General features: G+C 36.2%; 4 protein-coding genes and 1 pseudogene across 4 annotated transcripts; all 5 read right to left on the bottom strand.

Annotated features, from left to right (window-relative positions):
- Positions 1–11619: 11619 nt before the first annotated feature.
- On the bottom strand, positions 11620–12543 carry LOC101709936 (olfactory receptor 2D3-like). Its single transcript, XM_004863418.2, has one exon. It carries the CDS (start codon positions 12541–12543, stop codon positions 11620–11622), a length of 924 nt encoding a protein of 307 aa, XP_004863475.2.
- An 8666-nt stretch (positions 12544–21209) lies between these two features.
- On the bottom strand, positions 21210–22166 carry LOC101697810 (olfactory receptor 6B9). Its single transcript, XM_004863505.1, has one exon. The coding sequence runs from the start codon at positions 22164–22166 to the stop codon at positions 21210–21212; it is 957 nt and encodes a 318-aa protein (XP_004863562.1).
- Positions 22167–37833: 15667 nt separating this feature from the next.
- On the bottom strand, positions 37834–38778 carry LOC101698191 (olfactory receptor 6B9-like; annotated as a pseudogene).
- An 8442-nt stretch (positions 38779–47220) lies between these two features.
- LOC101698579 (olfactory receptor 6B9) lies at positions 47221–48150 on the bottom strand. Its single transcript, XM_004863507.1, has one exon. The coding sequence runs from the start codon at positions 48148–48150 to the stop codon at positions 47221–47223; it is 930 nt and encodes a 309-aa protein (XP_004863564.1).
- A 7555-nt stretch (positions 48151–55705) lies between these two features.
- Or6a2 (olfactory receptor family 6 subfamily A member 2) lies at positions 55706–56689 on the bottom strand. Its single transcript, XM_004863508.1, has one exon. It carries the CDS (start codon positions 56687–56689, stop codon positions 55706–55708), a length of 984 nt encoding a protein of 327 aa, XP_004863565.1.
- Positions 56690–72089: the final 15400 nt, after the last annotated feature.

The following is a 72089-nucleotide window of genomic DNA, read 5'->3' as shown; positions in this document are numbered from 1 at the left end:
AAATAAATATCAAACAAAAGCATGCTTATTAACATAACAATGGATATCATAGTTTGCTTTTTAGGTAAAATTCAATATGGAATCACTTTCAAATTTGATAATATAGCAAGAAGATTATTATTATTAGCTGAAAGAAGTTATCAGACTATATGTGATGTATAATTTTAATCTTTTGCATAAAGTATTAATGGATATGTGTGTTTGTGTATATGTGTGTATTTGTAATTTATATTTATTTCTACAGGCATTTAATTTAATATACACTAGAACTCCTGGAATATTCAATATTTAATATGCACTAGAGCTCCTCTAGTCCTGATTGCTGCCAGCTATAAGGAAGGAGCACAGCTCACTGATCACCACCCAGGTTCTAAAACTACACAGCTGAGTTTGAGTCCAGTCTTGTCTCATTGATGTGTGACCAACAGCAAAGTACTTAGCTTTCCTCTATCTAGTTTTGTTCAGTGGTAAAATGATGGCACAAAATACAAATACTTGATATTTAGCAAGTAGAGTTTATGTAAAGATTCACCAAAACATAAACCATTTGAAGAATTTAGGATAATACATGACTAATTTACAATCTTGTGTAATATGTCACTATAACAACAGGATCATGATCTAGATCCAATTATTATTACAAAATTAAGAAAACAGTTGTTAAGGACTAAGCATAGTAACAGCTGCTGTGTTGAAGGAAAATTATTAATCTTGTTCTAATTTTTTTGTTCTTTGTTCATCTGTTGGCATTGGAACTGCATTGCTAGCACAATTCAAAGTCAAGGCCACATGTGATAAGGGAGAAAAACTTCCAAGTATATGTAAAGAGTGTCAAAGACAAGACTCAATTAGATTTAATCAGGTTATTCTTGATAGCTTTTTGAAAATTTTTTTGTACTATGGAAAATTTCAAACATACAACCTCAGAGTAGAACAACAGAATTTCAATAAGATTTTAATGTATGAAGCAATTATGATCAATTGACCATTTTTTATAACAGAGTTTGACTGTAATAGCAAGATTTACTTAAAACTATTTTGAAAGGTTCTTGTCATTGAAACTACAAAAGAGAAATTAACATTGCTAAATAAGTCTGAAATTAGAACCTAATCTTCCCCAAGTTTAAAAATAAAAAGATGAAAATAATTATATATAAGGATTCTTAGGAAAACTGTTACACTGCCATAGCAGAACAGTTTGAATATGTGACTAAGTCCATAGAAAATAGTCTGTTAATAGTGATCACTGTACTCCTGGGAAGTAGGTTTTTAGTGGGAACAGGGCTGAGGACTTTCTCTTTTATATATGCACATAAGCATAAAATTTATTGTTTTATTAGTTTTAAAATTTAGTCTATTTTCTAAGTAAAAGGAAAATAATTATTTAAAATACATATTAAAAATAAATATATGAGAGAATTATAATAGAAGAGACAATAAAGATGGAATAATTAATCAGAATGGAAATCAGTAACTCTGCCTCAAAAGTAGGTTAAGCTAAAGTTATTTCCCATAAGCCATAAAAATGTACAATATTCAATAAATCATACTGAGACAACTGATTAGATAGTATCAGATAAAGCTTGGCCACATACTTCATCATAGATAAAACATTCCAAGAGATTTAAGATGTGTATCCACATGTTCACACTTAGAAATAAGGTGGTTATTCTCTGATTTCATGAGGTAGAAGGCCTCTGAGCCAAGGTATAAACTACAATATTTTAAACTACAATATTATAAACATTCACCAAAGTGTAATGGTAAATTAGTAAGAAAATTTATTGAGCCAAGGTATAAACTACAATATTTTAAACTACAACATTATAAACATTCACCAAAGTGCAATAGTAAATTAGTAAGAAAATTTATTATAAGTATTCCCTGAGAAAAATTATAAAGATGAATTAACCTTTTACGATAAATTTCCATCTCAATACAATTTAACAAAGCCAAGTTAAAATTAGATGTCTTTTTCTCATCACATTGATGTGATGTTTTAAAATTTATAATATGATAATGAGGTTTGTGTGTTACTGGAAATACAAATTATTAAAATCTGGTGAAGGGTATGTTGCCAAAATAAATAAAATGCATTAAAATGAAGAATATACATTGATAAACTAAATTCACTCATAATAAATATAATATTATAATAAAATTATCTTCTTCAAAAACAATATGGGAAAATTATTCTGTGAGGATTTTTATTACAATATTAATTACAATCCTAAAGCTTTGAAAAGAGCGAAATATTAAATACAGAAGATCAAAATGATGGAATGCTAAGTTGTCACTAAAAATGTCAAATACATCACAACTCAGAAATGTTGCAAAGTATCTAAGACAAAGAGGTGGGCTATAAAAATGTTTTACACTGTAATTCTTATTTTAATATTTATCTTTCCAAGTTATACATGTGTAATTTTTTGAGTGATGAGATTATAAGTGACTTTCTCTTCTCATCTTTGTATGGCTTTATAGTTTCCAAATTCTCTGTTAGGAAAAGGACATTGTTTGTAATCAGACAATAAATAAATTTTCACCACATTTTTTATAATCTGGACTCAGCTTGATACTTCACTATTGTCTCTTCCCTCTTTATATACCGTATTTATATTCTGGGGCATTATAAACCTCCTTTCCTAAAGCTGATACACATTGAGAGGCCTTACATTAAGCTCTTTGTTGGCAACATCTAATTTTCAGAAGATCTTACTCATTTTATATAGATAACATCTATCTATATATGTTATTCATTTTATACAGGTAATGAAACTAAGCCTAAAGGTGATAAAGTAAATTTTCCAGGGTTCACTGGGTGGGATTGGAACCCAGATCCCCATATCAAAGTCCCATGCTTTATAACTACATTTATAGCCAGCCCATTTTTGAAAACTTGATAATATTGAAAAAAGGGTTACTGGTAGAACAGAGCAAAAGTAAGACCAAGTAGACTTTTTCTACGGTACACTAACACCAGATGCCTTTCTTGAAGCTTTTCCTTTGTTTGTCTTTTGTCTCTTCTTTTATTTAATTCCATTATCAAACTTTCTAAATATTTCTTACTTTAAAGAGAAGCAAAACAAAACAAGCAAACAATAATAAAAACAGCACAGGTCACAATAGTCAAGAGGTGGAAGCAATCCTAATGTACATAAATGGCTGAATGGATAAACTAAATTCACTGTGTATACAATAGAGCATTATTCAGCCTTTAAAAAGCAGGAAATTCAATCATAAGTTGCACAATGGATGAATCTTAAGTATATTGTACTAAGTGAAATAAACCTGTCACCAACAGAAAAATACTGTATGATTTTTCTTATATGAGGTAGCTGAACTTGTCAAACTTGTAAAACAGAAAGTATAATGTTGGTTATGGAGAAGGATAAAGGTGGAATTTTGTTAAGTGGCATAGGCTTTTAGTTTTTGAAGATGAAAAGATTCTAGAGATCTGTCACACAATGTAAATAAAGCTAAATACTCCTGAAATGTACACTTAAAAATGGTAAAGATGATAAATATTATTTTGTTATAATTTTTAAAAATGATTTTTCTTTCAAGTGAAGAGTAAACCTGTATAACTTCCCTTGATTCTTATTCCTTGAGTTCATTATCTAATTTTTGTTTATGATTTTACTACTGAATTTTCCCACATTTAGCACTTAACTACTGCTTTGTATCATACCACTCGCTCCTTAAATCTTTTCAATCTCATTTCTGTTTCCACGAGTGTATTTTAACCATAATTTTATCAAAGCAAAGATCTTTTCTCATTCCATATCCTCTTCAGTCACTGTGGCATTTGTTATAACTATTAATATTTCTTAAAACATTATCTTTCAGTGATTATAAAGCACTTATATTATAATTTTTCTTGAGTTCTACATTTTAATCATGTTTTCTAAACCATATCCCCAAGCTGATACTTCTATTTCTCTTTGTATTTGTTTATATCCCATGTAAAAAAAAATCACAAAAAATGATACTATTAGAAAATTGTGAATCTTTTTCTCAGAGCCTTATTTTAAATAACTTAATTGAGGTATAATTGACATATAAACATTGAATATGTTTAAGGTATACAGCTTGATGTTTTGATACATATACCCTGGGAAATGATCATCACAATCAAGCTGATTAATATATCCATCACCTTTGTACAGTAACCATTTCCTTTTCCCCCTTGTGGTGAGAGAATTTAAGATCTATTCTCTGCAGATTTCAAGTATACAGCATATTATTATCAGTTACAGTCAGCATAATGTCTTAAGAACTTAAGATCTTAAGAACTTATCTTGTATAACTAAAACTTTATATTATTAGGTTAACATTATTCCATTTTCCTCCCCTCAACTTCATACTATTTTAAAAATCATTTTCCAATTCTTTTAGTGATCTGTCTTCGCCGGTATATTCAGTACAGATATCCTCCTCTTTCCTCACCTTTTATCCCAGCCTCAGCCAAAAGTCCTCTGCAGTTTTCAACTTCATGGTCTTCCACAGAAAAATTCTGGTCCCTTTAGCTTTAACAATCTGTTAGCTGCCTACAGTCAGCATAGATGTGATTGCTTTCTGAAGCTTTTACTCACTCTATAAGCCAGAGCTGACCTTTATTTTCACAAAGTGCAGAAAAAGGTTTGCGTATACTTCCTTTCATGCAGTCGTTACACTGTCTTCTCATTATTTGTTTACATGTCGCTGGACTGGGCTGCTGCATTAACCTAACAAATATTTGTGTGACAAATATCATTTATTTTCACTATCTGTAATTCAGTATCAACTGACAGTGATCACCCCAGGACTGATCACTAGGTAAAGAGAATTTATGAACTCACTGTGAGCCACCCCTCAATGATGAGTTGTGAGTTCAGTTGTCCTAAGGATGGGAATGGGAGTGTACCCCTGCCCACATCCATCTACAGCCCCACACTCTTGTGGCCATGCAGGGAAGTCTGACCTAAAGATGCTCCTGCCTGCGTCTCCAGGGTGGGAGACTTTGGCTCTATGCTGGTCCTGCTTCCTCCCAATGCCCAAGCCTTATTGAATAAAGGGAATCAGAATGGGAGCCTTGAAGGGGAGGCACTGAGGCATCAAGAGGCAAAAGGCAAACAGAGCTTAGTTTTAAGTGCTGCAGGTGAGGCAGTGGGTAACCACAGCCTTCGGATTCATTCTGGTACTCTTGGTCAAGAACTTAACCATTCCTACAGGAGTTTCAGAACAGGATCCATCAAGAGTACATTTGTCTCTAAAAGTCAGATCAAAAAGAGAGAGGAACAATCTTTAATTTTTTAAAGGATTGTCTTCCATGAAAAGAATCTAAAAGAATTCACCCCCCCCAGCATTTTATCCATTCTCACCTAGAGCGCTGGCAGCTATAAACATAGGGCAGCAAGCGCAGTGAATGGAGACAGAGGTAATAAGAAAACTGTGGTTTCTGAAGCCCTCTAGTCGTTATCCTAAAAGGCAACCTCCACTGTAACTTCCCAGTATGCTGAGACTGGAATATCATCTGGGCTATGAGTCTTATTCTACCCAAGCCCTATGGGAAACATTTTATTAAAGGACATAACCCCCAATCCACTAAGGAACAAGGCTGGAAGATTTTCCAGAAGGAAGTCATCAAACCTGAAGTCCCAAGAGCTTTTATAATCAGGGCATCTCTGTTATCTTTTTAAACCTTTCTACAGGAAAAAATCCTAAGGACATTTTAAAGATGATAACCTGGTGGTTTCACTGCCTGCTGCGCAAGTGCAAGGATCCGAGTTGGATCCCTGGCACCAAAGAAAAAAAAAAAAGATGATAATCTGAAACTGAACTATGCGAATCATATCTGATAAGAAACACTGCACTGTTGGGTATCAATTACTCTGAACCTCTGCAGTCTCTGTGTCATATTGAATTTTTAAAGCAGAGGTATCAATAATGATGTAAGAATAAAATATAGCTGATACAAGGACAGCACTCTCTGTCTCTACAGGTGATTCATTCCAGAACCTCTGCAGATAACAAAATCCTTGGATGCCCAAATTTTTTATGTAAACCATAGTGGTATTTTCATATGGTCTATGTACATCCTCTTGAATATTTTAAATCATCTCTAGATTACTTACCACACTTAAAAACTTCTTCACATGTTTCATATAAACATAGTAAAAATTATTTTATTTGCATTTGATTGAATCCATGGATGCAGAACCTGTGGCTACAAAGGGCTGACTGTCTACTCATCATCTGGATGATATCCCCCAAATGAAAAACTACCAGAGAATTCAAAACCCTTGTGTGCATTTTAAATCAAATGCTCTAATTGCTTTCTACTGTCATGAGGAAAATACACTAGAGGTCCACTGTGAAGTCCAAGAGGTCCCAACTGTTTAAATGAAGGCTTTAATGTAGCTACTGAAACACAGAAGAGCAATGTGAGGTCTTATTACATAACATAGGTCCATAGAGAAACAGGTCTGAAGGAGGATTCTTGACTTCTTCACCCAGCACCCCCTTGTGAGTCTTCCTTATCATCCACAGGTTGCTTACACCAAAGAATGCTAAGAATATTTCCTTCCTCTCTTTTCCTCCCTCTTCTTTCACTTCTTGTATATTCACCTATCTTACCATTTTGTCTGTTCCTCCATTGCTACAACCCTAGTTCAGACCCTCATTTCTCACCTGAACTTCCCAGTCCCCCCACCCCATTTATTCTCAATACAACACTCAGTGACTTTTTCTTCTTTCTTTATTAGTACACGTTTGTAGTACATAATGTTTACGTTCCTTGTAGGGGATTGGCACATGTACATGATACATTTAAATTTCTTTTTTAAGTCCCCCTTCCCTTCCCTCCTTCCCCCTCCATTCATCTCTTAATCCCCCCTTGTTTTTGAAAACATAATTCTGGAATAGCTTTCTGTTGAACATAAAGTAAAATCAATTGCCTTTTCATGACTTCTTGAATGGTTTGAATTGTGTTATCCAAAAACATATTTCTGCTGGGAAGCTCTTAATGTGACCACTTTGGAATAAAGATATTTGCATAAGTACTTAAAGGAAATCTTGAGATGTGATCATCCTGGATTAGGGTGGTCCTTAAATCCAGTGATAAGTGTTTTTATAAAAAGACATAAGAGGAAGGAAGCCCAAGAAAAGCAGAAGAAAGATTGGAGTTATGCTGCCACGAACCAGGGAAACCTGCAAGTCATCAGAAGCCACCAGAATCTGGCAGAGGAAGGATTCTCCTCTAGAACCTTGAGAAAGAGCTGGTTTGCTGACACTTTGATTTGGGACTTGTGGTCTGCAGGACTATAAAAGTGTAAATTTCTGTTACCTCAAGCCACAAAGGTTGTGGTAATTCCTTGTGGCAGCCCCAGCAAATTGATGCAAGGGCCTTACTGATCTATCTCCTCCTATTTCTTATCATTCTTTAGCTTCCAAACACAACTTCGTTCTTTGTGATAATCTCAAATATCATGTTTCTCTCAAACCATTAGTCATCTTGGTCTCTCTGCCTGAATCCTTTTCTCCCAAATATCTCCTTGGTTGTTCCTTTTTTTCTCAACATTCTGGTCACAGTAAAAATACTAATTTCTGGAAAATGTGAGATGTCCTCTAAATCTAAGATGGCCTTTCCTGACAACCTATTTAAAATTACAGCCCATCCCCTCTTGATTTTTATTTTCTCATAGCACTTATTAAAATGAACCATATTGTATGTTTTAGTTATTTATTTTTATAACTTTTTACAGTTAAATTCTATTAGGGCTGCAATTTTGAACATTGTTCATTGGTATGTATTCAACAACTAAAAGAATGCTTAAAAATATGTGGTCAATCAACGAGTTAAATATTCATTGAATAAGTGAACTCAAACTATATCACATGAGTTGATGAAATAAAAATATATGACATGTTGTATAAATAAAAGAAATTTTATTTCTCTTAATCTGAAAAGTAAAATCTTGTTCTAGAAAATATGAGTATTTACCAGACCAGAATGATTTTGGAACTTCATAGTTTCTCACATGCTCTATATTCCTCTAGCCAATACTTCGCAGTCTAGTATCTAGTCAGTGCTAGCCATTTCCATTTAAAAATTATTTTCAGTATCTGACATTTTCCAGTGCTGGGGATCACACTCAAAACATTGCAAATTCTAGACAAGCTACACTCCCAGCTAGAGTATCTGATTTTCTTACCTCATTGACTCTATCAGTTTCCTACCTGTAGTCAGTTACATAGTTTTGTTTTGTTTGGTACTGGGGATCAAACTCGGGACCTTGCACTTGTGAGGCAGGTGGCAGAACCACTGAGCTAAATCCCCAGCCCCAGTTATACAGTTTTTATAAACTCAAATTTGTGACCACGTTTTAATTCCAGTTGTGTGATACTGTTTCCCTGTTACTTAATGGCAAGCAAAGAAAAAAATCTTTGAATTGGTATAGGCAGAAGCATGTCTAACAGTAGTTACTGTCACTTATAACACATTTATAATACTGCTTTTCTAAGGACTGTAGTGTAGAGTCAATTTTCCCTTTTGTATTTTTATAATTTTCCACACATTGTACACTGATACTTTCATAAACATATACACTAATTGTTAGAATAATATATTGAAGCAGAAACAAAGACATACAAAATAGTTTTGATTTTTAAAGATTGAATCTAACTTGATAAAATGACTTTTTACAGTTACTGTAAATGTGTGTAAACATTTCTAAGTCACAGACTGGCAGCAAGAAATTCACGGAAATGTACAAATCCAAATATCACACTTTGAATAGCATTGATTTGTGACTTTCATTTTTATAATACATGTGTGAAATAATCTTTTAGGTGTGATGTTCTGAGGTGTTGCTTCAACATTTCCTAGACTGAGAAGCCAACAGTCTCCATAAAGAGTGTAGCATTTTGTTCTCAGTTTTTGAAAACTACATGTTTCTTGACTCTCCATGTGTATGTATGTGATTGAACCTGGAATGTGTCTTGTGTACTACAACACACCACCCTTCATCCGTGATGCACGTTATATATTTCACACAACCCAGAAAATATGGAAAAAACATTGCAATTTCAGAATTTTCAACTGTCCCTCTCTACAAAACTACAAGTTGGTAAGGCCAACAGCACCAAGATTAGTATCCTGACTCTTGACCAGAACTTTAGGGTAGGAATGCTATGATTTGAGTTCATCAGTATATAGCATTTCTTCTGTAAGCAATTTTCCAAGTTAATGTGTGCATAATAATTTTCTTCAGCATGTTCCATGTTAAGACCTTTTTGTAGAATCAACCTCATTCCAACCTGTTTCACAGTCTCAACTTTTTCTAACAGGGGAAACCACCATTTTAAAAGCCAGGCTGACACGATCTGTCGCTCTCCACCTGCCTACCCTTCATGGGAGAACAGTGACCCCAGAATGTGGAACTGAACCATAATTTCTTCAAAACAGACATACATTTTGAGCTTTTCTTGTCCTAGTATTCATTATTACTGGCTTTGGACATACAATATCTGCTTCCTTTTGAGAGAGGAGAGGGCAGAAGAGTAAGTGCTAAAAAGTACAAAATTGTGTTTAGCAGTAGGCAAGTTACCAGAGTGGTGGGATTAGATACTTAGATCAAAACAGCTAAGAACTGAAGTTAACTTATTTCAATAGAGTTTATTGCATCTTTTCTTATACTGCAATAAGACAAGTATTCAATTTTTAATTATATTTTTTCATATGCCCGCTGTATATATTCAATAAGCTATCAATCGATCCTAAAATACTACTTAATCCTTTAGAAATATCAATATTGAAATATGTATTAATTCACACGTTTTATGTATATTAAATAGGCTTGGGTTAATATATCTGCATTTTTAAAGTTCTTGAATACAACATTCTTGCTTATTCAAAATTTGAAGATAATTCAGTGTTTGATGAAGGCAAGATGCCAAACTCACTGAAGGTGTTTCCTTGCATAGGATCACATGTTCCCTGAAAATACTACACATCCCATGGATATAGTGAATCTATTGTTGCATATATTTGATCTCCCATGCTGAATCATCCTACGCACAATGCATTTGATTCAGCGAGGATGGCAATATATAGCATGCACAACATTGGGTACTAAAGACAGACCCTGGGTATGGAAGCTTCAGTGTTCAAAGTCAGAATTTTCTAGTTTTCTCTGCCTGATCTTTACCCCTAATCACTTTGTTTAAACACATGTTAAGAGAATGTCACCAATGATAGGTGAATTCTAATTGTTAACTACTTCCAGGAATAAAGTGTATAGTCTTCCCATTTTGTAAAAGAAGGATTTTGCTACGATGAGCATAGCAGCACTATTCTTCATATGACAAGAACCCCTACAAAGGCCTCCATGGCAGAAGAGTGGGACAAATTGGGGGGAGGGGGAGTACATGTAAGTTTGCCAGAGGAAGTACAAGTACTTGAATATGCTCATGCCACAATATGTCTGCCAGGAGAAATGGAGAGCCACAGAGGGAAATAGGCAGTACTGAGATGGTCCACAACTAGCTTTTTCTAGCTCACAGATTCTGACACAAGGGACGGAAATTCATAATGATCCTGCATAGCAATGAAGCATTGGGTTTATCCTATGTCATGCCTAGAGCTAGGCCTTTAGTTGAGCGTGGTAAATGAGATAACAGTGGATTTTCTTCTAAGAGAGGGGCAGCATATATCCTAAACTCTGGAGAGAAGCTGCAGTTATGTCACCAGTGATACTTCTGCCTGACAGAGGGGTATTTAGAAAAGACAAAAGGGTCAGTTCATCCACAAAACAAACTCCAAGACTTCCTTTTATGTGTCAGTCATTCTGTTCTATTTTTCACTGAGGAGAAATTAATGGATAGTGGTAGAGTTGAGGACAATATGTCTTGGGAAGAGGATGCTGAGGACTGTTAGAGTCACAGGGGTTCCTCACATGACAGTTCTGGTGTAGGGAAGTTGCTTCTCAATTCTAGTTTCTTCAAGTCAGCAGTTATCTTTAGAGCAAGCCACTGTGCAATAAAGACATTTGGTGAAAAGTGAGATCCTGAGTCTTGTTGACTTTGCCAACCACTCCCCTATTTGTGGTTGAATTGGCTATAGTAGTAGTTTGAAATTTTAGAGATTAAAAATATGTCTTCAGTATCAGAGTTTTATGGAAAAATTATTGACATTTTCTCACAGGAAACTGGGGAAAACTACCTTATTGACATCTGTTAGGATTTCAAGATCTTTGAATGGCTATGGATGATCCTAGCATGAGGTAAGTTTGACAAGTAGCCATGGGGTTTAGAGCCAAAAGGAAATATCCTTGGATGAAAACAATTTGTTATACAGATCAAACAGTACAAATGAAGACCTTGCTCTCTATTTAAAAATATTTTCAGTGTAGTAACAAATATGCTGTCATAAGTTGCAGCCACAGAAAATAAACTTGTGTAAGACTGCAGTGAGCAATGCTGAAAGCATTCTGAGAGGTGCAAGCATACATGCATGACCTTTGCTGATGTCTCAGATTAGAGACGGTTTAAAAAAATAACTGTTAAAGATTTTGCACTTTGGAATGTCTCCTTACTCCCATTATATACCAGTATAAAGATCCTTGCCTCTGCAAGGCTTTATCTTCTAAGCACTTTCCTAAAAGCCTCCTTCACATCCTTATTCCTCAGGCTATAAATGAAGGGGTTCATCATGGATGTTATGACTGAGTAGAACACTGAGATCACCTTATTCCCCTTATCCATTTTCTTTGTATTTGGCTGCATGTAGGTAAATATTGTTGACCCATAGAAGAAGATAACAACAATGAAATGTGAGCCACAGGTAGAGAAGACCTTGAGCCTCCCATCCCCTGACTGTATCTGAATCACAGCACAGATGATATTCCAGTAGGAGAAAAGGATCAGAGAGACAGGACCCAAGAGGATGACCACGCCCATTGCAAAAATGGCCATTTCAGCTTTGTAGGTTTCTTTTGAAGCCAGCTTCAAGAGTGCAGGAGGCTCACAAAAATAGTGGTTAATTACATTCGATCCCTGATACGGGAGGCATAAAGTGAAGGTGGTGTCTACTAAAGACACAAATACACCACTAGCCCAGGACCCTATGGCTAGCAAAACACAAACTCTCTGGGTCATGATGGTGGAGTAGTGCAGAGGCTTGCAGACAGCCACGTAGTGGTCATAGGACATCACTGCTAGCAGTGAACTCTCTGTACACCCCATTATTAGGAAGAAAAACATCTGAATTGAACACCCAGCAAATGAAATAGTCTTTCTCATGACCAGAAAATGTAATAGCATCTTGGGAACAATAGTTGTAGAGAAACAGAGATCAGAAAATGACAGATTTTTAAGGAAGAAGTACATTGGTGTATGAAGTCGAGAATCAATGTGAATTAGGAGAATGATGAGCAGATTTCCAGACACAGTCAGCAGGTAGATGATGAGAAATATCACAAAGAGCAGGATCTGGGTTTGGTCATCTGAAGAAAGGCCCAGCAAGATGAATTCAGTCAGATTAGTTTGGTTTTCTTTGCCCATGGATATTTATCCCTGTCTATATATTAGCATGCGTACAGAAGTCAAATGTTGATCATGATGGAGCAAATCTAGAAGTAAAGGGTTCATTGGAGGAACAAGTATGTTTGATTTTTAAAATTCTTGTAAACATTTAAGATACTGTTTTTCTAAGTTTTTCACCCATATATGCTTCTGTAGCCATTTGGTCAGTAGGTGCAGTGAGACCCAGATTATGTCTTTTTGGTGATGCTGCTTCAATGTGCTGTCATTCATAGAGGCATTGTTCAGCAATTGTGTGGCTAAAACCAGAAAATAGCTCCATAGAAATTTACATGTTATTCTTCTAAAGCAAAGAAAAATGATACAAATGTGTTATATGGATTTGTAAAACTGTAAGAATTTCTTCCTTAAGTAGAAAGCCCTGTTTGTGTTTTATTTTCTAGCATACAGATCGTGAAGCAGATCTAACTTTAATTTCATCAAACAGCAGATGCCAATAATAAACTGTATTTTATTTCAGTGGAATCTCTATCGTCTGTCTTTCCAAGTAAAAAGGGAAATGGAGGCTAAGTTAAGTTGCATTATAACCTACAGTCCTTGTCCTTTCCTAAATTCTTTACTGGATCAGAGAAATGCTCCTTGATTGTGATAATATGCTCAAAGATAAGGTATAAAGGGACCTAATTATTGTGGATCCAAAACAATAAAATGGCACCTGGACATAGGCAGCACCACAAACTATGGAAGCCCTTCATGGAGACAAAACTCAGCCACAACAACTGTCTGCATAAGCTGCAATGTTTTATCTTGTGCAGCAATGTTTGACCTCATGGTTTATACTGCAGTCTGATTCAGAATATCCAGTGAGTTAGATGGGTGCACTGGTAGGAAATTAGGCACTGGTCTGATGCTCTGAAGTCAGCAGGAAACACTACTAAAATTCTATACTGTATTCTGCTGCACATATGGAACAAATCCAAAATGTGACTCTAATGGGTAGTAAGTAGATCAGGAAGAGTTAGGGAAGGTGGTATGTAGCTGGAACTCACAGCTGAAATGAGGTGTGGCTGGGAAGGATTGAAGTAGTAGTCTTAGAAGTGTCCTTTAGAATGAAGGCAATATCATAGCATTAATCAGCTCCTGAAAGGACCATCTTGAGGTATGTATAAGTCATGTAAGGGTTTGTTTTTGCACAAGAACCTATATCTAACTGGCAGTATAGGGGAAATGAGAACAGAATTGCGGCCAGACCACTGGCTCATGAATTACCAAGTGCAGCTTGATTTCAAGGCCACTAGATGACAGTTTTCTATATAAAATGTTTTAATTTATACCAGATCTGAATTCAGTCTATCTCGACTTATAGGAATTTTCATTGACTTTGAGGGACTAGGAAGGCAGAATCAGGGACCACTTTGAGGGACTGGCGAAATCAAATAAGAAAGATTTTCTCTTTCACTTCAGTTTGATATTACACAGAGGAACAATGAAAAAGTCAATGACATCAATAACCAAAATAAACTCTTGCTTAATTCAGTGCTTTTCAACTATGATTTATAACATATTAATGGAAAATGAACTAAAATTAGTGGGTTACCACTAGCATTTATTAAAACTGAAGAAGAAAAGAAAATATCTCTTGCAAAAATATAAGCATAATTAAAAAAAAGATTTGTCTCATTATGTGTCTATGTGTTTGTGTGTATTTAAAGAGTAAATTACGTTCCTTATTAAAGTCATTATCAAAAGTTTTACATATAATATGGCTATAAGTCAAAAGTTCTTAACACTATCAATAAAATCTCATTACTGACTTCACCCCTTCTAATAAATTTTGGTAAGTCCATTTTTACTGCTTTATTGTTGCAAATGTTTATGCAATAAGTGAAATGTGCATATTCTTTTTTTTTAATTAAATTTTTTTATTGGTACATTGTAGGTATACAACACAATTACATTTCTCATTGGGAATTGTACCTTTACATAATGCATCTTGGTTCTTATTTTTTCCCCATTCCTAGCCCTCCCTTCACGCCCTCCACCTTTCCCTATTTACAAAGACTTTATTTCCATTTTTTCGATTTCTCATCATTTTTCCTTTCCCTTCTTTCTTTTCTCCTGCCCCTCCCACTACCCCTACCCCTTTGGACCTTTTCTTCCTATTTTACATTATCGATTATTCATTCTAATCATTGGTACATTTTAGGCATGCAATATAATGACATTCATCATTGGAAATTTGCACCTTTACATAATCTCTCTTGGTTCTTATTTTTCACCCTTGCCCAGCCCTCCCTTTAACCCCTCCATTCCTCCCTATTTACAAAGATTTTGTTCCTAGTTTTCCATTTTCTCATATTAATCCCATTCCCTCCTATCCTTTCCTCTAGCCCTCCCACTTCCTTCCCTTTTGCCCCTTTTCTTCCTATTTCACATTACCTATTATACATTTAGTCCTTATTTACTCTTTCAGTTTCTCACACCAGAGAAACTATTTGGAATTTATTCATGTGTGTCCTATTTATTTCACTTAAGAGTATTGCCTCAATGTGCATCCACTTAGCTATAAATGTCTCTAATTTCTCATTTTTTATGGCTGAGTAGTACTCCATTTTATAAAAAACCACGAAATGTGCATATTCTTATGTACAATTTGGTGAGTGCTGACATATGTATATAATCATATGATTTTTAAATATACATGATTGTATGTTTACAAGCCTCTCTCCCTGACATGACTTGGAGTTTCTATTTCACTCCATATATCTGCATCTCTTGGCATGTAATAAATTTTTAATGAATGTTCCCTGACTGTCTGAATAAACAACTGAATGAATCCAAGAATGGAGATCCTGTCTCAAGGAGAAACACAGACAATATCATTTGGGCTACCTGTGCAGGTCAGAGGGCATCTCAGCAATTCTTCAAGTGAGAATAGAAATACACCCTCAATTTGCAACTCTTTGACTCAAGTGTATTAATGCCTCTGAGAACTATGGGACCATTTCTTGTAGAACTACATTTTGTACTCACCAAGCTCTGACTGGCCCCTACTCTCCAGGCAATTGACTGTCAGTTGCAGAAAGTTCCAGTGGATCTCACCAAAAATAGGTTGCAAGAAAAGTAAAAGAGCAAAAGAGTACCAATGTTTAGTTGACTGAATGATCAGAGAATAGGAAGATTCTGGTCATTGAAAAAACATTATTAATTTGAATAAAATGATCCTTTTGGTTTCCTGGGGCTCCAGGTACCCAAACTGATCCTCTCATAAAGACCCTAATAGCAAGATTTGTACAGTTAAAGATTCAAAAAAAGATGGGAAAAGAAAGATCTTCTCTCCAAAATATCTTGTGTGGGTTGTAGAATTAAGGATTTGCCCTTCTGTCAGGATAGACTCAAGATTTATGGTTTTGGAGGGTCTTGTTGCCTTTAGACTCTTATTGGTCACTTTGGCATCTTTCTCCTTACATGGAGGAGGCCTGCTGCGCTTTAAAGATGAGAACTACAGACGAGAGAGTATCTCGCACTAAATAGGGTAGAGAACCAGAAATCTAAGCTGCACACTTGGAGTTAGGGTCCCCGTGATGAGAAGGATTCTCAACCTTCTCATCTGACAGTGAGGCCCAAATTGGATTTTGCAGTGGCGTCCTTTCCAGGTGTTTCCTGGATTCTTTGCGGGAATAAATGTTTACTTTTAAAGCCCTGAACTGAATATTTTTCTATGAGGAATTATTAAAAGATTGAGGTCCTGAGAGGAGATGTAAACAAGATACTCCCTGAGGTTCCTCTTGGGAATAGCTCACTTTGTTATTTCTTCACACAATGAGATACCTTGGGACATTTTGTTATGTTTATTTGTAAGCATAGATTGAATTCTGAAACTCTCCTTTAATTTATTTTTAATTTTAATTTTTATTAATACATATTTTCAGTGCACAATGATTACATTTATCACAGGGAGCTGGCACATGTACATAACACATCTTAATTCTTTTTCATCCCCTATCCCTCTCTTACCTCCCTGTTTCCTACATCTCTTTTTCCTCTTCCTATTTGAAAAAGATCTCCCTATTTCATGTTATCTATATTTAATTTTCCTCTTTATTTATATTTTGGGTTTCTCATATCAGAGAAGCCATTCAATATTTAGCTTGTGTGTCTCATTTATTTCACTTATTATGGTCTCAAGATGCATCCATTTACCAACAAATACCTGAAGTTTATCCTTCTTTGTGGCAGAGCAGTACTCCATCATGTTTGAATATCACATTTTCTTTATCTGTTCATCTATTGGTGGGCCTTCTTCCCTAAACAACAAAAATGTTTGTATGCTCCAGCCTGAAAGGACCAAGAAACTACCCATTCATGTCCTTTCTCATCTTTTGCATTCTCTACATTAAATTAGCAGAAAAATGTGAATTTTCACCCTTTTACAGTATTCTCTAGTAAAGTGGGTTTAAAATTATTGTTCATTTGGGATGTTGTGTCCAATGTTAAGTAATTTTAGCTGGTTTTAGAAAACAGGTCTGAGAAAATTTCTGTAAAAATTGAGTACTTGAATCTCATGCAGATGTGTGAACAGATCCATATTTTTTCAGGGTATTATGTAATGAAATTGCTCAATGTTGTGCTTTCCTCGTCAATGTTTATCTCTTTTATATGAAAAGTTTTATAGTTCTTTACCATATTTCTGACTAAATTTTGTCCATCTACCTTCTTGGTGCTTCCAGTGAAATAACTATGCATATCTTTGTAATAATTTATACTTTTTATCATCAAAAGTATTTTGTCACATTACTTAACCCTTTAGTCATCATTAGACATTTATGTAGAATTTGTAGGATCTGACAACCCATCAATTAAATGAGATGAATAAAAAAGAAAAAATTCAAGAAGGAAATTGAGATTTCCAATTTGGAAGACTACATGGATGCTTGTGAAATTTATCAAGATCAAAGACATGGGATAGAATTAGAGTGGCCTGCTGTTAGTACTGATATTTTTAAATAGAACAACAGTTTGAAAGTCATAGGGATTAAGGGACTGCTCCAAAGTCAAATAAGATGAAATAATCTGGGATTCTAACTTTCATCTTCTCTTCAGGCAGTCACTCTTAGCTCTTCCTGTGCTATTTCCCGATCTATTTCACTGGCTCCATGTGAATTTCTAGAGGGACAATAGGAAAATATGTAATGACTGCTTTTTTTTATACTGGCTCTCTGTGGATATATTTATATAAAGTCAGCATTGTAGTAGTTGTATTAGTTGTAGTAGAAAATTATCTGTTATATATCTTATATATCTGATAAAAATTTTCTGCAATGAAAAGAAAAATTTACGTAAAGATAATTTTCACCAATTTAGTCACCTGTAAAACTTTTTAGTACCCTCAATTTTGACAACTCATCTTTTTATTTCTTTGCTGATTCAGTGTCAGATAGATGTCCAGGATAACCATAGCATTTACCTACTATGTCTGCTCTGAAGATTAATAAATTATTAGTCATTCTATCTCTCCTTTTTGAATGCCACTCCTGACATTTTGAATAAAGTAGCATAGTTATAACTGAAATAAGTTATATATAAGTTTAAATATGTAAAAATTGTAAAGTATAATTATGTATAGCTTTTAATCTTCAATTTTTAAAACCCGAGGCACCAACAAAATAGTTCTATGTTCTCTAATTCTTCAAATATTTTGACATGTAAAAATAAAATCTTTAAAATATTAAAGTAAAGGAAATATAAAAACTACATAACAGGAAAAGGAGAACAAAAACACACTGTTATGTGGACAATAAGAGGACTCACTTTCATCAAGTACATCAAGCAAGGTGTATGATATATAGCAACACAGAAGAGTTATATAACAAAGATATAATGGCTCTCTATAAAATGTTATTTTTTATTTATTTGTCTTCTGCAACTTTATTGAGATATAATCAACACATAAAAACTATACATAATTAATGTATATAATCTGATAAATTTGAGCACATTTATGTACTTGTTTATCATCATCACAATCAAAGTATTAAACATATCTATCATTTCTAAGTTTCTTTGTGTGCCTTTGGCATGTGTGTGTGCGTGTGTTCAGAATATTTGTCCTCTTAACAAATATGATCTATCCTCTTAGCAAATTTTTAAGTGAATAATATTTTCTTATTAAATATAGGTACTATGTCATACAGATGATCTGTGGAACTTTATCATCTTGTAGAATCGTAACTTTATACACATCAAACAGTAATTGCCTCATTCTCTTCAAATCTCCCAATAATATATAAAATGTTAAAAATGAACTGGTCTAAAGCCAGGGATTTAGCTCAGTGGTGCCGCCGCCTGTTTCACAAGCACAAGATCCCGAGTTCAATCCTCAGTACAAAAAAAAAAAAGTACTGGTATAGGCCAGAATAAGAATGTAGTTAACTTATAATGAATAACTGGGGCTGGAGATTTAGCTCAGTGGTTCCACTGCCTGCCTTGCAAGTGCAAGGATCTGAGTTCGAACCCAGTACCCCCCCCAAAAAAGTATAATGAATGACTTCAAGGCTGCTGACTTCAGGGCTGCTGAACCAAAGTTAAAAAAAATTTTTAATTGTGTGTATTTATGGGATATAAAGTGATGTTTTTACTATATTTGTATCTTATATTATGATTAAATGAATCTAATTTACATATTTATCACCTCACCTATTTTTTTGTGATGGCAAATTGATAAAGATAACTTTGTGAATTTCAAAATTAGTAATAATTGTCCATTAGTGAGTAATAACAGGTTTCAAGCAGAAATTGCTCTTTTGACAATAATATTCTGAGATTGGGTTTTAAAAGAAGATATACAGCTCAAGACAAAGCACCTTATATTACTTAGAGTTCCCCCTGTGAGGGCCATGGCCCATAATGTTATTTACTGACTAAAGGAAAAGAAATCCATCATTAAGTGTGCTTGGATTAATAGTAGTGAAAGCCAGAAGAATATAACAGGTTTATATAAATTGGAAATTACCATAGTTTGTAAGTAAGGTGTCTTAATCTATATAAAAGTAAAACAAAGCAATCTCATCTAGCATTATATAAAAACTGAAACACAAAAAGGGAAAAACATGTAACAACAGGTTAACAAAGTGAAAAAAGCATGTATGTAATGCATAAATACCCTAATTAAAGTGTATGAAATGTGTTTTGCAAAGTATTGTAGTAAAATAGTATGTTTATCATTAAATTATTAGTGGATCATATTTCATTAATTCGCTCATCCAATGTTCCTTAGAACCACATAGAATCTATCTCTGTTCTACTGTTTTATAGTGTCTAAGTGAAACCATATACTACTTGCTTCTACCCTTTCAAAATAAAAAGGAACACCAATGAGAAGGTAAATGTTGTGAGGAAACTGGGAATATTCTTTATTTCCAGGACAAGCATCACCTAAATAAGAGCACTAGGTCCCTTGTCAAAGGCAACACTTCCTAGACCTGAAAAAGCATGGGTTTAAATCAACAACCACTGCTTTCCCTACAGTCTGGCCTCTATTTCATTCACAAAATTATATGCAGAAGTTCCAACAAAGGAAAGAAGTTAAAGCATGCCATATATACAGATGTGTGTATCTAAAATTTTATTTTTATATCATGACAAGTAGTGCATGTCTCCCCTTTATAGTGTTTCTGTCAGAGCCTGAAGAAAGTTTATCTCTCATTTTCCTAAATTTTAAAAACCATTAAAGTGCAATATCATTATGATCACCTGACTATAATAGGAGTCTGTCTCAACCCCTTGAAGCAGTGAACAGGCCATACCTATGACATTGCCTACAGGTAACCTTTCTCTGTACACCACTCTTAAGAGAGAGAGCACTTTTAAAACAATGCATATCAAAAAGGGATAATCCCACCAACAGAATCATAAAAATTAGCTAATCACTGATTTTTCCTTAACAATTTCATAAAAAATAAAATAATTTTATAACTATTTTATGGATATATATGTCTTAGAGTCCTATTTCATCTACAGCCTTATGTTGTTATTAGTGTATGTTTGTAATGCATAATAGCTATCCTTGTTTTGGGGAACTGCTGTGTACATATAACATATCTTTCTCATTTGTTATTACATTATCCCCTCTCTTATCTCCCCTTTGCCGATCATATCTTCATCTCCAAAAAGTCTGTCTTCTTGATTTCTACAATCTCTCCCATATTTTACTCATTTATGTATTTATATTTTAAATATCTCATACAAGAGAAACCATGCAATATTTAACTTTGTGTCTGGCTTATTTCATTTAGCATTGTGGTCTCAAGTTCCATTAATTTTCCTGCAAATTACATGATTTCGTTATTCTTTATGGTTGGATAATATTCTGTTGTGTATATTTACCACATTTCCAGATCCAAATCAAAACAACTCTGAAATTCCATCTTACCCAGTCAGAATGGCTAGCATCATCTACTGCTTTATACTATACTTGATCTTAGCCAAAAGGCCAAGAAGTGATCTACTGTTTTATAAAAGGAAGTTTTTAATTAAGGTCTGACAGAAAAAAAGCATTTTATTTTATCTCTAGTTCCATACCCCTATATCATGGTACTAAGTCGGTATGTTTGTAATTGCAGATTTTTATCTAATTAAGTTTTCTTGAGGTCAATTCAAATAAAAACAGAAAAAATGTGTGTATCTTTTCAGCAAAGAGAATCTCTCAAGAAAAAAGCTCGGCCACTTGCTATGGTTTTCCTGATAGCATCCTTGACCTCCTTGTTCCTCAGGCAGTAAATGATAGGGTTGAGCATGGGAGTAAAGACTGCATATATAGCTGAAATCAATTTGTTAGAATTAAATGAAGCAATGGCACGAGGTCGGACATACATGAAGATCACTGCTGTGTAGAAGATGATGACAACCATCAGGTGAGATGCACAAGTGGAGAAGGCTTTCTGCTGCCCTGTGGCTGAGGGTATGTGCACGATGGTGGAGACAATGAAGGCATAGGAAAGGACAGTGGCTGAGAGAGGAAACACTAGGATAATGATGGCTAGCGCAAAGTCTACTCTCTCCGCCATGAATAAATCCATGCAGGCCAGTTTAAGGATAGGTGACACATCACAGAAAAAATGGTTTAAGATGTTATTGCCACAGAAACCAACTCTGGAGATAAAGTACACCTTTCCCATGGAGATGGAAAAGCCACTCACCCAGGAGCTAATGGTCAGCTGAACACAAAGCTCAGTGGTCATCATGACTGGATAGCGCAGGGGCCAACATATGGCTACGTAACGGTCATAGGCCATGGCGGCCAAAAGCACACATTCAGTGCAAGCAAGTGACATGAAGAAATAAAGCTGGGTCATACATCCCAGGAAGGAGATGGTATTGGGATGAAGTAGGAACCCAACCAGCATCTTGGGGACTGTGACAGATATGTACCAGGCTTCCAGAAAGGACATAGTACTCAGAAAATAGTACATGGGCTTATGCAGAGACTTAGTCACCCATACAGTAAGAATGATGACCAAATTCTCTAACAGCACAAACAGGTAAGTGACGAGGAAAAACAAGAAGAGCAGAATTTGCTGCCAATGGGCAGCAGGGAAGCCCACCAGGATGAACTCATTAATATTGGTAATATTTTCCTTCCACATGATTAGGCCATCAAAAGACAAAGAGTTTAATGATAATAACATCAAATTGAAGAATAACTTCTGCATGAGAAGCAAAGGGCCCTTAAGCAACAGATATTCTGTTATTAAACATTAGCACCATCATCTAGCTCTAGGGTATGGTCTGAAATTATGAGAAGCCACAGATTCTCTCTAGAAAATCAGGGCTCAAACCAGAACCTGAAAACAACACAAAGCTAAGCATATCAAAGCAGAAACATGAAATAAGATTTAGGGCTTAGGCCTTCAGGTCTGGGCCAGAAAGAGGTCTTCAGGTAGTACCAGGAGAAAGTAATTTCTTTATGAAAAGATTTCAGAGGCAGCTATGAGAACCATAGGATACTGAAAATATAAAGATGAACGTGAGACTTTCGTGTTCAATATCTTGAGAAAGAAATAAGTAAGTAAGCAAACCATTACAGCCACAAGAATACATGCCTAGGGCCCATTGAAGGAATGGCCTAATACTTCCGAGGCAGTGGTCTTCAAGGAAAGCAACAGGGCTCTGTTCTTATCTGTATCTGGATAGCTGAGCCCTGCTGGGGAAAAAATTACAACACAAAATAGATTATACCGCCATATTGTGATATTGTGTGTGTTTAAATTAAAATAAACTTCACATAAAAATCTCAAACAAGAAATCACATGAGGAAGGCTAAGTGGCTGTTGTGTGCAGACTAGGGTTTTTATGAGTGTAGAGCTCAAAAGGGCTTCAGACAATAGCTGGGTATCCTGTAATAGTTTTCAGTCAGTTTGCTCCCTGCTTCTCCCAAAGACCTTTGCCTTTAATCTCTAATCTGCCACCCCACTCCCTGATCCAACTCTCAGTAGACATTTTCACTTCTTATTTGACAAAGACAAATGAGACTCTCAGATGGTAATTTATTCAACTCTCCACTATGAACTCATTAATGTTCACCCTTTGCTATCTCTCCTTATTCTGTCCTTACTTCTTATCTAAGACTAATACTCCCAACTGCTCTATGTCTCACTTTGTCAGGAAACCAATTTATCAGACATCCATCTCTTTCTGTACTCTAAATTTATTCTCTTCACCAATATTTATTGAGCACCTATTATGTGACATGTTCTATTGTCTAGAACAGCTCAGTTAACAAAACAATCAAAAATAGGCAAGTTCCCTGATCTTAAGTAGTTACATTCTACAGGAAGGAAACAGCCAATAAACAGTAAGTACATTAAGGATATAAGCATTGGGATTGACAAGTTAGATGAAGAAAATAAATCAAGTTAAGGAAAATCAGGAGAGCAGACAGACAATGGTGATAGACTTCTTTTTGTGGTACTGGGGATTAAACCCAGGGCATGGTAAATAATACGGAAGCACTCTACCACTGAGCTACTTCCCAAGCCCTAGGTTGATACTTTTAAAAGTATGATAGGAACAGGCCTCACTGAGTAGTCATCAAGAAGGCGAAGGCATTAGCCATTTGACTCTCTGATGGAGGAGTTTTCCAGACATAAGGAATAGATAATGTAAAGGCCCTAGAGTAAGGCACAATGTGAAGACCAACAAGGATCCAGTATGATTGGAGAAGAACTAGTAGATATGAAGTCATTAAAGTGAGGGGTAACTAAGATCATCATCATTCTTCAAAGCAGTTGTGATGACATTGGCTTTTACTCTGAGTGGATTTGGGTGACTATGGAAGTTTTGAGCAGTTGAAATATGTAAGAAACCTTAACACTGATAACGAGTTATTTTTTTTAAATCTAAATCACTTTCTACAATGTCTAAAGTAGTAGGAATCAGTTGGTCAATCAATTATCTCTTCCTAAAATGAATCATCTTGTTCTTTACTTACTGTATTTTGTGTCATTTTCAGGACACTGTACCATCTACTAACTCTTCCCTTTCCATTCACAGCTTACATTCTACGCTGCTACCTTCCTTGCAAAAGCCAAGTCTTTCCCATCTTAAAAATGTTAATTTCCCACTCCCTGACTTCTCCCCAATTCCTTCCTGTATCCCTTTAGTCCTGCAGTGGGCCAAGTAGTTCTAAGCACTGAGAATGCCAGGACAAAGAGACACTGGAGCTCTTTTTTAAAGGAGACAGGCAAAGGAACAACAAATTATAATGTACAATAATAAGCGTGACATTATAACACTGAGTTCAGTGGGGTTCCAGGGTTGAGTCTATTTCTGCCTGGGTGGGGGGTCCCTGAAAGCCTCAATGGAAGGGATGCCACTTGGGCTGAATGAAGCATTGCAGAGTTTCAGAGGGGAAGTAAGTATTAAATAGAGGAAGCAGAAAATGTAAAGGCACAGAGTAAAGAGATGACAAATTAGTGATTGAATGATTTGGATTTTGATTAGAAATAATTTATGACTTGATAGAAACAGACAGAGACAAGTTTAGTGGATGATTATATATGATTAGCTGTCTTCACACTTTTTTATACAATCTACTAATTCTCCCATTTTCAACACATTGAGTCCTGCAATATCTGACACAGTATGTCTGTCACACAGACTAGATGGGACAAGATGAGTCTCAATTAAACATTCTCTTAATAATAACTTGAAATCTCTTGATTTTATAGATTTGTATTTTATGTTGAAACTTTGAGTAACTTGATAGGACTGTACTGCTTCAGACATTACCTGCATCTCTGCCCACACTCCAGTGTTTTGGGTACAGGAATGAGGGCCACGGGGATGAATGCTTTCTCCTTGCTGAACACACCCAATTTTCCTACTTGACCTTTATCATCTCTATTTCTCTCCCTCACTTGCCATCTCCAAGCTTATATAATCTATCATCATCATCATCATCATCATCATTTACTGTTTATCATATGACAGGATTTGTACTAGCTCCTTTAAGTTTTAAATTTAATTCTTACAACAACCTGACAAGGCAGGTATCACTTTTCCCACATTACAGATAATAGAGTACATAATTGCCTAAATTCACATGAGCAAAAAGTACAAGAGATGGAATTATATCATAAGACTGTTGGTCAAAAATTATTTCTTTCTACTCTAAACCAATCCTCCTTCTATCTACAATGCAACAATATTTTTAAAATATTGCTTCTTATCTCTCTCTCTGCATACTATCAAACTCCCAATTTATATCTCAGACATTATTTTATATCCATTTTCTGCTCTTTCCCATCTTGCCACCCTCCTCATCAAGTGGACTCTTATAAGGAAAGCAGTTTCCTTTCGTTCAAATTTTTTTCTCCAAACTTTTCACTTTCCAATTTCGTCTTCACACAGAACCTGAGTTTTTACAATCAGTCTGAAATTCTTGTAATCTATTTGGTCTAGTGGCTTTTCATGAACAACTTGCCTCCAAATTCTATATTATATTCCAGGCCTCCTAATATTTGTGATGCTCTTCATTCATCTATAGTCGAAACCTCATATGTGTCTTAAAATATGCATCAGGAATCTACACAACCCATTTTGTTTTGGATCATCCATTTCTTAATTCTGAAAGGTTTTTTGTTTTATTTCTGCTTTTGTTTTGCAGTATTGGGGTTTGAACCCATGGTCTTGCACACACTAAGCAATCATTCTATCACTAAGCTACATCTCCAGGCCCTCTTTTACTTTGAGATAGGGTCTTGCCCAGACGCTCAACCTGAACTCAAATTTGCAGTCCTCCTCTCTCAGCCTTCCAAGTAGCCAGGATTATAGATATGCACTACCATGCCCAGCTGGAAAGATTTTATGAGGGGTAGAATGTTATCTCAATCAGAGAAAAGGTCACCTGCTGAGTTGAAGAATTGATGTGCTTTACTCAGAATATGTTACTTGTGGGAATAGGTTTTTTTCAAGAACAAAGAAGAGGTAAACTATGAAAACTAAAAGAACAATCCAAATAAAGGGAGAAGTTCAACTAGCATGGAAGGTAGGAGTAAAAAGAAAATCAAAAGTCCAAGTCTTAGTGGAGAAATAGTGGATATGCACTACAATGGACTGGGACCCATACAGAAGCTAGCAAAAGTTCTGCACATTTAAGATAACTAACACTTATAAAAGCTAAATAGTATCCCTGTATCTCAAGACTGAGTGAATTTGCTAAAACATGTATTTGAACATGTAGCTGACATGCTTAATTCTATCACTGGATACCTGCAAGTTTGAACTCCTTACATTGCAGTGATTCCCTAGTGAGCTGACCCCATATTCCTCTATATTCTAACCTCCTTCCTGTGTCAGACACTCAACCCGAGCTCCAGTCATACTGAACAAGCTGCACTTCTTCAATTTAACAGGCACCTTTAAGACTCTGTGTAGTTGCAAATACTTTGTCTTCTACCTTACATTCTAACTCTTGCTACCTGGCACATGTCTATTCAGATTTTGTTATCTCCAACAAACCAACCCTAACCATCCGCTCTCACTACCTACTTTCTGCCTATTATCTCAAGCTATTTTTCAGTACCATCTCTAGTTTTGTAATAGCAGCATATCATTAGATGTATCATTTTCCTGTCTTTACTATCAAATTTGTAAACTCCTGAAAAATATCAAATTTATCCACATTTAACTTATTTTTTATTTCTGATATCTAGCACAGTCCCAATATATGTTTCACATTCCATATATAACTGACTTGTGGTAATTAATTAAGGCCAGATATCTCATCACACTGAATTTCTCTTTAGTAACCTGGTGCAGTAGGTCATCTCAATTGGATCGGGCTTGGAGATCTTTGTTCAGTTGTTCAGTGGCCAGATCTGCGGAGAGATGTCCTGGAGAACATGCCAGATATCACACCATGAGTCCTTGCCTCTCTACCTAAAAAGTGACATAAAGAAAAAGGAAAAATAGAAATAAACTATAGGCTCTAGAATAACTTAAAATAAATCCTGGGAAACTTCTCTATGAAGTTCACAAGTTCCAGAACTTTAATTCTTCTCATTAGCAAAGACTCTAGGATCCAGGTAAATGAAAGGAGAATAATTTAATTGTATTATTGGTTCAAAGAAAAAGTGATCTGTATATACGACACAAATTTTAAATCCAAAGTTTGTAGGTTACTTCTGGGCCTGTTGGATGCACCTGTTGGAAAAAGCCAAATATAGGCGAGATTTTTTTGTTTGTATGTGATTTTTCTGTCTTTACCTGTGCACAGTGAGTCTCTTTCCAGTCCTCTCTTGCTCTTGAACTCCCTCTCACTCCTGATCTCTGCTTCTCTCCTAAGGGCTAGCTTTATATGTTGACTCCTCCCCCTGTCTCATCAGAGAGAACCTACAGCTAGGTGGGTCCATGGTACAACGAGCCCATTGTTCAACAGAGATGACTGTTCTTTAAAAGATATGTCCTTGGGGGATCTGACTCACAAATGCTGTAAGTTGGTCAAGGGCAATAGCAAAAAGCTAGAGAAATCTTCCTAGTGATCTTCTTAGGCCAACAAAGAAAATACAAGAGAAAGAGAAGGGCAGCAACAAGTCCATGGAATATCAGTGACTGATTCTATTCCTAGCCCTAAATCTTGATTTCCTTTACTCTCTTTCTGATGGATAATTACTACATATGACCTCTTTCTTTACAACATTCATGTTAATTTGAGATATCTTGGAAAAAGAATCAAAACACTGAAAAGAAGAAGTTAATGGTACTGATAGTTCATAGTAAGCTCTAGAAAGAACAAGAATTTCCACTCCTTCACCTAAGCATAAAAAGCACATATCTGTACATAGGGATGGGAAATAGAGCTTTAATAGGTAAAGCTAATTTAAAAGTTCTATCTTCTGTGTATCCTAATTTTGGCTTTTTTATATCTTAAGGAAACTTTTATCATATTTACTCTTCCTTTCAGATGGTCTTACACTGCTTTCTATTTTCTGTGTGAACAGTCATTGAAAATAACCTGAGGAAGAGGTTTACAAGGAGGAATATCCATCATTAGTTGTCTAAGAAGAAAGGCCAGAATTCAAGGAAAAGAACAATAAGAGGCAAGACGAAGGACACGTGGAACACACAGCTGATAGTATTTCTTATAGATTGTAACCTCTTTCTTTCTAATTTCATCTTTCATGTCTCCTGTTGCCATGAGAGTGATATGCCCTTAAAGGCCATGATTAAACTATGAGTTTAAGGAAAAAGACAAGGAGACTGCTCAGGCTTTCCCAGCTCTGGGAATTAGTCCAGTGAAACATGAAATGACCCACATCTCAAAGTTGTTCCAGGCCTGGTCACAATTAGGGGATTGAGGACACAGCTCTAGTTTGTGACAAAATGTGTCTTTGCTTACAACATTCCCCATGTATAGAACTCTCTTTGAAAACAGCCAGTAAGGTAGCAACATCTGAAGGTCATTGTAAAATATCTAGAGATACTTTTTTTCAATTCTCTGTTAAATTCTACTCCATTAGAGAAAAGAGCAATAAACAGAACTTGATAAGGAGAATTTTGGTGTCGTCTTTATAGCACTCATGTAAACATATTTTCTGCTCTAAAATTCATGAGCAAGTTCAAAATCTTTTTAAAATTCTGAATCTATTTTTATAAAAAAGGTTACAAATCATATATCAATTTATTCCTTCAAATATTAGGCATTATTAAAATAAAAGTAGGTGAAATAATTATAAAATTGAACTAAAAATGCAGCTACTACTATAACTGGTAATGTTTACCATTATATCATATTGTTCCATATGTGCTTATAAAGAATTCTGCTTCTCAATATTCATAAGCTTTATTAATTTGGTTATTAATTACTAAAATATTACAACCTACAATATTCTAGATACTTTAGGTATGCGTAAAACTACCCATTCGATCTCTCAAGCCAAAAACCTTTGAATTATTATAACATGTAACTCAGTTTCCCAATCAGTGAGATGACTAATGTCATCTCTGTTGTAAAAATGTGAGACTGCCCTGAGAAGTCTGTAAGGGTATCTGTGAATACATAAGAGAAACTATTTACAGAACACTGAGACTAATATTATAAATTGTGTGCCTTCTGTATGCTAAAGCCTTTACACGTTACCTAATATAACTCTTCCAACAATGCTATAAAATATTATTACTATTCTCTGTTTTCAAACAAGAAAATCAAGGTTCAGAGCAAATGATAATTTCCTTACGGTACCTATTATTAATATTCTGTTACAAATAATGAAATCCATAGGCAGAAAGGAAATTAATTTTTGTAAAATTATTTTAGAGGACCAGAGGAGCATGCTTTGGGCTGATCCCCAGAGACAAAAAAGATTAGATTTTAAATGTTTTCTTGACAAAAATGGTAAAATGTTAGATTTTGTTAATTGTCCTGCTTTCATCATTTCACATTGGAAATATGTATCAAAAATATCACATTGCACTCCAGAAATATTTACAATTAAATATAAAAATTAAACCATACTAATCAAAAAAGTGTCAGAATAGTGCATCAGATAGGGAGGGTCAGAAACATGAACACTGTCTTAGAACTGCAATGTTAAGCTTTGTAGCTTTGACATGTGAGAAAAATATTAAAATAAATGTGAAAAGTTAATCCATGATATTTACCTTAATGCTATGACAAAAATCAGAAGAGTTGGAGGGAACATAATATTTAAAATTGGAATTGTGCCAGAAAATTGAAAGGTATGTATAGTAGCTATAGATTAAAAGACAGAAAATAATTCATCAAATACTTACTGACCAGTGAGTAAATAATAAGTGAAGACTATTGTTAGCAACTGTACAGAAGAAACTTATAATCTAGAATGAGAAAAAAAGTGTGTATTTGAATCATTACCAGTAAAAAAGGGTGCTATAACCAAGACACTGTCACACAGAACATGAGTGAATTAAATGTGGCCAGAGAGAGTTTCTTACTGATAAGTGTGGAGATAAATCAACATAATCTGGGAGGTGGAAAAAAAAACAGTACAGCAGCATCATGGAGGACTTGGGGCTTGAGCTAATTTGTGTGTGTGTGTGTGTTGCTGGGGATTGAACCTCACACATGCTACACAAACACTGTACTATTGAGCTGCACTTCCAGCCCTTGAGTGACTTTTAAAGATATTATGAACATCTGTTTATGTTGTACTTTGTTGAGTGATTTAGAAGAATAATGTGTTAAGCCTTGTGCGAAACGCTTTCACATATTCATTCTCATTTAATCTTCTTAAAAACTTTTATGTGTAGACATTATGACACATTTTATAGATTAGAAGACTGAAGTACTAATAACTCAAAAAAGATGCAAAGGTAACACCATGTTAGCTAAATATTTGCATACAAACATCACACACTTCCCCAATATTTTCCCTCTTACTCAATCCCCAATTGGGTAGTTTGAAAAGTAAAAATAGGTTATTTACTAGAAGGTAGTGAACCTCAATGAATAAATTAGAAGCACCTTTGGAAAGTATACCGGAGAAACCGTTCCACAGATCTTAAAATACAGTCTGGGTTACTCTGGTAAGAGAGAGTGAGGAGCCCAAGATGAAAAGACAGAGTGGCAGTTCTCTGTGCGTTGGGGTTACTCAAACTAGTTTTGGAGGAAGTCACTGCTTCTGAAGGGTACATAAAGTTTTATAATAAATGGCAGAAAAGTTGGACACTGCATTTAACAGAGGTTAAATTTGCTGACTGTGTTACCTCAGACATCTCAGAATCTATTAAATTTAACAGTGGCATAGTACAGATAAAAAATGTACCTATTTTTGGAAAAGTACTTGAAAAATTAAATATGAAGTGAAAGATTCTGTATTCAAGTTCTCTCATATATCATACTTAAGTAGGAAATGAGATTTGCTTATGCTGTGCTTTTGATTTCAAATGTAAATATATGTGAGTTTTTAAAGGGATCTATTTATTCCAAGCACTCAGACATCGATTTACTATTTATTGAATGCCATATCAGTCAGTATCCTAGAAAAAACCCCAGAAAATGGTTTCTAATGAAATTTGAAAATAAAATTAAATGTCTCAACTATTCACAGAGGTCAGTCAAGGCGACGGCAATTAGCTAGGGCTATTGAGTGAAGGAAATTAATGTAGCAGCAACTCAGTGACAGCTGCAGCCACAGCAGGGGTACCCGTGTTGCAGGACGTAAAAGTATTAGCGTAGTCAAAGATGCCAGCCAGGAAAGAAATCCCTTTCACTCTCTCTCTTCACACCCTCTGATTTCCTGCTGCTTTCCATTAGCCCAACCAGATTGGAAGTCATAGTCCAATAGGGCCAGGGCAACACAGTCTATGGCATCAATTTCCTTCACATCCTTAAAGATGGGTATGCAATGGCATGAAGAATTTAGAGAGTGAACACTGAGGGTCAGGAATGGAAAACAGTAATAACTAGCACAAGGACCTATAGCGTCAAGCCTTGTGGCAAATTTTGAACAAGTGGATTTATTTATATATTTTATTATTACTATTAATGTTTTGGTACTGAGGATCGAACTCGGGTCCTTGAGCTTGCGCAGCAGGCAGCAAAATGACTGAGCTAAATCTCTGTCCCTGAACAAATGAATTTAGTTCTTAATCAAGCAGATCTCACAATATAGTAAAGAAGTCAAAAACAGAAACTGATAACTGATATCTGTCATTCAGAATGAAAAAGTGTTGCAGCAAAGGCTGAATATCTATTCAACTAGTTTTGTTCTTGCTACACTTTATCAGTAATTACCATTCCTCTGATAAAAGCACTACAAGCTGAAGATCTAGCATAGAGAAAATGAAAATGAAAATGCCATTATAGAACTACTTATATATACATAAATTTTTATAATAATAGAAAATTCACAACTTGTAATTCTTTCATTGGTCAAGATGACCTTACTTTCTCATTTGACCCCTTTCTTCCTGGTGTCACTTTATGCTCCATATATGCTAATTGTCTTTCAATTCTTTCTTTGTATTCTTACCTCTTTTGATTTTTGGCCTTCCTTCTCTCTACAACACCTGATCTTTATAACTACTCACAAATTTTCACCTGTCAAATTACTTCAATTGTTAGCCTAAATTCTACTTCTGCTAGAACATTTTTCTCTGAGAATCTTTGACATTTATCTTATAACATGCAATATAATTTTCATTTTCCCTATTAATCTCTAAATTATTCAAAGGGATAATTTATATCTATTTGGTTTTTTTCTTTATATATCCTTTTATTGATACATTTTAGGTGTACAATATAATGAAATTCATCTTTGGAAATTTGCACCTTTACATAATCTCTTGGTTCTTATATTTTCCCCCTTCCCCTGCCCTCCCTTCAACTCCTCCATCCCTGCCTATTTACAGAGACTTTGTTTGTTTTTTTTCATTTTTCTCATATTAATTTCATTCCCTTTTTCCTGTCCCCTACCCCTCCCACTTTCTCTTCCCCTTTGTCCCTTTTCTTCCTATTTCACATTATCTATTATACATTTTAGTCCTTATTTTTACTTTCAGTTTCTCACATCAGAGAAACTATTCCATATTTATACATGTGTGTCCTATTTGTTTCACTTAAGAGTATGGCCTCAATGTGCATTTATTTATCAATAAATGTCTCTAATTTCTCATTTTTGATGGCTGAGTAGTACTCCATTTTATAAAAAAAAAACCCCACATCTTCTTTATCCGGTCTCCAGTTGATGGGCATTTGGGCTGTTTCCAAGTTTTATCTATTACAAACTGTGCTGCAATGAACATGGGTACACATATATCATTGTGGTATGATTTTTTTAATTCTTTGGGGAAGATACCCAATAGGGGAATACCTGGCTCAAATGGGACTTCCAGTCCTAGTTCTCTGAGGTATCTCCATACTAATTTCCACAGTGGTTGCACCAGTCTACACTCCCACCAGCAGTGGAGTTGGGTTCCTCTTTCCCGACAGCCCCACCAGAATTTGTTATTGGTTGATTTTTTATGTTTATTAATAAGATTGGCCTATAGTTCTCTTTTTCAGTTGGGTCTTTCTCTTCTTTGGGGATCAAGGTGATGCTTGCTTCCAGGAATGAATTTGGGAGGATTGCTTCCCTTTCAATTTCATTGAAGAGTTTAAAGAGTAGTGGCAGTAGTTCCTCTCTAAATATCTTGTAGAATTCAGCAGTGAAGCCATCAGGACCTGGGCTTTTCATAGTCGGTAAGTTTTTAATTATGTTTTCAATTTCATTGATTGATATTGGGTTTTTTAGGATTTTTAGGTCTTCTTCATTCAACTTTGGTAATTCATATGTGTGTAGGAGTCTATCCATTTCTTCTATGTTTTCCATCTTATTGGCATATAGTTTCTCAAAGTAGGTATTGATGATCCTCTGGATTTCTTCTGGGTCTGTTGTAATTTCATCCTTTTCATTCCTAATTGCATGGATTTGGGCCTTTTCTTTCCTTTTTCTGATAAGGATGACTAAGGGTTTGTCAATTTTGTTTATTCTATTGAAGAACCAACTCTTGGCTTCATTGATTTTTTGTATTGTTTTCTCAGTCTCCATTGCATTGATTTCTGCTCTGATCTTTAACAATTTCCTCCTTTCTATGGGCTTTGGGTTTGTCCTGCTCTTTTTCTAGAAGCTTGAGGTTCAGCATCTGGTTGTTTCATTGGGCTCGTTCTGTTTTCCTAATACGAGTATTCACTGCTATGTATTTCCCTTGTAAGACTGCTTTCATTTTGGCCCATAGATTCTGATATGTTGTATTGTCATTGACATTTAATTGAAGGAACTGTCTGATTTCTTCTTTAATTTCCTCTGTGACTCATTGATTATTTAGAAGTATGTTGCTCAATTTCCATGTGTTTATGAAATTTTTGCTGTTTCTTTTGTCACTGATCTCCAATTTCATCGCACTATGGTCTGATAATATACAGGGGATAACTTTAATTCCTTTGCACTTACCTAAATATATTCTATGAGTGAATATGTGTTCTATTTTGGAGAATGACCCGCTTGCTGCTGAAAAGAATATGCATTCTGATTTTGTGGGATGGAACACTCTGTAAACATCAGTTAAGTTCATTTGTTTAAGAGTTCGATTGAGTTCTAGTATTTCATTGCTTGTTTTTTGTCTAGTTGATCTATTTGTGACAATGGGGTGTTGAGGTCCCCTACTACTATTGTATTGGTATGCATATAATTTTTCATATCTGTTAGTATTTGTTTTATATAGTTGGGCACACTAGTGTTTGGTGCATAGATATTTATGATTGTCATCTCTTCCCCTTTGATTGTTCCTTTTTCAAGGATGTAGTGTCCTTCTTTCTCTCTCTTAATCAGTGTGTGTTTGAAATCCACTTGGTCTGCAAAGAGCATAGCTATTACTGCTTTTTTGGGGGGTTTCTGTCTCTTGGAATACTGTTTTCCCCCCTTGAACTTTCAGTCCATGAGTTTCTTTTTGAATTAAGTGTGTTTCTTGTATGTAGTGTATTGTTGGATTTTGCTTCTTGACCCATCCTGCCAATCTATTTCTTTTGATTGGTGAATTGAGACCATTAACATTGATGGTTATAACTGAAACGTATTGACTTGTCATTGCCATGACTTTTTCTTTTTGTTGGGTTCTCCCCCTTTACATTTAATTTCTTGTCATGCCAGATGGGTTCATTCTGCTTTGCTTCCTGGGGTTGTGATCCTCAATGTCTGTTCCTAGGATATTGTGTAAAATTCTTTGGAGTGCTGGTTTTGTATTCACGAAGTTCCTAGGATGCTCTTTGTCATGGAAGTATCTTATTTCTCCATCAATTTTGAAAGATAATTTTACAGGGTACATCAATCTGGGTTGGAGGCTGTTTTCTTTTAGGGCTTGGAATATGTCACTCCAAGCTCTTCTTGCCTTGATTGTTTGTGTTGAGAAGTCTGCTGTGATTCTGATGGGCTTTCCTTTGTATATGATTTGTTTCTTTTCTGTAACTGCTTGTAGAACTTTGTTCTTCTGTTGAGTTTCTGGAATCTTAACAATTATATGCCTATGTGTAGATTTTTTTTGATCAAAGCTATTTGGAGTCCTATGTGCCTCACTTATCTGTATGTCAAGTTCTTTTCCCCTGCTTGGGAAGTTTTCTGCCATTATTTCTGTGAAGAGATCTTTTATGTCGTCTGCACTCTCTCCTCCTTCTTCATTGACTCCAATCAGTCTTATGTTATTCTTCTTTGCATCATCTAGCAGCTGCTGGATTGATTTCTCATGTTCCCTTATAATTTTGAAGCAATTTTTCTTTTCCTGGTCACTAATTGCAATCTTATCTTCTATATCTGAAATTCTGTCCTCACATTGGCTCATTCTGCTGTGTAGACTTTCAGTGGAGTTTTTCATGTCCTGGAAATCTATTTGCATCTGTTTTATGGATTCCATTTGTTTCCTATGTTGGGATTCCATCATGTTCCTCAGCTCCTCTCTAGATTTATTAATCATGTCTTGTACTAGGGGCACAATTTCTCCTGTTATCTGAGAAATTATTTCTGATTTCATTTTTTCCAGATCCCCTTTTGTTGCCAGTTCAGTGAGTCCAGGTTGTTGAGTATCAGAGTGTTCCATCTCATTTCCCTTTGGGGTTGCTGTAGGTGATCTGTAAGTCTGGTTTTGAGACTTATTTACATGTTTTCTCATTTCGACTGGTGGGGGGCTCTTGGCGCCTGCACAGATTACCTCCTCTGAGCTGGGAGAGGCGGGACAGGGGCCAGGAGCAGCAGTAGGGATGGTGGCCCAAAACCCTTTTCCTCTGGGCTGGGAGCAGTGGGAGGGATGGTGGCTGGGAAGCCCCTTTCTCTGGTCCAGGAGCAGTGGGATGGTGGCTCCAAAGCCCCTACCTCTGGGCCGGGAGCAGTGAGAGGGATGGTGGCCAGGAAGCCCCTTCCTCTGGGCCAGGAGCGGTGGGACAGAAGGTGGCCCAAAAGCCCTTTCCTCTGGGAAATGAGAAGACACATAACTTGAATTACCACCAGCTCCTGGGAACCAATCAATTTCATAAGTCAAGCGTCCACTGTATAAATTCGATAAATAGGGTTGTGTTACACTCTTTAATAACTCATACATCACTTCCATACATATAGAATTTATGAACATAAATATATATTTTTCCACTGTTCCTGAGATGGATGATTTTCCTACATTTCTCATAGATATAAGGCAAGCAAAAAAGGATTTTATAGTAGACATCTGAGAATTAGTGTGAAGTAAAAAGTGCTAGGAAAAAAATGGAAACAAAGTCTCTGTTCCTCCATTTTTGTATAAGGTACCTTCAAAGTCATTCATCATTAACTTAATAAATTTGCTCATTTATTCCTCTTGCATTACTCTACTGCTTAAGAATTTGCAACTTGTACTAATTGTAGCATATACATTTTATTATTATTGCTATTATCATTTTATAATTACTCTAAAATTCATGAACCTCAACAATATCATATCTTCTCTCCACTTACACCAAACCAACTTTCTATTTTACTTATCCTCAATATGAAACATCCATTCTGATGATACTATTCACCTTAATATACTCAATAACTAAAAAATTATTGCCATGCTCAACATATTCATTCATTCATTTATTATTTTTGTGCTCCTATTCCATGCTAGGCACTGTGATAGACTACGAGGATATAATGGTGAGGAAAAAAACCAAATAGAGGAGGAGGCTTCCAGGTCAATGAACCACAGCTCCCAGCACACAGAAGAGGCTTCCAGGTAGGCGTGCCACAGCTCACAGCACAGAGGAGGTGAGCTGTGCAGGCACCACCAGCACCTGTCCACCATGTTGAAATGAGAAGACACATAAAAAAGCCTCAGAACCAGACTTCCAGATCACCTACAGCAAGCCCAAAGGAAAATGTGATGGAACACTCTGATACTCAACCAGCTGGACTCCCTGAAATGGCAACAAAAGAGGATCTGGAAAAAATGAAATCAGAAATAATTTCTCAGATAAGAGGAGAAATTGTGCCCCTAGTGCAAGACATTCCTCTTATATCTATGAGAAATGTAGGAAAATCATCCATGTAATAAGAAATGAGCTATAAGAGCTAGGATTTAGCTCAGTGGTGCCGTGCCAGCCTTGCAAGCACAAGGTACTGAGTTCAATCCCTGGTACAAAAATATATCTGGATTGCAAAACAATAAATATTCTTATTAATTTCAATGGTATTCCATCATTAGTAACCCAGTAGAACTACAATTTCTGCTATCTCTAGCATACTATCATCAGTTATCATCACATCTGTACATATCTTAACAACTGGATTGCTTTTCCTTTCCAGATGTCAATGTTTCCTAGATAACATGATTCCAAATCTACTATCACAGGAACAAACCTACTAAACAAAAATAATACAGTGGAGTTTAGAGCCAGACTTCTGGGCTCAAATGAAGGCTTTGATATTAATTAGGTCGAAATCTTGGAAAATTTATTTAACCTATATGTACTTCAATTTCCTGATTTGTAATATCAAATATCTGAGCATAACTAAGTCATAGAAAAGAGTGCTTTATTTATGAGTGTTAAAAACAACAGCTCGAAAGTTTGTATTTGTTAAATATTTATTATTATTACATCATTTCAAGATAGATATATACAGTGCTCATGGTTAAAGTAACAAATATTATGTACTATTTATACTTTTTTTCTTTTCACATGTAATGATTCCTCCAATACTGTGGTACTGTTAATATTAAACAGGACCATGATAAGTGTCATAGAAATGACATCCTGCATTGAATACCGTCTTCATTTCAGGGTAGCAGGAGTCAGCTGAGGAAGAGGCACTGGCCTCCCCGCAAGGTCTTCTTGATAGTATTCTTGACTTCCTGGTTCCTTAGGCAGTAGATGAAAGGATTTAGCATGGGTGTGAGAACTGCATACACAGCTGAGATGAGTTTGTTGGAATTAAATGAAGTAATAGCTCTAGGTCAGACATACATGAAAATCATAGCTGTGTAATAAATTATGACAATAGTCAGGTGGGATGCACAGGTGGAGAAAGCTTTCTTTCTTCCCTGGGTGGAGGGTATACACAGAATGGTAGACACAATATAGATATAGGAGAGGATGGTGGTGATAAGAGGGAATACAAGAATGACAATTGCCGGAGCAAAGTCCACTAGCTCGGCTGTGGACATGTCTTTGCATGGCAGTTTGAGGATTGGTGAGATGTCACAGAAAAAGTGATTCATGACATTGGAGCCACAGAAGGTGACATGTGAAATGAAATAGACTTTGATGACTGAGACCATGAAGCCACTCAGATAGGAGAAAGCCACTAGCTGTATACAATAAACTGTGGTCATGATCACTGGATATTGAAGAGGATGGCAGATGGCCACATAGCGGTCATAGCCCATGGCTGCCAGGAGCACACACTCTGTGCAGGCAAGGGAGATAAAGAAGTAGAGCTGAGTCATGCAGCCTGTGAAGGAGATGTGCTGTCTCTTCAGGAGGAACCCATTCAGCATCTTGGGGACTGTGACGGAGACATACCAGACCTCCAGAAAGGACATGCTACTCAGGAAATAGTACATGGGCTTATGGAGGGATCCAGTGACCCAAACAGTGAGCATGATAACAAGATTCTCTGCTACCACCAGTAAGTAGACCACAAGGAAGAAGAAGAAGAGCAGGATCTGCAGCCATGGGGCAGTGGGGAAAGCCACCAGGATGAACTCCCTGAGCAGAGTGATGTTCATCTCCACCATGACTAAAAGCACTGAGAGACACTGAGGTCTTCTATGGTGACACCACAAGTAATGAAGATGCCTACGGTATCAAACAAAAAAATACATTTGCAATTCAGTCTTTCTGTGCATGACTTATAAAATAATTTCTGTTGTAGGAACTCTACTTCAGTGTGATGCAAATATTTCTACCAAAGTTTTCTTTTTAAACAAGCCTCCCTGAATTGAAAATCACCTCCACCTCAGCTCAGAAAATCACCTGTTGACAGTGATTGAATGTTAACATTTTTGTTATTCCTAGTTCCTTTGTCAATGAAAATAAAACCATTTGTGTCTTCCATAATGAGTCCATTTCTCCACCTCATTAGGAATTTACTGAACAAACATTTATTTCTAAACATGAATGACAGCACGGTAAGAAAATGTTCTAAGAAATTAATATTTCAGAGATTTCCTATCTGTAGCCCTTTCCACCAGCACAATTATTTTAGTCTGAGAAAATTTTTAAATGACAATAACTCTTGGAAAATTGTACTTCAAAGGTCTACAAAAGTAGCCCTCACCAAAATTTGCTTTCCAGTGCACATACTCCTCCTGCATGGAGATTTTTTTCCTATTACACTACCATTTTCAAAAACTCAAAACTGAGAGAAGATAAAGGGGATGAAAAAAGAAATTAGATGTGTGTGCTGTGTACATATACCAACTTCCCACAAGAAATGTAAACATTATATACTACACACATGTACTAATAAATAAAAATAAATATTTTGAGGACAAAACAACAATAAAAATGCAAAACCTTGTCCTTCATGACAATGAACTAAATGGCCAGAACAATAACAGGCAAACCCATGAATATTGATATCATCTGAATTAATAAGTGAATTAATGGATCCTTTGCAGCTTTGAAATCCATAGGAAATAGATTAGAGGCAGAGAAGAGAGATATCTGGATCTCTATGGACAGAAGCAATGTGTCAATTAGATTACATATCTTTGACACATTCAGAGTTTGCTCTCCCAGAATATTTTCACAAGTGTATTCACAGGGTCTAAATGATAGAACTGACTATGAAATGACAGATTTGAAGAGACGCAGGAGAGTATATGGGTGTAATAAAAGGATAGGTGGATCTTGTAAAGACAGAGGGCAGCATGTGTGTGTGTGTGTGTGTGTGTGTGTGTGACAAGTATATGAGAGAGCTAGCCTATCTTACAAATTAATTTCATTAAATGTTTCACCTATTCTTGAAGACTGTGATCAAGTTCTGCCTTTACATCATTGCTCACTCTGCTAAGCTGTCCATGAGTTAGTTCTCTTTGCACAAAGAACATGGTAAACCATTTAGATATTATTCTGTTATCCTCCTGGACTAGACATCTTCTGGTCCTAAAGGCAAAAAGGGTGAGGTGCTGAGATATACGTTATTGGCACTCTGTTGCCTTTTCTTAGCAGCACACACTGATACAGCTCATCACTCTTTTCTGGGTAGCAGATTACCCCTTGTTACCCGTCTCCAATCTATAATTTCACCTCTGAAGAAGTTTACTAGTAAGGAATTCCTGGCATAGTTCTTCAATGCATTTAGTCAAATGCTTTTCATGGAGAAAGGAACTTCCCTAGTATTAGAGAGGAGTTAGTTTTTCCCGTGATCTAGCCCTGGTAGGGAGCAGCATCAAACAGGGATTCCTACTCATTGGTCTATGTTCAATATTCCACAGTTGCATCAACCAGCACACAATTTACTCTATATTCATCTCTGCATAGAATTTAAATGCACTGACTTTAGAGTCAGGGCAGGGTCTGGATTCAATCACTAGTAGCTGTGTCATACTATATATACTTCCATAACCTTGGCTATAAAATGGGAAACATTTAAAACACCTACCCCAGTGCATTGTGTTGTAAGAATAGAATGTGACAATGCATGGAAGTCAATATAGGACTTGACCAATATTTATTCTCTATAAGCATTGCCTGCTATCGTATAACACTAGAAGCATACTTATTTACTCAGTTATGTGTACTCACACATTCATACTCACATGTGCTCATAAGCACGTAGAGCCATTCATTCTCTTCCCTTTACTCACTTTTCCTTTTATATTCTAAGTAATAAAATGACCAAATTTGTTAGCAAATAGTATTATAAAATCTGTGAATATCTTTTGAAATACATGTTTCTCATGCTTTCTCCCTAATTTACTCTTTAATGAACTGTTTATTGCTCAAGCACATTCTTTCCTGTAATATTTTCCTCAAGGTTTTGGGACAAATGTACCTCCAGTGTGCTCTAATTTGAAGCATGTAGGAATGCAGAATCATCTCATTCTATTGTTTCTTGTGTAGAACCAAAACTCTAAGCTCTGGGTTTGCTGTGTTGTTGGCAGGATGGTGCTAAGTGGTATTTCTTTCATTGTGCTCTAGGAATCCTTTATACAGTTCTGAATGTACTTGTTCTATATGGATAACATTAAATCTAATGGGATCTCCTAGAGTGTGAAATGTATCTTTTGTGCCCATGTCTAATAACCAAAAGATCAGACTCTGCCCAAATTTCCCCAATCTAAAGTAAACTGAATCTTAATTTCCCATAATCTTTCCCAAAATACTCTTTCTGCCATTAAAGACCGGTACCTGCAGCCATTTTGCCAAGTCCCTCTTCATCTTCTTTGGGGCTATCTTCAGGGATCAAACAGTCTTTCTTGGTATTACCAAGATTCAAATGTCCTTACTCTGAGAGTGGAAAATTCTTCAGACCTGTACAATGTTCATGGGAAAGCAGACTGGTGTGAGGATTCTTATGCTCCACAGAGAACCATGTATAATCTTCACTTAGTCTGCATGGTGGCTATTGCAGCTCCAAGGCAAGAAGAGAAGAGCAGGCACAGGATAATATATTCACCACTTGCCTGCCTTTTCCCCATGTCTTCTCTCCAGGGACCAGCTTATGCTAAGTCTGTCCTGGCTTTAAGGAAGCTTAGTGTGCATTGCCAAGACTGTCCAGGAGACAGGAGAACTGAGAAGTTGAATTTCATCTATCTGTCAATTTATGTTTAATACAGGATCAAGATTTTTTATACCCATAGGTATGGTGTGGTCATTTCACTTATGTACTTGTGTATGCAAGTGTTATAACATCAAATTACTTAGAAATGAGAATAAGAAGTATATGTGAGTTATAGGTAACATAGAATTTTATTTATATATTCTTTAGATAAAACACATTTACTATTTTTACTGTTTCTTCACTGTATAGTATACTATGCTATATAATTTTTGGAATGAAAACATGTAAATCTTGAGCTCTGGCCTCTGGGAATTTATGATATTGTAATAAAATAAGAAGTATACCATATTAGATGATATATAAAGCAAAAACCTATAGAGGAAATACTAAAGAAAAGCAGAAAGAAATCACAGAATACTGCCAAACACTATTATACCTCAATGGAAGACTGAGGAAGGAAGCTTCTATAAAACAGCCAGAAAATAATTAACAAAATTGACAATGATAAATTCTTACATATCAATAATTACATAAAATGTAAATTGACTAAATTCTACAATGAAACAATACAGAAAGGCTTAATTCAATGAAAGAATGGTTTATTTTTTTAAAAAAGACCAAACTATATATACCTCAAAGAGACTCCCTTCATATGTAAGGATGCACATACACAGGAAGGAAGGAATGGAAAAAGCTAGTCCATGCAAATGGAAGGCAACAGATGGCAAGAGAAGCTAAACTTATGGTAGGCTAAATAAACTTTAAGTCAAAAACTGTAATATGAGGCTGCTGAGATCATTGTATGATAATAAAGCAGCTGAATCATCATGAATATAAAACTATTGTTAATATCTATTTCCCTAACACAAGAGTATCTGAATATATAAAGCAAGGGAGAAAAAGAACCTAGGAATATGATAATTAGAAGGGGACTTCAATATACCTTTTTCAACAAAGGATCAATCATAAAGAAAAAAGCAATCAGGAAATATCTAATTACAGATTAAACCAAATGAACCTACTGCATATATACTATATAGAGGATTCCACCCAGTGGCAGCAGAAACACATATTTTAAAATGCATTTATTTTCATTGTAAATTCACCATTGCTTGTGGTGTATATGTATGGGTTACAAAGTGATACTACAGTTTTTTAAAACGATATGGAGTAATTAAATCAAGGTAATTTGCACAGCATTTCAAATACTTAACATTTTTTGTGCTGGAGAAATGAGAAACTTAGTTGTTAGTGAGTTTAAAATATAAAAATATAATTAACTATGCTGTGCAAATAGATCTCAAAATGAACACAAGTTCTTCTCGAGCACACACAGAACATTGTCCAGAATAGATCAGATGTTAGGTTACCAAGCAAATGTTAACATACTTAAGATTGAAATAATATAAACATGGAATATATGCACATAATTCATATGCATGAATTATATAAGCATAGAATGGTATGAAACTAAAAATAACAATAGGAAGCTAGAAAACTCACAAGTATGTAGAAATTTAACATGTTACTGAAGATCCTTAGTCAATACAGAAAAAGAAATTTAAAATATCATGAGATAAACAAAACTGTAAATACAACGTACTCAAGCTCATAGAATACCACAAAAACAGTTCTAAGAGAGATGTTTATAGCAATAAATGCCTACATTAAGGGAAAAACATCACAGATAAGCAACCTACCTCAGAATCTCAAGGAACTAGAAAGAGAAAAACCAAAATAAGCCTAAAATCCACAGAAGAAAGGAAATAAAAAGGATCAGATCAGAAATAAATGAGACTAGAAAGGCAATAAAAAAGTCAATAAAACTAAACTTCCATCAACAGGGGAATGGATAAAGAAAATGTGGTTTATTTGTGCAACAGATTATTTACTCTTAACAAGGAGGAAATCCTGTAATTTGTGACAAACTGGATCAGCCACAGGACATCATACAAGACAAACAAATACAAATACAACCTGATTTCACTTATATGTGAAAGCTAAGAAAAAGTTTCACTCATAGAAACACAAAGTAGAATAGTAATTGATAAAGGATAGGGTTGGCAAGGAGGAATGAGAGACAGTGGTTGAAGGGTACAAACTTTCAGTTTTAAGATGAATAATTTTTGAGAATCTAACATATATCATGGTACCGATAGTTAACATACCTTATTCTTGAAATTTGCTATGTGAGTCAATGTCAAGAGTTTGCACCACACACACAAAAGGGGAAATATGTGAATTAATGAATATGTTAATTACCTTGATTGTGGTATTCACTTTACAACATATGCATATGTCAAATTATCATGGGGCCAGAGAGTTAGCTCAATGGCACTGCACCTACCTCGCAAACACAAGATCCTGAGTTCAATCCCCGGTACCAAAAACAAAAAAAAATTATCACGTTCTAGACCTTAAATAGATACAATTTTATTTGTAAATAAAGCTAGAAGAAATAAAGAGAAAACTATTTATAAGAAAATATTCTTATAAAGAAACACGAAAATTCTAAAAACAAATGCAAAACCTAGATCTAAAATTGCTTTGTGCTAACTACACAAATGTATAACAGTACCCTTGCTGCAGTATGAACCACCACCATGATTTGATCAATATGAAAGGGGTAAAAGAAATTTCAGTACAGAGAGGCTAGCAGGGGAAAGAATGTGGAACAATGAGAGCAAAAAGTGGGACAACAGAATAATGAGGCTTTTGAAGTGACAAGAGGTCACTCACTGCTTTGAACTTCAGGAAGCATTCAGTTTCTGAATAAACACTCCTGAAGTGTGTGCCATGTGCTAAGAACAGGGTGAAGCCACAGCCCGTTCTGTCTGTCTGGTTGTCCACAGCCTCAGGAGCTCTTGATTTCTGCTTTTAATTGTGCCGGAAGCAACCATAAAGCCTAGAATTGACTGCTACAACTTCTGCAATGACTAAGGCTCAGAAGATGTGTTTGTGTCTTAATGAGTAGCCAAAGCCAGCTGAAAGGAACTGAGGCAAGGGCCTGAAAATGAGAAATCCTAGAGATGCTTTGTCCAGTCTTTGCAGACCTGGAAATCTACATGTGACTAATTGGAATTTGGTGGAGAGGAGTGAACCCAGCCTTCCCTCCTCCTACTGCTTTCATCTTCTTTGTCGAAAGGCACATTGTGAGTTGACACTGATTCTAGGAAGCTGGGACTGCTAGTGATCATGAAATGAACCTATAGAACATAAATGTCAGGGAAGGCACTCTTGCCCTGAGAACTGGTTCTAGGTGAAAATGAAGGTACCTGCCCACCAGGCTCTCACTCTGAATCTCATGGAACTCCCCACACATGCTTGCTGGCACCTAGTGGTCATACAGTTTGAGTGATAAACGCATAATGCAGTAACTATATGCCTGTTTTTCTTCATTTTCGTTCTTTCATCCATCAGCTAAATAAAAAAAAGCATCCATACACAAATTTCATATTTAACCCACATGAAAATTCAAAAGAGATTTTTTGACAGAAGAATAGACTATTTGTTGTATACATCACTGTAACCAAAATGCGATTAACCTCATAATTTAATTAATATGGAAGCCACTGAAACCAGTCAAATTTCCATTAAATTATTTCATGTTAATTAAAAGTAATAATAAAAAAATAAAATAATAAAAGTAATAAAATAATACATCTCTTTTCTAGACACGTTTTAAAAATTTTGAAATACTGTTATACTGAAAGAAAAGTTGCAGAAATAGTAAAGGGGGTGATAAACCCTCCACACATCTTCAGTTTCCCTTAATATCATATTACAGTGCCATGCACATTTGTCAAAGCCAAGAATTTGAAAACTTGTGTTCGCAATAATCTATTTTTTTTGTTAGATTTTGAAATTTTATTGATTTTTCATTACTGTCAATATTTTTAATGAAGAGAATTATGGTTTTCAGACTACTAGAAGGATTATTATATTTAATGTGCTCTTTATCCAGACAGGTCTTTTCTTTTATTATTAGTATAAATTTGTGATACATAATGCAGTAATTACATTCATCTTGGAGAATTAGCACATGTACATATTACTTCTTAATCATCTTTAATTCTTATTCCCCTCCCCACCTTCCTGTTACTTCCCCCATCCCAAGATATATTTTCATCTCCACAAAATGTACCTTTTTGTTTTGCTCTCATTTATATTTTGAATTTCTCATATAAGAATACCATGGGATATTTAACCTTCTGTGCCTGATTGATTTCACCTCACATTATGGTCCTAAAGTGCATCTACTTTTCTACAAATAACTGAAATCTATCCTTCTTTATAGCTGAGTAATACTCCATTGTGTATATATACACATTTTCTTTATACATTCATCTGTTAATGAGCCTACAGACCACTTGCAAGATTTAGCTATTAACAGTTGTGCAGCTATAAACATAGGCATGCATGTATCACTGTAATATAATGTCTTTAACTTTTTCAGGAAGATGCCAAGAGGAGGTATAGCTGGGTCAAATAGGATTTTTATTTTTAGCTTTTATTTATTTATTTATTTTTGGTACTGGGGATTGAACTCAGGACCTTGCACTTTCAAGGCAGGTGGAGGAACCACTGAGCTAAATCCCCGGCCCTATTTTTAGCTTTTTAAAGAATCTCCATGCCGATTTCCACAGTGGTTGTGGAATATATTAGTTAGTATATATTACCATCAACAACATAAAGGAATTCCTTTTCCCCAAAACCTCTCCAGCATTTGTTGGTTTTTGACTTCTTGATGATAGTCATTCTTTTTGGAATAAGATGGAATCTCAGTGTTGGTTTGATTTGCATTCTCTAATGGCCAAAGATGTTGAACATTTTTTCTTCCATCATCCATTTGTACTTGTTTTGAGAACTTCCAAACAGGTTTTAAGGGTGTTTCATAACTCAGTTCATTGTGAAATATTAATATAACAAAAAATTGGATTGTAAATTTAAACTTTAGAAATAAATTATTAATCATAACCCCAAATTCATCTGTATAGGTTCACTAAGGGCAAGATATGAAGTGAAAGAAAGAATAATAGAGACCAGGCCGTGAAGAAACTTGAAAGGCAAACTAAAGAGTCTGGAACCTACACTTGGTGGGAACATGTAAATAAATGAAACAAGAGCTCTATTTTGATGCTTTGCATATGTCAACTACATGTTAAACATATAACTATATATTGTAATACATATGTATTAAAATTGAGTATTTATTACTACATCATTTAAAATAGTTAATTATCTATAGTTGATGGTTAAAGTAATACATAGCAACTGTCCTGTTTTTCCATTAAAAATGTTGTACTTTTCCATGTTTTGATTTCTTTAGAAATCCTGGTCTGTAGGGCAGTGTTAATATTAAACAAGATCATGATAAATGTCATAGAAATGACATCCTGCATGGAAAGTTGTCTTTTTCTCAAGGTAGCAGGAGTCAGCTGAGCAGAAGTCACTGGCTTCCTCCCAAGGTCTTCTTGATAGCATTCTTGACTTCCTGGTTCCTTAGGCAGTAGATGAAAGGATTTAGCATGGGTGTGAGAACTGCATACACAGCTGAGATGAGTTTGTTGGAATTAAACGAAGCAATAGCTCTAGGCCTGGCATACATGAAAATCATGGCTGTGTAATAAATTACAACAACTGTCAGGTGAGATGCACAGGTGGAGAAAGCTTTCTTCCTTCCCTGGGCAGAGGGTATATGCAGAACAGTGGACACAATGTAGATGTACGAGAGGATGGTTGTGGTGAGAGGGAAGATAAGAATGACAATTGCCAGGGCAAAGTCCACTAGCTCAGCTGTGGACATGTCTTTGCATGCCAGTTTGAGGATTGGTGAGATGTCACAGAAAAAGTGATTCATGACATTGGAGCCACAGAAGGTGACATGTGAAATGAAATAGACCTTAATCACAGTAATCATGAAACCAGTTATGTAAGAGAAGGCCACCAGCTGCATACAATAAACTGTGGTCATGATCACTGGATATTGAAGAGGATGGCAGATGGCCACGTAGCGGTCATAGGCCATGGCTGCCAGAAGCACACACTCTGTGCAGGCAAGGGAGATAAAGAAGTAGAGCTGAGTCATGCAGCCTGTGAAGGAGATGTGCCGTCTCTGCAGGAGGAACCCATCCAGCATCTTGGGGACTGTGACAGAGACATACCAGACCTCCAGAAAGGACATGCTACTCAGGAAATAGTACATGGGCTTATGGAGGGATCCAGTGACCCAAACAGTGAGCATGATAACAAGATTCTCTGCTACCACCAGTAAGTAGACCACAAGGAAGAAGAAGAAGAGCAGGATCTGCAGCCATGGGGAAGTAGGGAAACCCACCAGGATGAACTCTCTGACCAGAGTGATGTTCATCTCCACCATGACTACAAGCACTGAGAAATGTTGAAGCCTTCTGTGGTGACACTACTAGTAATGAAGAGATCTATAACATCAGTCAAAGACCCTCACTCTGTCTTTCCAGAGAGTGAGATGTATAAACAGTGGATTGATACACTTCTTGAAATGTGGGTTGATTTTATCTGTTGCTTGTTTTTTTTACTTAAATTGTAAGTCTCTCTGGCTCAAAAATTCACTTCCACTTTTGCCTATGATGACTTTTACTCACCTGATATCAATGATTTTAATGTATCCCACTAGCACCTCATTTTCAAGGACTATAGACTATTATTCTTTGTCTTTTGTTGCTTTGCATTCTGTTTAATTAGGAGCTAAACGCACGATGTGTTCCTGCTTAAAAGGAAATGGAGGATAGCACAGTGTCAGCAAATGTTCTGAATGTTTAAGATTTCATGACCCTTAGCTGCCATATTTTTAGTCACTATAGTTTCTCCAGTAGAGATCCCAAGAGATATTTTAAATGAAAATAAACATTGAAAAAATTTCTCAATAGCTCCAGCATTGACTTCACATAAGTGAATGAAATGAAAATGTTTTAGTTATCATACATAGGAAGTACTTCATAGTTCAATTTTCACTTATTTCTCTAGCCTCATCTCTTGTGATGCTTTTAGCTGCGTCCAACCTGTGGCCCATCTATTTTTACACTCTTTTTTTTTCTTTTTGAGTGGAGAAGAATTGTCTTGGTCCACATAGGAAATACACAATATAGTCAATATATTTATAAGTTGTATCAAATTTCTTTATATTTTATATTTTTATTATAAAATTATCAAGAGGGCAAAAAGGCAGGAGGTCTGCAGGGTAAAAATAGATGCATGGTATTCTGTGTTCCAAATATATTCAATCCATTTTTGTTGTCCAGGTAGATCACAATCTCTCTTGTCCCATTGTTTTTTACATCTAGCATTAACTCTTCCTATTATGCCTTTTTCAATCTTTACTTGGTGATTCAAGATTCACGTTTTCATTTAAGCGACATCTTCAATAAGTGGGCCAAATGTTTCACTAGTAATTGTTTCCCAATGCACACTTCTGTCTTGCATGGAGATTTCTTATCTGTAAACTTCCAAGACTTGAGACCTTTTCTGTCATGACTGTGATCCAAATAATTAGAATGGTGCCTAGCAAACACATGCATAATAGTTGAATATTGAATTAATGAATCCCTTGCACCCTTGGGATCCACTGGAAAAAGGTCAGAGGCAAAAGAAAGAGAGAGTTTTCTGTCTACAGTGGAAGGAGGGAAATATCTATCAGACTGCACATCTTTAACATAGCTAGAGCTTGCGCTTCCAGGATTATTTCATGACAGACATATCCATAAGAACATCGAGAATGGTGGATCTGAGGCCTGGTCTCTCTTCACTCGGTAGGTCAGTGTTTCTAAATATCTGTCATTGTGTCAGGCTCTGAACCAGAGGGATGGGGAATGGAAAGAGGATACATGAATGCAGTACAAGGACAGGTGGATCTTGTATAGCTGGAAGAGAGAAAGTTTTTGTGAACTTTTCAACTGCCTCTTTGGTCAAGAAAATAGGTTACCATAGTGTTATCTCTTAAAATATGCATTAATGTGTGTCTCCATTAAATACTACCCTCATCCTTACAGGCTGGGTTTCATTCCTGCCTTCAGATCATTGTTTATACTTTCTGCCAAACTGTCTATAACATTGTCTACTTTCCATAAAAAGGGTGGTTGGCTAACTAAGATCCACCCTTTTATCCTGTTGAACTACAGGTTTTCTGACCATGGCTCATGGCAAGGGACTGCAGGAGGAGGTGCTGGAATACATAATATTACCATCACTTCCTCTTTCCACTGCAGCACTTATGGTCAGAGGTCAGCATTGCATACTGATTAGAAGAAGATTGTCTCTTGTCCCCTGGCCTCCAACTACCCCTTCACTACTGAACTACTTCAGTCATAAGTAGTTTATCGCTTAGTTCTAGAGAAAAGCAACTGGTTCTAAGAATGGAGTCCAGAATTTTACCTTGTTTGTATCCCACATAGAAAGTAACACCACTGTAGAGTCCACTCCTCTTCAGGAGATGTATAATGGTCCAAATTTTAACCATTAGCCATACAATATCCCATGCATTCATCTTTGCATAGACTTTAAGAGCAATGACTTCAGAGTCAGAGTAAAGCATCTAATAGTGTCATTTTTAACAGACTACTTACTATACTTGAATATCCTCTTCTGAATTGTGAGACTGTTGATAATGCTGCCTAGCTGATTGAGCTGTCCTAAGAATTAAATGTGATAATGCATACAAACCACTTAACAAAGGACTTGCTTGGCCCATAGTTCTTCATTGTGTTAGCTATTACTCCATTATATGTCACTATACTCATAAACGCTCACTCAGTCATATGTGCTCACTCAACTTCATTCACATATGCTCATATAAACATGTAGTCATTCAGTCTATTTTACTTCCTTTTTCTATTATATTCTACGGATGCAGGTAAATTGAATTTCCTGAAGAACAAGATTATCCTATCTCTGAATAGCTCTAAGTGGCAGATCACTTATATCTTATCTTTTTTTGAATGTATTGCTTTAATACATTTAAGCATACACTTATTGCCTCATATTCCCCTCCACTCTCTTTGCCACAAATGTGCCACTTAATGAGCTCTATTTTCAATCATGGAGGGATGCAGAATTCACTCTATTTTTCTTATTCTCTTAGTTTTCAGAACAAAAGCATTGAGACTTGAAATCTATATGGGATTCTGGGAAATGAATCTATCATTGTAATACAGAAATTTTATTTTTCAGTCCTATATATGCTTCTTCTTAAGAAAAACACATACAAATAGATTTTTTCTAGAACAAAAAACATATCCTGTGTTCTTTCCCACACCTAAGAGATAATGCACCTGCCCAATTTCCCCCTAAACTTGAATAAAGATTTAATGGACAATGAATTTTAATTCTCCCATTGATTTCCCATTCTGCCCAAGAATGATGCCCACTGACATTTTCCAAAGGTCCTCCTCAGTTTCTGTTGAGCTCTGTTTAGGGATAAACCAGTCTCACCTAGTGCCTCCAAATGCTCAGCATAGTCCATCTGTCCACTCTGAGAATAGAAAATTCTTCAGATATTTGTACTGATTATGGAAAAGCAGATTGCCAGACTGCTCTGCATATTTTCATAATCTCTGAAGATTGATGTTTGGTCTTTGCTTTGACTGCATGGTAGGTAGAACAGCACTAAAGCAAGAAGACAGTAGCAGAGACAGGACAGCATATTTAACATTCATGGGCCTTTTGCCCCTGCCTCCTCCCCAGGAGATTCACTTACATGGAATCTGTCCCAGCTCTAGGGAAACTCTGCATGCATTGCCAAGACTATGTCCAGGGGACCTGGACAGGAAAACTGAATCTTTGTCCACATCTAAATTCATGTTTATACCTAGACCATACTTATTTCTTCTTGGGTGTATGGTATGATCCTTTTCTCTGACTCCTATGTATAAGATGATGCAAAATCAAATTATCCAAAAACTAGTACAGTGTAAGAACCTAATTGGGTTAATAAGGTAATAGCTGTATTCATTTGCTTATTTCACTTAAGAAAATTTCAGTATTTTATTTTTCTATTATTACTTGCATTTTTAATTGACACATAATATTTATATATATTTATGAGTTGCTGTGTACACATTGCATAATGTCCAAATCAGTGTAAAAATACATGTATATATCCTCATTTATCATTTCTTTGTAGTAAAACCATTCCAAATCCTCTCTTCTAGCTTTATCCAAGTATACGCATTATGATGATACTCATGTGAAATCTAATAAAATTGAGCTCATAAAATTGAATATAGAAAGTAGTTAACAGAGGCTGAGGAGACTACTAGGGAGGAAGTGATGGGAAAAGCTTGGTTAATGGGTACCAAATTGCAGTTAGAAAGAAATTATAAGTTCTGGTTTCATTTGTTCATCCTTATTTAAAAAACAGTTATTGCTTTTATTGAGCTCTTATCATGTATAGGGTATTGTGCACAACATTCTTCAGAACAAAAATATGTAAGTTATGTTGTCTGCCATTTGGAAACTTACGGTTTTGCAATGAGTATAGAATATTACATATGGCATAGCATATACAAACAAAGTACTGTAGGGTCTCCAAGAAAAAAAGATATGTTTTCTAAGTTAGGAACCTAGAAAATATTTCATCAGAGAGGTATTATCCAAGACTCATGGGAGCAAGAGATCTTGGAAGTAGTATAATGAAAATAATTTTGGTTCAGCATTTAGAAGATAGGGTCCTTACTCTAGGTTCTACTATATTTTAGGTATTTGACCTTAAATATTCCCCAATTTATTCATCATAACATAGGCTAAAAATAGTTATCTCAAAAATATCCTATCATTGATCTTAGGATCAAAAGTGTTATGTATATAAACACATTCTAAAACTATTATGGTAAGTACACAAATGCAGAATATTACTCATGCTGAAATATGAAACAGACAGGATTTAATCAGTAGGAATGAGGTAAAAGAAATTTCATTACAGAGAGGCTAGCAGGGAAAAAAATATGGAATAATGAGAGCAAAAAGTGGGACAACAGAATAAAGAGGCTTCTGAAGTGACAAGAAGTCACTCACTGCTTTGAACTTCAGGAATAAACACTCCTGAAGTGTGCGCCATGTGCTAAGAATAGGGTGAAGCCACAGCCCGTTCTGTCTGTCTAGTTGTCCACAGCCTCAGGAGCTCTTGACTTCTGCTATTAATTGTGCCTGAAGCAACCATAAAGCCTAGAATTGACTGCTACAACTTTTGCAATGACTAAGGCTCAGGAGATGCATTTGTGCCTCAAATGCAACTGAGAGGAACTGAGACAAGGCCCTGAAAATGAAGAATCCTAGAGATGCTTTTTTGTCCAGTCCTTGAGGATCTGAAAGTCTGCATGTGACTAACTGGAATTTGGTGGAGAGGAGTGAACCCAGCCTTCCCTCCTCCTACTGCTTTCATCTTCTTTGTCGGAAGGCACATTGTGAGTTGACACTAATTCTGGGAAGGCTGGGACTGCTAGTGTTCATGAAATGAGCCTATAGAACATAAAAATGAAGGAAGACAGTCTTGCCCTGACAACTGGTTCTAGGAGAAAATGAAGACACCTGTCCACCAAGTGTTTGCTTTCTATGCCTCATGGAACTGCCCACTCATGCACCTAGTGGTGATATAATTCATTAGAGTGATAAATATATAATGTAATAATTATGTGCCAATTATTCTTTTTTGTAAGTTATCAGTCAGGTAAATTGAAATAATATCAATGCATGAGTGTCATGACAATTAAAATTTCATGGATTGTTTTGTAAAAACCATCTTTAGGAAAAAAAAGTAGTGTTGGCTATACATATATCACTGTAACTATAAAGGAAGTGACAGCATACTATATTTTATGAAAGCCACTGAAATAATCAGTCTTATATAAATTATTTATTCTAAAAAGACTAACAATGTTTTAAAAATATTTGTTTTATTTTGGAATAGTATAAAATTTACAGAAAAAGTGCAAGGATTCTAAAACATTCTCATATACTCCTCACCTAGTTTTGCTTCCTGCCAATATTCATGTTTAACTCCAGAACACTATACCATTCAGAAACTTACTCTTTAAGGACAATTGGTACATAGACTTTTAATGAACTTTATATAAGAGCTTTATATAAACTTCATATAACTTTATATATAAACATAACAAGATACTTATAAGGTTACATCACTGTTTTGTCATATATATTTTAATAAATATAAAAGAGCAAATAATGCCCAATATCCTTGATAGTAGTCTTTCACAAACTTTATTAAGTAACAGACAACTATAGAAGGACAGCATCAACAGCTGGTCGCCTCATCTGGAGATAGGAGCCTCATTGTATTCAAGGCTCTGGGCCTTGGGAGAAACAATAGAGAGCTAAAATTCTGAAAATTATACTGACATAACTTCTAACTATTTCTCTGTCCCAGTGAACAAAATTGTCTATAGTATTGACTAAAAAAGTTTATTTAAATAAATATGTTATTAACAATGATTTGCCACAAAATGTAATTTATAAGAGTATCAGATCCATTACATAGCCCCAGCTAACAGTTTACTCAAATTCCTTCTAAACTTTAAACAAACAAATAAATAAATAGGTTTTGACACTATTACATAACCTAATATTTTCCCTTATTATAGTCAGGAATATTTTTCTATCATTAACCCTATTTAGATCATAATGACTTCATAATATTTCGTTTTATGTAAGGACTATAACTTTCCTAAACAATGCCTTATTAGAAGTTAACCATATGTCCAGGTTTTTCTCATTATACATAAAAATATATAACTACACAAATTTTAAAATCAGGATTCGTCCCGGCCCGCGGGTAAGTCAATGGAGACCCTAGAGGGGGAGTGAGAATGACAAGGGACAAGAGACACGAGAGATGGAGACAAGACAGGTTTCTGATCAAGTCTAGTTTATTGTGGAAGCTGCTACAGCATATATACCGTAGGGCTAGAGGGAAGGAGCAAGGAGAGGGTACTGGGGCTACTTCCTTGTTGCCGGGTAGACTTACAGCAGGGCCAGACATGCCCATAAAAGGCACTCAAGAGTTCTAGCGGGGGGGGGGCAAGGCCCCCCACAAGGATTATCTCAGTATTTTTAGGATTCGAGATACATATTGCCCAGTTTTCTTCTAGCAAGACTGAGCCAATTTGTACCTCCCCATATACTAGTAAGTGTGAGGGGTTTGGTTCATCCACCTGCAAACCCTATCTGTAAGTGGGACAGATAGGCCTTGCCTACTTAGCTACACACTACATTCATTAATTACATTTTCTCAGAGCCATCATGTGCTAGACACCATTCTGGGCCAATAAAGTGATGTGTAAGCAAATGTGATTGTGTCTATGATCTGCATAGTTATAATTAAGGAGATAGAAGATTAAATAAACAACTGCACTTAGTCACTAGTTCAGTTTGAACATTAGCCTCCATAAATAAGGAAATGAAACTAGAAACTGACATTGTTCAAGAGGTGATAAATTGCCAGCACAAAAATTTCTTAATTTCTTATCTTCTTGCTCTGAAACTTGCACCAGAGTGATCACCTTCTGGGTATCTGTTAACTCATAGGCAATATTCAGTGGCCTATGTCTAGATGAGATCTCATCAAGAAGTCTCCAGTTGCTTTTCCTTAATGAAGCCTGTGCTTTCTTGAATGGAACTAGGTCTATGTAAATCACAATAGTGCAAACAATAGTGGGCCAGCCTCTGCCCTGTATTTTATGGTCTTGTTCTGCAGAAATCCAACTTCTAGCTTGAAATCCATCCTTCTTCTTCTTCTTCCCAGACTAGTTATAGGAAATTCACTCCCAGTTTTTGGGTGATGCCCTTGAAACTTCAGCACTTAATTTGGGCCCCAAGTATTTCACTGGCTTCATAGAAGACATCAATCTCAAATCTAATAGTATTTTATTAGATCTCATACTTCCTTTCTACCTGTCTCTACCAGATTTCTTGAAGTTAGTATCCTGGCCCTGGTACAGGTGCAGAGTACAGCGTAGGGCTCTCTTGACTTCTCGGTTACGCAAGCAGTATATGATGGGATTGAGCAATGGTACGATGACAGCATAGAGTACGGAGACAAGCTTGTTGGTGTCAAAAGCTGAGAGTGCCTTAGGCCGGGCATAGATGAAGATACTGGCTGCATAGAAGATGATCACAACAGTGAGGTGAGAGGCACAGGTAGAAAATGCTCTATGGCGTCCAGCCGCTGAAGGGATGCGCATGACAGCACCAGCAATGGCCATGTAGGAAGCCCCAGTGACAGAGAGCGGCCCCAGCAGGATAAAAATGGCCAGGATGAAGTCAGTGAGCTCTGCTGTGGACATGTCAGTGCACGAGAGGTTGAGCAATGGGGAGACATCACAGAAAAAGTGGTTGATGATGTTGGGGCCACAGTAAGAGAGGCGAGAAATGAGAAAAACTTTGACCATGGAGATTCCAAAGCCCCCAGCCCAGGAGCCAGCTGCCAGCTGCACACACAGACGGCCACTGACAATGACAAGGTAGTGGAGAGGATGACAGATGGCTACATAGCGATCATAGGCCATAACAGCAAGAAGGACACACTCAGTGCAGCCCAAGCCCAGGAAAAAGTAGAGCTGTGTCATACAGCCCTCAAAGGAAATTAGCTGTCCATGATTCTGTTTAGACCCAATGAAGCCAGCAAGCATTTTGGGAATAGTAACAGTGACATACCAGATCTCCAGGAAGGACATATTAGCCAGAAAGAAATACATGGGTTTGTGGAGGGTGGGGTGGTTCCTGATTGCCATAATAATGAGTGCATTTTCAGTCAGCACCAACACGTAGGCCAGCAGAGAGAGGGAAAACAACAGTGCTTGCAGTGGCACAGGAGCTGGGAAGCCCAGCAGCACAAAATCACTTACTCTGCCACTGTGGTTCCTCCACTCCATGGTGCTGATCTTGCACAATGCTTTTTAGGAGATGAGAATGGATGTTTTGGTAGGCAGCAGCAAGAATCTAGCTTCTTGGGAAGAGGATGTTCATAGGATGCAATATATGTAATAGATGTAATTAATCATTGAGCTGAGACATTAGCTAAGCCAAACATGGGCAAAAATAAATGTCTTTGCATTGGAAATAAGAGTCTTTTCTGGCACTTAGGAAAGTACTTATTAAGAAACACTAGAAGAAGTGACACCAGTTTGGCTCTATATAAAGGCAAGAAGTAGAGAATCATTAATTTTGATGGTGAAAACACAGTAGTAATAAATTTTCATATGCAAAAATTAAAAATATTAAGACAATCTGGCTTTTCCTAAAGTAAGAGTTGTTCATGACCTGGAGCATGATTCTGTTTTGAGGAAATAAGTTACACAATGGAGGAATAGCGACAATGTACAACATGCATTATTATTGCAGGCACTGTTCTAAAATGCTCCCAATATTAATTCATTTGATCTTCCTAACAACCCTGAGAGTTAGTACTAGTAGTAGCCCCACTTAACACCTAAGGAAAAACAGAGGTATAGAGAAGTTAAGTGATTCATACAGGGTCAAATAGATTGTAAGAAATGGAACCAGGAAGTCAGATCTTCAGAGGTTCAGAAAAATTCAAGTGACATGAAGGACGGACTATAAGATGTGTCTTGGATTTACATTCATGATACTTCCAAAACAGAACACCAAAGCATGAAAGGCCCACAAAATCAAGTACTTAAAAAGAGAATCTTTTTCTACCTGAAAATCAAGTTAGGAAGTGAATTCTGAGTGATGGAAAGACTAAGAATCTCATTAGTTCTGAAGTTGTTCTAATTCTAAGAATGAGATTAAAGCACCTTTATCATAAAGAGTCATCCCAAATCATCCATCTCATGGAACATCCTTTTTACCTTGATAAAATTTTACATTTCAAAATGTCAAGACTTTTCTAGAGCTAATATGGAATAGAGGTTGGGATTTCCACACACCAGTTGATATAAATAAAGGATTAATTCCATCCTGTGTCCTGTACAGTCATAGCACTGGGACGTAGTGTAGAGGCTAAAAGGACAAGGAAGTAGAATCAACTGAACTTTACTAGTTTAGAATTTTTGGGGAGATAAACTATGATATAAACCGTAGAGTTGTAGTACCAAAAAAAAAAAGGGTTAATAAGAGTCTTTAAAGAGCTCGTTATATAGTGGTAGGGACATATCTTCATCTTCTCATACCTTAAAGTTTAAGCTGCTACCACTACAATACAATAGCTTTATAAATGAGAACTTCAAACTTACAATTTTCCTTCATGACATTAACTTCGAAACTTTCTCTTTAATAACGGCCTCAATTTGCCATCCATTGTGCTTTGTGTGCATTTGTGCTCAGACCTTCACATTCATCCTTTGATCCTTCCTACTCTCATACCTCATGCTTTGCAAATGTTAAAAATATTGGCCTTCCACATATGAACTCCTAATTGGTATCTCTACCAATATCCTCTCCCCAAAGACTCAAATAAAACCATTTTACTCTTCTACTTAAAACCTATTCATAATGCCCCATTGCCTACACAAAATGTTCAAACTATTTAACAAAGCCTATAGTTACTTCATGATCTACCACAATGTTCACCAAAACTTTACCTCCTGCAACAGTGTACACTTGTCTTTTAGACCCCAAAGCTCTGAGCACACATGTATCATCACACAGCTCTGTTTAGGCTGCAATCTCTGTGAACTTGTCTGGCTCCTACTTAGTCTTCAGGATTTGGCTTAGATACCATCTCTTCACAGAGACATTAATTATTTCCCCTTCACGGGTTTGATGAAGTTCCTCTCATTGCTGCACCCATTGAAGCTGAGAAAACTTATATATCATTCAACTTGCTCTAACATGGCTACCCTTGCTTCCATAGATGTAAATGAGGTGCTAGGCAGCTGAGGTGACATTAGCGAGGAGTGAACATAATTCCTGAATGTCACATGAGTTTTGAAATACAAAATATCTAGAAAATATTTTCAAGCCTATTATTCTTCTATTACAATAAATGGTCTTAGTTTCCATGCTAGAGATCTGGAAATTACCTAGGTCTTTTATACTCATCCACTTCCCACCATATATCTCACCCACAGATACTCCAAATCCTACCTAAACTGTTTCTCAAATTACCTCTCATGTCTGTCCCTTTTATCCTGTCCTCTTTCTACTGCCTTTTCCCTAGTCCCTTATACCATGTGCTTGCTTTTTCTTGATTTAGTTATTTTAATAATCTCTTACTTGGTCTTTCTTACCTAAATCTGAATTCTCACTAGTCTAACCTCCACTTATTTCTAGAGTGACATTTATGTAGAATTACTGACTACAAGAGTACCCAGTTTTGGATAACACATACAAACTCATCCAGTAAAGTATCATAGTGTATTCTCTTTTAATTCTTCCACAAGGATCTAGTCATTGTCCACTGTCCTTTTTCTAAACATGCTCTGATACTCTCTCACTCTGTGACTCAGTGTATATGCTTCTGTTTATTGAAATGCCCACCTAGCTTCCAGAAATACTGATTTATCTTTGATGTTTCAGTCCTAGTTATCACCTCTGCAAAACTACCCATACCCTGCAGACATAGATTATTCACTGGCTTATCTTTCTCTCCTCCTTAATTTGCTTTTTAAAGATCTGCTTTCATCACTGGTTAGCAAAGGTATAAAAATGTCAGGCTGGATGCATGGGTGGATGAAAATGGAGGAAGGTATGATATGGGTAGAACCAATAAGTTGCAGATGATAAGAACGGAATGTAGTAAAGGCAGAATATGAAAAAAGATCTGGGTAGAAATGATTGCCAGTGGAGAATATAAATAGAATTGCCAGAAAATTTGCAGACTTGGAAACATGCAAGGATTGTAGATCTGCAAGGATCACACAAAACATGAAGAAGTTTGATTAAGTGCAGGAAGAGTGGACCTTCTTTGCATAAAAAGTTTGATATTTGGGTAGGATGAATGTGCTATATAGACAATAGATTTAATGATAGCATATTAGGCACAAGTAACTATTATGTGGAAAGGATAGATTAGGAATGGAAAATCATAAAGGATATAGGGAGAACAGACAGAGTATGAATATATAAAGGACCAGTATGAGTGGAAAAGATAGTGATATTGAGCATCGACAGAATGGACCAGATATGGACAATATTGATAGGAGTTTGATGTTTTATTATGTGTAGAGAGGAGTAGGAAGATGAATGCATAGAATGGAAATAAAGAAAACAGCGGAGAATTGATCACTCAAAGAGGAATCAGCAGATAGTAGAATCTACTCACTTTTTTCAGATGTCATTGACTCATCAGGTTCCTCCTGAGTTGGCTAGGTTGTTTAGAAGAGGACTTAGGGAGTGCATGTAAAAGACAAACCATAAAAAATGATGTGGAGACTTCACCTTATTTTTCTTCCATGGTCAGAAAACTCTGTCAAGCAAGGAAAGATTCCTTTGTCTCACACCTCCCTCCTTTAGTACTCATTTTCTCCTCCTCCCTATAATGCTTTGGGATGTCTCCAAGACAGGAGCCCAAGAGGCTAGAAGATACAAGGTTGTGGTGAGGGTAAAGACTGGATTTAGAAGACAGGGAAGGGGAACGTCTGAGAAACTCAGGATAGAAGCTTACCAGGATATTTACATAGAAGAAACAGTATCACAATACCCCTACAACCTCATAGCTTCTCTGTTTGTCGTCCTATTTCTTGGCAGTCTTCAGTTCTTTCTCTCATGTCACACTTTTGCTCAAAGGGAAGCCATGCATTTTGAGTCAGGCCAATCTGGGTTTATATCCTAACTCAATAATCTTGTGGAATCTACTTAAATTCTTTGAATTTTATATTTCTTATTCATCTGAACACAGTACTTTGCAATAAATGTTAACTCTTTTTCAAGATGTATTTGTTGACTCTGAGTCTATTGAGATGAGAGACAGAGAGGGAAATTATTATTTGAAATAATGGATATTAAGTAAAGAATCTTTAAGATTCTGAGTTTAAGAAAGATTCTTATAAGTATTTGGGAGGAAACATTTTTCAAAACTTAATCAGAATTAAGTATAATTGGGCAGTTATTTGTGTGCTGCTTCAAATCTCTCTGAACCCATGATAGAAATAAGACACAATGCTTCTGAAATGGAAAATGTACTAAACAAATCATAGGGAATTAACCAAGCTAGAAGATGATCCAGCTACAAGGAGGGGTCGAGCATAACAGACTATCTATAGTACCTCTAAAATAAAAACCCAATTTTGAGTAAAATCACATGCAGTTAACACTGAAATCAACTCTATTTAGAATAAAACACAATATGTGTATATATACAAATATTAAGGACATATTGTGTTGTTAGTTTAAAAACTATCAACACCAAAACCTGGTAGAATTTGCATTATTTGGTTGATATGGTTGTATTGTTTAATAAGGAATATTTGCAACACTAGACTTTTTGAGAGTGAAGTCAGTTTTCCTTTTGTGATTATTACCATTCAATAAACCAAATCAAAAGACTAAATAAAATAAACCATAATCATTTCTATATATATTGTTTAATTCTTTTGTTATACTTAACACCCATGAGGATACAAGAGATACATTCTTAAATTAAAAATATAAGTCCTCATTTCTTTATCCAAAACAAATTTGGGTTTTTCATATTTTCAAAAGACAATATACTGCTTATACCACAGGTTTCCTGACATCTCTAGAGAGTTCTGAAGCAGCAGCCTACAATCTAACACACGACTATATCTATAGCAAAACATGTGGCTATTTATACAATGTCAAATAAAGACTATGAATAATCTCATCAGTTCACATTGACGTTCAGCATCAGGTTGTTTAATTGGGCTCATTCTGTTTTCCTAATGAGTATTCACTGCTATGAATTTCCCTCGTAAGACTGCTTTCATTGTGTCCCATAGATTCCGATATGTTGTATTGGCATTGTCATTGAGTTGTAGGAACTGTCTGATTTCTTCTTTAATTTCCTCTGTGATCCATTGGTTATTCAGAAGTGTGCTGTTTAATTTCCATGTATTTATGAAATTCTTGTGGTTTCTTTTGCTATAGATCTCCAATTTCATCACACTATGGTCTGATAATATACAGGGGATAACTTCAATTCCTTTGCACTCACTTAAACATGTTCTATGAGCAAGTATATGGTCTATATTGGAGAACAAACCATGTGCAGCTGGAAAGAATGTGTATTCTGATTTTGTGGGGTGGAACAATCTGTAAACATCTGTTAAATTCATTTGTTCAAGAGTTTGATTGAGTTCTAGTATTTCATTGCTTATTTTTTGTCTAGTTTATCTATTTATTTGTGACAGTGGGGCACTGAGGTCTCCCACTACTATTGTATTAGTGCTTATTTGATTTTTCATGTCCGTTAGTATTTGTTTTATATAGTTGAACCACTAGTGTTTGTTGCATATATGTTTATGATTGTCATCTCTTCCTCTTGGATTTTTCCCTTTACAAAGATGTAGTGTCCTTCTTTCTCTCTCTTACTCAGTGTTGGTTTGAAATCCACTTGGTCTGCAAAGAGGATAGCTACTCCTTTTTTTCAGGTTCCTGATGCATGGAGTATTTTTTTCCACCCTTGAACTTTCAGTCTATGAATTTCTTTTTGAATTAAGTGTGTTTCTTGTATGCAGCATATTGTTGGATTTTGCTTCTTGACCCATTCTGCCAGTCTATTTCTTTTGATTGGTGAGTTGAGACCATTAACATTGATGGTTATAACTGATATGTATTGACTTATCCTTGTCATGACTTCTTTTTGTTGGATTCTCCCCCTTAGCTTTTAATTTCTTGTCATGCCTGATGGATTCATTCTGCTGGGGTTCCTGGGGTTGTGATCCTCATTCCCTTTACCTAGAATACTGTTTAAAATTCTTTGGAGTGCTGGTTTGGTATTCATGAAATTCCTCAGATGCTCTTTGTCATGAAAGTATCTTATTTCTCCATCAATTTTGAAAGATAGTTTTGCAGGGCACATCATTCTGGGTTTCAGGATGTTTTCCTTTAGGGTTTGAAATATGTCACTCCAAGCTCTTCTTACCTTGAGGGTTTGCACTGAGAAGTCTGTTGTGATTCTGGTGGGCTTTCCTTTGTATGTGATTTGTTTCTTTTCTCTAACTGCTTGTGGAATTTTGTTCTTCTGTTTGGTTTCTGGAATCTTAACTATTATATGCCTATGCGTAGAATTCTTTTGATCATGGCTAGTTGGAGTCCTATGTGCCTGACTTATCTATATGTCAAATTCTTTTCCCCTGCTTGGGCAGTTTTCTGCCATCACTTCTGTGGACAGTTTTCTTTAATGTAGTCTGCACTCTCTCCTGTTTCTTCATGGACTCCGATCAGTCTTACTTTATTCTTCTTTGCATTGTCTAGCAGCTGCTGGATTGATTTCTCACGGTCCCTTACTATTTTAAAGAAATTTTTCTTTTCCTGGTCACTAATTGCAATCCTTTCTTATAGATCTGAAATTTTGTCTTCACATTGGCTCATTCTGCTACATAAACTTTCAATGGAGTTTTTTAATCTTCTGGAAACCTGTTTGCATCTGTGTTGTGGATTCCATTTGTTTCCTATGTTAGGATTCCATCATGTTCCTCAGCTCCTCTATGTTTTTATCTGTATCTGTTCTAGATTTATTAATCATGTCTTGCATTGTAGGCACAATCTCTGTTGTTATCTGAGAAATTATTTCTGATTTCATTTTTCCAGGTCCTCTTTCATTGCCAGTCCAGGGAGTCCAAACGGTTGAATATCAAATTGTTCCATCTCATTTCCCTTTGCAGTTGCTTTAGGTGATCTGGAAGTCTGGTTTTGAGATTTGTTTACCTGTCTTCTCATTTCAATAGATGCTACCTGCTGTGCCCTTGTTGAGGCAACTTTTGCTTACCCAGTGGTCTTGAATTCTCAGCAAGCCACCGAGAGGGCTTTTCTCTGCTGCTCACCAGTGTACCAATTCCTGGTTTCAGAACTGTGGCCTTTTGGGTCCCTGATCTCCTGTTGTCTGGGCAAGCTTCTGGCTGGGGCTTGTGCACACTTGGGATGGTATCCAGGCGTGCCTCTGCCTAAGGCCTGCCCTGCTATGTAGCTACTGTCTGGTAGTGCCTTGGGCTGGAGGCAGTGCACCCCAGTCCCTGGTGTCTTAGCAGGGTCCTGGATAGGGTGTCCACACACTTACCAATGATATCGGGACAAGCCTTTGGGTATTGCTTGTGTGCCTGTGCAGCTTTTTTCCAGGCAGTCCTTTCACTTGGGGCTGTGTGCCTAAGCTTCTGGGGTCAGGGTGGGGCCCTGCGTGGATCTGCCCGTAGCTGTGCCTCTTTGGCCCACACACCCTGGCTTATTTTACTTATCATTGTGATTTACAGATGGACCACTGTTGTTGAAAATTATAAGATTTTGTCCTTTTTTTAGATGAATAATATATCATTATGTATTTATTTTCCTTAGATGTTCATCTGTTAATGAACACTTGGGTTGATTCCATATCTTAGCTGTTGCATTTTGAGAAACTTTCATAATGGATTACTAATTTATACTTCCACCACCAGTATACCAGAATTTTCTTTTTTTTTTTTTACATCCTCTCCAACACTTATATTCATGTTTTTCAAAATATACATTCTAACAGATATGAGTGGTTATCATATTACGGTTTTGATTGGCATTTTCAGATTAATCAATAGTTTTTCATATATCTATTGGCCAATTGTATGTCTTATTTTGAGAACTATTACTGTCCTTTGCCCATTTTTTCTTGCTACTGTGTTGAATTCTTTACATATTTTAACACTAATCTTATCAGAGATATAATTTGAATATATTTTTTCAATTATGTTGGTTGTCTTTAACTCTGTTAGTTGCTTCTGTGGCTGTAGAGTGTTTTAATTTGATGCAACCCCATTTATCCATCGTTTGCTATTGTTTCCTGGAAGTTTTTGAGTTATACCTCCCAAAATCTTTGTCAAGACCATTATCATGAAGCTCTTTACCTATGTGTTTTAGTAGCTTTTTTTTTTGATACTGGGGATTGAATTCAGGACCTTGTGCTTGCAAGGTAGGCATGGCACCACTGAACTAAATTCCCAGTGCTTTACTAGTAGTTTTATAGTTCCTAGTCTGATGTTTAAATCTTTAATCTGTTTTGAATTGATTTTTTAAAAATTAAATTCTTTTATGGGTACATTGTAGGTATACAACACAATTACATTTCTCATTGGGAATTGTACCTTTACATAATGCATCTTGGTTCTTATTTTTTCCCCATTCCTAGCCCTCCCTTCACCCCCTATTTACAAAGACTTTATTTCCATTTTTTCCATTTCTCAGAATTTTTCCTTTCCCTTTTTTCCTTTCCCCTGCCCCTCCCACTACCCCTACCCCTTTGGACCTTTTCTTCCTATTTTACATTATCGGTTATTCATTCTAATCATTGGTACATTTTAGGTATACAATATAATGACATTCATCATTGGAAATTTGCACCTTTACATAGTCTCTCTTGGTTCTTATTTTTCACCCTTGCCCAGCCCTCCCTTCAACCCCTCCAGTCCTCCCTATTTACAAAGATTTTGTTCCTATTTTTCCATTTTCTCATATTAATCCCATTCCCTTCTATCCTTTCCCCTAGCCCTCCCACTTCCTTCCCCTTTGTCCCTTTTCTTCCTATTTCACATTACCTATTATACATTTTAGTCCTTATTTACACTTTCAGTTTCTCACACCAGAAAAACTATTCGGTATTTATGCATGTGTGTCCTATTTATTTCACTTAAGAGTATCACCTGAATGTACATCCACTTAGCTATAAATGTCTCTAATTTCTCATTTTTTATGGCTGAGTAGTACTCCACTTTATAAAAAACCAACATTTTCTTTATCCAGTCTCCAGTTGATGGACATTTGGGCTGTTTCCAAGTTTTAGCTATTACAAACTGTGCTGCTATGAACATGGGCATACATATATCACTGTGGTATGATTCTTCTACTTCTTTGGGGAAGATTCCCAGCAGTGGAATAGCGGGGTCAAATGGGACTTCCAGTCTTAGTTCTTTGAGATATCTCCATACTGATTTCCACAGTGGTTGCACCAGTCTACACTCCCACCAGCAGTGGAGCAGGGTTCCTCTTTCCCCCACAGCCCCGCCAGCATTTGTTATTGGTTGATTTCAGGATACCAGCCATTCTTTCTGGAGTAAGGTGGAATCCCAGCATTGTTTTCATTTGCATCTCTTGAATGACCAGTGATGTTGAACATTTTTTCATGTATTTATTTGCTATTTCTACTTCTTTGTGTGAGAAATGTCTGTTCATTTCAGATGCCCATTTTTTGATTGGGTCTTTAAATTTGGGAGGTCTGATCTTTTTAAGCTCTTTATAGATTCTAGATAGTAGACCTTTGTCTGAGGAAGAGCAGGTGAAGATTTTTTCCCACATTGTGGGTTGTCTCTTCACACTGCTGGTGGTTTCTCTTGCTGTGCAAAAGCCTTTTAATAAGAAGAGATCCCATTTGTTGATTGCTTGTGCTCGTTCATGGGCAACTGAGGTTTTGTTCATAAAATCTTTTCCTACACCGATGTCTTCAAGGATTCTACCTAACCTCTGTTCCCACTGGTTCAGAGTTTCTATTTTAATATTTAGATCTTTAATCCATTTTGATTTTAGTTTAGTGCACGGTGAGAGATACAGGTCTAGTTTTAATCTTTGGCAAGTTGAAGCCCAATTTTTCCAGCACCATTTATTAAAGAGGCTATCTTTCCTCCAGTGAGGGTGTTTGGCTCCTTTGTCGAAGATAAGATGGCTGAGTGTGTCTGGCATTGTTTCTGCATCTTCTAATCTGTTCCACTGGTCCTCAAGTCTGTTTCTTTACCAGTACCATGCTGTTTTTATCATAGTAGCTTTGTAGTAGAGTTGCAGGTTGGGGATTGTGATACCCCCTGCCATGTCTCTGTTACCTAGAATTGCTTTTGCTATTCTGGGTCTCTTCTTGTTTCCAATGAATTTTTGGATTGTTTTTTTAAAGGTGTGTGAAGTATGCTGCTGAGATTTCAATTGGGATTGCATTGAATCTATAGAGCAGTTTTGGAAGTATGGCCATTTTCACTATATTAATCTTTTCTACCCAGGAGCAGGGGATGTCTGTCCATTTGCTGATATCATCTTCAATCTCTCTTTTCAGAGTGCCATAGTTTTCAGAGAAGAGGTCTTTGATTTCTTTCATTAGGATGATTCCTAGGTATTTCAGTTTGTTGGATGCTATTGTGAAAGGAATTATTTGCCCTCTTTCTCTCTCAGTGAGTCTGTCATTGGGGTAGAGGAAAGCTATTGATTTTTGTGTGTTGACCTTGTAACCAGCTACTTGACTGAATTTGGTTATTAAGTCTAGAAGACTTTTGGTGCAGTTCTTGGGGTCTTCTATATAGAGTATCATGTCATCTGCAAATAATGACAATTTGACTTCTTCATTTCCTATCTTTATTCCTTTTATTTCTTTCTCTTGTCTAATTGCCATGGCTAATGTTTCCAAAACTATGTTGAACAAGAGTGGTGATAGTGGATATCCTTGTCTTGTTCTTGATTTTAGTGTGAAGGATTTCATTTTTTGACCATTTAGTATGATATTGGCTGTTGGTTTTTCATAGATGGCTTCTATCAGTTTGAGGTAGAGACCATCTATTCCAATTTTTTGTAGGGTTTTTATCATAAATGCATGTTGGATTTTGTCCAATGCTTTTTCTGTGTCTATGGAGATAATCATATGGTTTTTGTCCTTGGCTCTATTGATATAGTGTATTACATTGATTGATTTTTGTATATTGAACCATCCCTGCATCCCTGGGATGAATCCCACTTGATCATGGTGTATGATCTTCTTGATGATCTTCTGCATTCTGTTTGCCATTATCTTATTAAGGATTTTTGCATCTATGTTCATTAGTGAGATTGGCCTATAGTTCTCTTTTTCAGTTGGGTCTTTCTCTCCTTTGGGGATCAAGGTGATGCTTGCTTCCAGGAATGAATTTGGGAGTATTGCTTCCCTTTCAACTTCATTGAAGAGTTTAAACAGTAGTGGCAGCAGTTCCTCTCTAAATGTCTTGTAGAATTCAGCAGTGAAGCCATCAAGGCCTAGGCTTTTCTTAGTTGATAAGTTTTTAATTACATTTTCAATTTCATTGGTTGATTTTGGGTTGTTCAGAATTTTTAGGTCTTCTTTGTTCAACTTTGGTAATTCACATGTCTCTAGGAATCTGTCCATTTCTTCTGTGTTGTCCATCTTATTGGCATATAGGTTCTGGAAGTAGGTATTGATGATCCTCTGGATTTCTGCTGGGTCTGTTGTCATTTCACCCTTTTCATTCCTAATTGCATGGATTTGGGCCTTTTCTTTCCTTTTTCTGAGAGGGTTGGCTAAGGGTTTGTCAATTTTGTTGATTCTTTAGAAGAACCAACTCTTGGCTTCATTGATTTTTTTGTATCATTCTCTTAGTCTCCATTGCATTGATTTCTCCTCTGATCTTTATAATTTCCTCCCTTGTATGAGCTGTGGGTTTGTCCTGCTCTTCTTTTTCTAGAAGTTTGAGGTGCATCATCAGGTTGTTTAATTGGGCTCGTTCTGTTTTTGTAATATGTGTATTCACTGGTATGAATTTCCCTCGTAAGACTGCTTTCATTGTGTCCCATAGATTCCAATATGTTGTGTTGTCATTGTCATTTAATTGAAGGGACTGTCTGATTTCTTCTTTAATTTCCTCTGTGACCCATTGGTTATTCAGAAGTGTGTTGTTCAATTTCCATGTGTTTATCAAATTTTTTGAATTTCTTTTGCTGTGGATCTCCAATTTCATCGCACTATTGTCTGATAATGTACAGGGGATAACTTCAATTCCTTTGCACTTTTAAACATGTTCTATGTGTGAGTATGTGGTCTAGTTTTGAGAATGACCCATGTGCAGCTGAGAAGAATGTGTATTCTGATTTTGTGGGGTGGAAGACTCTGTAAACATCTGTTAAGTTCATTTGTTCAAGAGTTCGATTGAGTTCTAGTATTTCATTACTTATTTTTTGTCTAGTTGATCTATTTGTGATAGTGGGGTGTTGAGGTCCCCCACTCCAATTGTATTAGTGCATATATGACTTTTCATGTCCATTAGTATTTGTTTTATATCGTTGAGTGCAGTAGTGTTTGATGCATAGATATTTATGATTGTCATCTCTTTCTCTTGGATCATTGCCTTTACAAGGATGTAGTATCCTTCATCTCTCTTAATCAGTGTTGGTTTGAAATCTACTTGATCTGCAAAGAGGATAGCTACTCCTGCCTTTTTTCGGGTTCCTGTCACATGGAGTATTGTTTTCCACCCTTTAACTTTCAGTCTATGAGTTTCCTTCTGAATTAAGTGTGTTTCTTATATGCAGCATATTGTTGGATTTTGCTTCTTGACCCATTCTGCCAGTCTCTTTCTTTTGGTTGGTGAATTGAGACCATTAACATTGATGGTTATAACTGAAATATATTGACTTGTCATTGCCATGACTTTTTCTTTTTCTTGGGTTCTCCCCCTTTCCATTTAATTTCTTGTCATGCCAGATGGGTTCATTCTGCTTTGCTTCCTGGGGTTGTGATCCTCAATGTCTGTTCTTAGGATATTGTGTAAAATTCTTTGGAGTGCTGGTTTGGTATTCATGAAGTTGCTAAGGTGCTCTTTGTCATGAAAATATCTTATTTCTCCATCAATTTTGAAAGATAGTCTTGCAGGGTACATCAGTCTGGGTTGGAGGCTGTTTCCTTTTAGGGCTTGGAATATGTCTCTCCCCTTCTTGCCTTGATGGTTTGTGTTGAGAAGTCTGCTGTGATTCTGATGGGCTTTCCTTTGTATATGATTTGTTTCTTTTCTCTCACTGCTTGTAGAACTTTGTTCTTCTGTTGAGTTTCTGGAATCTTAACAATTATATGCCTATGTCTAGATTTTTTTTGGATCAAGGCTATTTGGAGTCCTATATGCTTCACTTATCTGTATGTCAAGCTCTTTTCCCATGCTTGGGAAGTTTTCTGCCATTATTTCTGTGAAGAGATCTTTTATGTCATCTGCACTCTCTCCTGTTTCTTCATTGACTCCAGTCTTATGTTATTCTTCTTTGCATCATCTAGCAGCTGCTGGATTGATTTCTCATGTTCCTTTATAATTTTGAAGCATTTTTTCTTTTCCTGGTCACTAATTGCAATCTTATCTTCTATATCTGAAAGTCTGTCCTCACATTGGCTCATTCTGCTGTGTAGACTTTCAATGGAGTTTTTCATGTCCTGGAAATCTATTTGCATCTGTTTTATGGATTCCATTTGTTTCCTATGTTGGGATTCCATCATGTTCCTGAGCTCCTCTCTAGATTTATTAGTCATGTCCTGCACTAGGGGCACAATTTCTTCTGTTATCTGAGAAATTATTTCTGATTTCATTTTTTCCAGATCCCCTTCTGTTGCCAGTTCAGTGGGTCCAGGTGGTTGAGTATCAGAGTGTTCCATCTCATTTCCCTTTGGGGTTGCTGTAGGTGATCTGGAAGTGTGGTTTTGAGACTTACGTGTTTTCTCATTTTGACTGGGGGGGGGGCAGCGACTGTTGGCACCTGCACAGATTACCTCCTCTGAGCTGGGAGAGATGGGACAGGGGCTGGGAGCAGCAGTAAGGGTGGTGGCCCAAAAGCCCTTTCCTGTGGGCTGGGAGCAGCCAGAGGGATGGTGGCCAGGAAGCCCCTTCCTCAGGACCAGGAGCAGTGGGATGGTGGCTCAGAAGCCCCTACCTCTGGGCCAAGAGTGGTGGGAGGGATGGTGGCTCAGAAGCCCCTTCCTCTTGGCCAGGAGCAGTGGGATAGCAGCTCAGAAGCCCCTACCTCTGGGCCGGGAGCAGTGGGAATCAGTACCGTGGTCTGGTGGTCCGGTGTCCTCTGTGTCTTTGTAGTGTGGAACCAGGTGGCTGTACAAAAGAGCAGGGAGTGGGGGGTCCAGTGGATTGTTGCTGGGGTGCGGGCTGATTTGGCATCTTCCATGTGACTCGGGACCTCGGCAGTGTGCGTGCAGACCTGCCTGTCTGCAGCGGGCTGATTTGGCATCTTCCACGCAACTGGGGACCTGGGCAGGGCGTGCTTTTGAATAGATTTTTATTCATGAGGCAATATAAGGATTCAGTTTCATTATTCTACATGTGGATATCTGATTTTCCTAACACCATTTTTATTGCAGAGACTGCTTTATCATAATTGTGTATTCTTAACACAAGTTATGTATTATGCAGTCCTTCCTTCCTTCTTTCCTCCCTCTTTCTTTCTTTCTTTCTTTTCTTTCTTTAATTCTTGATTGATTTGAGCAAATTATCTTTTATTCCAATTTTCTGAGATTTTCTTTATCCTGAATTGGCGTTGAATTTCATCTAATGCATGTTTGCATTGATTGATGTGTTTGTTTACAGACATGCACTACTATGCTCAGCTCTGCTATGATATTCTACTTTCTTCTAGTTTTCTTTAAGTTAAAATTGCTCTTCTAAATTTTCTGAATTCTTGAGGTAGGATCTGAGATTGTTAACTATAGAACTTTCTCTTTTCTAGTGTGTTTTTATTCCCATGAATTTTTGTCTTAGCATTGTTTGAGATGTGTCTCACAAAATTTAGTATCATATCTTCATATTAGTTCAAGGTATTTTTAATCTCTTTTAAACTGTTACTTTAATACCTTGATTCCATAAGAGAATTTTATTTAGGTTTCAAATGTTTGCATATTTTCTTTTCATCTTTCTGTTATTACTGGTTTTATTTCACTAGAGTCACAGAACATATTTGATATAATTTCAATTTCCCTAAATGCATTGAAGTTTGTTCTGAGATGGTCTGTCTTACTGTATTTTCTATAGGTATTTTTAAAACTATACTTTTTGCTGTTGGAAGGATTATCCTATAATATTAATTAGATCATACTGGAACCCTTCTCTCTTGCTACCCTCAAAGATTTCCATAACCAGAAAGTTAAGATTTTTTTGTCATAGTCTCATCTGCCTGAGCTCTGTTCATTTTCAAGCCCATTTTCTTTCTGTTTTAAGTTACTTTCTGTTTTTTCATTTCCCATGGCTAGTACATTCCTTCCTCCACTCCATCCTGCCACTGAATCCATCTATTATTGCACTTATTTTATTTTTTAGTTCCAAATTTTCCTCTGGTATCTTCTTTATATATTCTATTTCTTTGCTGAGATTTTTTTTTCATTTATTTCAATGTGCTCATAATTTCTCTTTGAAGCATTTTTATGACAGCTGCTTTAAAATT

The sequence above is a fragment of the Heterocephalus glaber genome, unplaced genomic scaffold, assembly GCF_053883595.1.
Source record: "Heterocephalus glaber isolate CG9 unplaced genomic scaffold, H.glaber_assembly_v1.0 deba00001428, whole genome shotgun sequence".
In the NCBI taxonomy this organism is placed as follows: Eukaryota; Metazoa; Chordata; class Mammalia; order Rodentia; family Bathyergidae; genus Heterocephalus; species Heterocephalus glaber.
The sequence above is the reverse complement of the archived record's forward strand: the minus strand, read 5'-3'. Positions and strand labels throughout refer to the sequence as shown.

Excerpts from the sequence above, each read along its gene's own strand:
- LOC101709936 (XM_004863418.2), bottom strand. The coding sequence starts at position 12,543 with ATGGGCAAAGAAAACCAAACTAATCTGACTGAATTCATCTTGCTGGGC.
- LOC101697810 (XM_004863505.1), bottom strand. The coding sequence starts at position 22,166 with ATGTGGAAGGAAAATATTACCAATATTAATGAGTTCATCCTGGTGGGC.
- LOC101698579 (XM_004863507.1), bottom strand. The coding sequence starts at position 48,150 with ATGGTGGAGATGAACATCACTCTGGTCAGAGAGTTCATCCTGGTGGGT.
- Or6a2 (XM_004863508.1), bottom strand. The coding sequence starts at position 56,689 with ATGGAGTGGAGGAACCACAGTGGCAGAGTAAGTGATTTTGTGCTGCTG.